The sequence below is a fragment of the Adiantum capillus-veneris genome, chromosome 9 (genome assembly GCF_014529385.1).
Source record: "Adiantum capillus-veneris isolate H3 chromosome 9, ASM1452938v2, whole genome shotgun sequence".
In the NCBI taxonomy this organism is placed as follows: domain Eukaryota; kingdom Viridiplantae; phylum Streptophyta; class Polypodiopsida; order Polypodiales; family Pteridaceae; genus Adiantum; species Adiantum capillus-veneris.
In genome coordinates, this window is record NC_140939.1 from 43,641,906 (window position 1) to 43,713,994 (window position 72,089).

Sequence of the window (72,089 nt, forward strand, 5' to 3'; positions counted from 1 at the left end):
CTGCAATATACATGCTCTAAATTTTGTCCTCTTTGAGTTTCAGTAATGATTCCTTTTGGCAGTTGACTGACTCTTCAGGAGAGTTTCTATTGAACTGCAACTCTGAGGCTTGGTACTAAAAACTCCATAGGAACTACTACTTCCAATCCATACACCAACTTGAATGGTGTCATGCATGTTGTCACTTTAAATGTTTTCCTAAAAGCCCAAAGTGTTGAATCCAACTTCTCATCCCAGTCTGTCCTGTTCTGATTCACCAACTTCCTGATTGTCATGATCAAAATCTTATTTCTACTTTCTACTTTTCCATTTGCCTGAGGATAATACACAATTGATTTCTTGTGCAAGATCATATGCAATTCAGTCAGTTTACTAATCCCTTTATTAATAAAATGTCCTCTTTGATAAAAAACCAACTCAATAGGGAATCCAAATCTAGTCATAATATTTTTATACAAAAAAATTTCCACACTCCTTGTTGTTTTATCTCTCAAAGCCATAGCTTCTACCCATTTTGTGCAATAATCAGTTGCAACCAAGATGTACTTGTTCTGTGTAAACCTTGCCGGTGGCTTGATGGGACCAACAAAATCTAATTCCCACTTTTGAAATGGTTCCATAGGTAATATAGGTTGCAAGGGCATCCTGTCTACATTCAACGACATGCCCTCCCTTCGACACAACAAACACTTCTTACTGAGTTCCTGAGCATCCTTTCTAAAAGTTGACCACCAAAGTCCAGGTTGAAATATTTTTCTAGCAGTAACATCTCCTGGGCAAAATGTCCTCTTAAATTACCTACATGAGCTTATGCCAGTACTGCTCTTTGTTCAAACTCAGGAACACATCTGATGATCACCTGATCAATTCCTCTTTTATACAAAACTCCTGTAATAACTGTAAAAGGTTTTCTTCTTGATGCTAATCTCTTCCTTTGATCCTTAGACATTGCTTTAGGTAACACCCCTTCAGTCAAAAACTAAAGCATATCATCATACCAGTCCCCTAACTGGTTAGGCACCTGAACTAGAAACAACTTTGCATCAGGCAATTGATCAGGTACTCCTCCAATATCTTCCTCTCCTATTTTCAATGTACTCAAATAATTGGCTAATACATGAAGTCTGTCCAGAGTATGTATCACCACATAATCAAATTCCTGCAAAAGTAGTATCCATCTTGCCAACCTCCTTGAAAGGTGGGGTTTATTCACCAATTAGATCAATGCTTGGTGATCCACATGAAAAATTACCCTATTTGCCAATAGGTAATGTCTAGACTTTTGCAATGCATAGACCATTCCCAAGAACTCCCTCTCAGTAACTGTGTAGTTCTTCTATGCATGTGTCAGTACCCTGCTTGCATAGTAAATACGTATGAACCAACCTCTACTAGTTTCTTGCATTAATATTGCACCCACTACTACATGAGATGCATCCACAAAGATGTAAAATGGTAACTTCCAATCAAGAACAATCAAAACTGGTGCTACTGTCAACGTATTCTTCAAAATCTTGAATGCCTTAATCTGCTCTTCTCCCCATTCAAATACAACATCCTTCTTTGTAAGCTTTGTTAATGGTGTGCACACATGAGCCAAATATCTCAAGAATCTGTTATTCCACTTGACTTGGCCCAAAAAATCTGCTCAATTGTTTAATTGTTATTGGTTCTGGTGTCTTACTAATAGCTTCCACCTTTCTAGGATCAATAGAAACCCCTTCTTCAAAAATCACATGCCCTAAAAGGACTCCTCTTTTCACTAGTAATGCACATTTGGCTGGGTTTAATGACAGTTTGAATTCCCTGCATTTCTAAAAACACAACCTCAACTGTTCAAGGCGCTCCTATTTCTTTCCAAAAAGACTAAAATCATCCAAGAAAACCCTTATAAATGTTGTAAGGAATTCGGAAAACACATGTTGTATCGCTTTCTAAAATGTGAGTGGAGCATTTTTCAAGCCAAATGTCATCACATTGCTAGCATAAACTCCCTATTCACTCAAAAAATCTATTTTTTCCATGTCTTCAGATGCCATTTAAATTTGGTTGTAACCATCAAAACCATCCAAAACACTATAAATCTCATGTCCAGCTACTGCATCCAGTAGTGTATCACAAAAAGGTAAGGGAAATGGATCAGTTATTGTAGCAGCATTTAATTTTCTGTAATCCACACACACTCTGATCTTCCCATTCTTCTTTGGAACTACAACAATTGGTGACAACCAAGTAACTTCCTCCAAAGGATAAATGAAACCCACAGCCAACAACTTGTCAATCTCTTCTTTAACCTGTTTGGAATAATTAGGATTCATCCTGTACCTTTTGTGTACAACTAGAACTGCTTCTGCTTTCAAATTAATTTTGTGTTGACAAAAGCTAGCATCTACTCCTTCCATATCTGTGTTTCCATGCAAAAACATCTTTGAATTCTTACAACAATTCCTTCACTTTCATTTTAAATTCCTCATTTATATCTGCTGATACCTTCACAGTCTGTGGTTCCTCCTAAGTGTTCAGATGCAGTTCTTACAGTTCATCCTAAGTCACTCTAGCAATTATTTCCATTTGATGTTCAAAGGCTCTCTCTGCTTGCTTCACCGCTTCAATGGCTTCCTCCTCTTCTCTATTTTCAATCTTTAGATTCTTCAACATCTCATTATCCATCTTGTTAGTTGATTGTTTACTTCTTTGAGTAATCACTGGTTTCTAAGTTATTGATTGTATTCCATCATCTTCTGGATGTAGCACATATTTGGTTGCTATCCTTTGCACATCCACTTCAAAAATAGGTACAATTGATGAATTAGTTCTAAGAAATTCTTTCGTTGCATCCTCTCCAATTTCTTCTACCATATTCAATTCTTCTGCATACAGTGCCCTGAAACCAGGTGGTATCACTTTTTTTGCATGCATTTGCATTCTCACTTTCTTCTTTTCTCTTTTGATCACTATAGAGTCCGCTCCCCATTGCTGCTTTACTCTTGCTGCTCTTAACCAGGGTCTCCCCAACATCATTAGATAAGAGCAAGTAGATTCTTCCAACCTAAGAACCACATAGTTGCCTACAAACAGTAGTTCCCCAACTAAGATTTGCAAATTCCTCTGAATACCCAAAGGCTAAACCCGTTGTTGGTCTGCCATCTTCACGTGAAAAGGTGTTGGATCCCATTTCAAGAGATTCAGACGTTTTTGCAAGTTGACTCTGGAAGAATATTAACTCATGACCCGCCATCCAAGAATACTCCTGAAACAAACACCTTTCCAATAGATACCCCCACTATTGGTACCTTGTAATCAACATCCTTTGGTAGGACTTCACATGCTTCTCCATAAAAATTTTCTTCAATTTTCCTGCCTATTGCCGGATTTGTACCTTCCACTTCATTAGTCAATCTTCAACAACTGTTGGGAAAATGTAGGTACCAACCTCAACATTTGCTTTACAGTAAATGCTATTGGAGCTGACAACAAAGCTTCAAAAAATTCATCACCACTGCCCTTCTCTTTTAGTACAGTCATACTTTTGTCTAATGTACTTTTCCCTTGGTCAGCCAAGGATCTTGAAGCAAACTCCCATTCTTCAAGTGGCATATTCCCTCTTTGGGACTCTTGTACTTCCGTGAGTGCTTTTGTTGTCATTGATTTATGCTCCTTCCAATTCACAATGCCCTGATCTTCTTTTTCCTGCACAATTTCCTTTCCTGGCTTTGATTTTGTTTTTGTTATAATCGTGATTTCAGTGCATCCATTGCTTTCAAAAATATCCTCGATTTGGATACATGTTGCACAGTCACAATTGTAGAACTCCTTTTTAAGTCCCTTACAAAAGTAGTCTCCCAATTGCTCCATAGAAGGATGTTGTGCTACCTTCAATCTATTGTTCAAATTTTTGGATTTCTATGCATAATCTTCAACCAACAAATCTTTCTACTTCAATTTCCTCAACTTCTTCAAAATGTCTTCAGGTGCCTTATCCTCCCTGAACCTTAATAAGAATGTCTACTTCAAATCATTATAATCAGCAAAAGCTGCCATGCCATACTGCAAGAACCAATCCATGGCCTTACCCTGTAGAAAATGCTCTTTCTTCATTTCATCCGGATGTAATGTCTCATATCCACTTGCAGACCACCTTGTTTGAAACTGCTGACCAACGTGGCTGTCAGCATCTTGGGACGTTTTCCCGATGAACTTTGCCGCGCCCACTTTGGGATTTGGTACAACCATTGGAGGTATTAGAAGTGTTCTGAGTACTCTTATTGGGAGTGGATTGAAAGGTAAAGTACATGTCCCTGATGATACAAATGGAAATTGTCTTCTTGTCCTTAAGATTGTTTGAGTTAGCAATAAACTAACTAATTGTCCCAAAAGTGGGTCTGCTATGGGAGGAGTTGTTTGTTGGCCTCCTTGGTTTGTAGGTGGGGTCTTCTGCAGCCTGTGTTTAGGTTCTTGCAGTTCAGTCCCTGCCCCAAAAGTTTCTACTCCTGCAGCAATCCCCCTTACATGTTCTTCATGGTCATCACTACTAGACTCTTCTTCCGGTCTTCCCCTTGCAAAGAACTCTTTGCTCAATCTAAAACCTTGTGCCATATGAGTGTTGTGGTAAATTGGACCCTTGCCCTGACCCACTCATGCATTGCTTCTTCTCTTCTATCTTAAGTATTACACCAACACTTTCCTTTCATACATACTATAATATGAAGGCAAATTGTAGGCACCAAAAGGTACAAATGATGTAACTACCTTGTTAGAAATTGCAATTTTGATTTCCCCTGGTAGATTCAACAAAAACTCCTCCAAGAACTTTGTTGCATATTCCTCAGACTCTTCCTGTGGGGTTACCCAATTTGAGAATTCCTGTAGGTGGTCTACGTCAACCAACATGTCAGCACCTTGTTGCATTCTTGAGTGCCATATGGTTCAGGTTGAATTTGAAAAAATTGCGGGATTGCCAAAGTGTCAGGGTCTCACAGCCCTAACATGTATTAAGTACGAGAAACACGCAATATAAAGAAAAACGACTAGAGGAGACTGCATATTAATTCATTGAACTACAAAGCATATGGATAAGAAACACCATGATTGAGAAAAAGAAGGTATTGTTTCATTGTGTATTCATCATCATCATCAAACTACATACCCAAAATAGCATTACGACTACAGGAAGACTACAAACTGCATGTTGGTTACATCCAAACATTGCCACACTCCATAGGACAATTTGGGTAATTTAAACTACCTAAGCATTAGGCACTTGTGTAAACATGCCTCTAAGGTTAAAAACTAAGACCTTAGTTACACTCCAAAAAAGATAAGTACCCTGACAAATCAGGCACTAACACAGGTATGCCAAGAGGAGATGGTTGTGGGAATGGCCGCTTGCACACAAGGAGGTTGTGAGGGAGACCTACATAGAATGGCCTGCATATGGGCTTGTTAGCATCTTGAGGCCGAGCGGCAACATTTTTGTTTTCCCAGCGTTGCAAGGGGACGCCCATGGCTCTTGCCCTACCTTCTTTGGGGTTCCTCTGCACTGCCAATGCCATTTGCCATGGCTTCTTGCTTTTGTTTCACACCTAAAGGCCAATAACTTGTCCAAGATTGGGGTTCCACGGTGGGGTACCCACACCTAGGGAATTTGGTGGTTAACAAGAGATTGTAATGTGGTCACATGGGATTGGGGGTTTTGACAAGGTTGTAGAAGCTCTTGAGCAGATCTTAGCAAGATATGCAAGGCATGTAGCAATCAAAAAATTTATATGCAAGGCATGCGAGCAACAAGGTACAAAAAATCATCGATGCGAATAGCTTCGGTAACTCAAGGCTTGAAAAACTCCAACAATCTGAGGTTCATGATTGGAGGGGCACGACAACGAGTACACCATAGTCAATCTAGGCTTGAAGTTGACAAGAAGTACATTTATGTTGGACTTTTACAGACAAATAGAAAATTACTGAGCTGCTCCATGGGAGCCTTGATCCAAGGATCATCAAAGTTTGCCCCTCATCCATGGAATATGCCTGTGGTTTGCATTGAGCAAGGATTTGGGAAAAAGACTCAAATCTTTTTCATGAATTGTGTATGACACAATCAAGTCGGATTCTTTTTGCCTACATATAAGGTATTTGTTGGGTATTTTTTTGCGTAGTGGGAGGCATATTGGTGCATCCAATGAGACTACATGTATACATCTTCTAGTTTCACTTTCAATTTTGAATTGGTTCTGCAATGATTACTGCCCAAAGGGGTATACATAAGCTTCTAAAGCCTATTTTGCTTATTGTTAGAACAAGGTTGTGACTAGATTTAGCAATTTCCATTCATCTACATGGATTTGCAAATAGGAATGATCATTACTTTTACAACTTCACATACATATGAATTATGTATCTGCACTATGCTTGAAGTTTGCAAAATTGGGTTTCTACATACCATGATGCATTGTTATTTTCCAGTTTGCAAAACTTTCAAGGCGAGCATGGCTTGCATTGAGTTACAACAAGGTTGTAAGTCAATTGGGCCATATATGTTTTTGGTCAATATCTCTTTTGATATGTCCTCTTTGTGCTATCAAGCGGAGAGGACAAGCGAGGGAAAAGCAAGGCTTCCAAGAGCATGGTTCCATATCTGTATATGCATTGGGTGCATGGTCACTCCAAAGAATTTACAGCTTGCCAAAGTGCATACAAAATAAGTACACATAGTACATTGAAAAAACATTGACATCCACAATGATGAGCCAATTTCAATGTCGACAATCATGCCATAGGATGTTGCGACTTTCGATGTCAAGGGCGATGGTTACAGAAAATTGGTAAGTACCTTAAATTCAAGTTTCAATTTTGAACTAATTCCATCTTGCAAGATTTTCTACAATGCCAACTTAACAGAAAATGTTGCTTTGGTCAAGCAGAGTTTTGTAGTTAGATGACATTTGATAGCTAAGATTTAGGAACTATATCTTTTAATATTGGGCAATCTAATGATTCTCAATAAGCTGTATGATTCGGCAAGGCTAATTCTCTACAAGATCAGCAGCTTTGATTTTCTTTTACCTTGATATCTGTGTGTCAATAGGAGCCCATGTTAACTAAAAGTCCTCAGGATCCGTTCTCTCTCATCTTTCCAATGAACTTATGTGAAGCAAAGCTTCACTTTCGGGCATATTGTATAGAAGTTTCCAAAGTTTGGAATATGCAATTAGCATACAAACTTGGGAAAACTTGGCAACATGTCTACGTGATTTTTTATTGGAGGTCAGTATGAACCAAGACATGAGAGCATGTAGGGTATATCTGCCGACAACTCTAAATTTATCAACATACATGGCTACAAGCCAGATTCAAGCGAAAGCAACTGCTCTCAGAGGGGTGACAAGGTTAGACAATTTTAAGTTCTTCTTGTTTTTTGTCTTTAACTTGTCATTTGGAAAATATTTCTTTGTTGTGCAAAAAAAAGTGTTTTGACATACTTAAAACAAAGCAAGGCTTCTACTCCATGCCAAAATACTATCCATTGACTTGCGATCAATTTCTACTTGTTTTTCTATCTTTAACTTTTCATTTGAAAAAGATTTCTCTAATGTGCAAAGCAATGTGTTTTGACAGACTTAACACGAAGCAAGGCTTCTATTCCATGCCTAAGTACTATCCATTAACTTGAGATCAAGGATAATGGCACACATGTTTGGCAATAGGAGAATATAAGCTCACAGTTTACATTTGACAATGACAAACTATGATGTATCTATGAAAGTGAAATCGTAACGTGTGGCATCATCTCAAATTGCTGAGACCGTCGTTGAATCCAAGGGCTTATCACACTATTTCTCTGATATGCATGCATAGCATGCTAGTATAGTGGGATTCATTCCAGTAAATGCTTGTTTATGCTTTCGTTATAACATCATCTACTCTGCTAAAAAAGAATTAAGGATGGTAGATTGTCTTGGTCATTGTATACGTCCACAATGGCAAGCAATTTACATGATTGACTCTATGCACAAGGTGCAACCAATATAGATTATGCTTTCTGTGGTAGCAAGTAGGCATGGCCTAGCTATCAACAAGCAACTAACTCATGAGGCAACATGAATAACCTAAGAGCACCTCAAAGTAGGGAATCTCTTGTTTGAACACCCAAGAAAATATAGTATGACTACCTTTTTTGGGGTCTTAGACAACTTTCTCTTTTGTTCATGGAGAGATAAGATTCTTGAGAACATATGCTGCTTAGTTGTAGTAGTGATTGTGTCTCTAGGAGTGGTATTTCTAGGAGTATGACCCGTCTAATACACAATCACTTCATAGGTGTTGAGGGTCACAAGTTGATCTCATCATACTTGTACCTTCAAGGAAATAAGTCTATAATCTGCCAAAGGGTAGTGGATAGGTTCAACTTTTCAAGTTGATTCCAATCACTATTAGACATGGTAGACTGTATTGGTCATCATTGGCTGCTAATTTCAATAGTTTCCAATGTAGAGTCTCACCAAAGGTTTGACATTGCAAATTCTAACCAAGGGGTTTGGATTATAAAGACAATACTCAGGGTTACTAGGTTAATACTACTTGATTTTTGCTAATCTTTCATTTAGTGTTCAACAAGTCAATGACATACTAGCTCTTTAAGGCTAGTTTTTTGGTAATGCACCTTTTAAGTTGTATCTTTCAAATTTGCAAAGTGCACTTGATTACGGGTAAGTGAACGCTTAGTTTAACCTTCAAGTACGTATATGATTTGGTTTTATTCCATTTTTGAATATGCTTTGCTAGACTTTTCTAAGTAGGATGTATAAACATGAATGCTTTCATCCATTTTGCATTTTAAAGACATGATAAGGTCATGGAGGAGCAAAGAATTTTGGGTTTTGAGTCGTAGTATCCTAGATACATTTTTGCATTATGCAGTTATGTACCTATATGGTAGGGTTTTGTTTGGCACATGTTGTCACAAGGGATACAACATGGTTTAGGAACTCATGGAGTTCAGTTTAGCTAGTGTGGAGCAAGAGTTACGAGGCTCCCTCTCACTCATGTCATTGAATGCTTACATTTAACTCCATACATAACTACATCTCGTACTTGAAGGATGTTGTTTTTGGACATTCTCTTATGAGACATATTCCATATGTGGAGAATACGAGTCTCTGTGACACTGGCACCCGTTACTTTAGTTATGTGTCATGATAGAGTCCCTAAGTGCTGGTTGAATCCGTTTTTTTTAACTTTTTTGAGACATTGTACTTGAAACAATTTCAGTGGCCAGAAATTGTCGGATACCTAGTCAGACTTGTTAAGGTTACAAGTATTGTTAAGAAACTTTAACGAATGGTTGTTTACACATGTAACAAAGCTATGTTTTGTTATGAACATGTTCCATTTGGTGTCTAGGTATGATCGATTTTCACATTCTATTATGGTCCAAATACGTTAACACAACTTTCACATGGAAAATATTTAGTTCTTTCCCAGTAAGTTGTGAGCATAGCGTTAGCCAAAGCATCCGCAAGTATGGTCATGGATATGCAAGTTCGGATTTGTTTTTGCTAAATGCATGCATACTAGGTGTTATGGGCCCTAGTGTTCTTCAAAGGCTGATTTGGAGTGGCATGCACATTCATGATATTAGTAGCTTCTAAAGCATTTCACACTATATGTGTAATATCTCTATGAGATTAATTGTGGATCTACCAATCACCAATAGAGGTCATGGCTCGGTTTGGGTGCTTGTAGATCAATTGAGTAAACTTTTTACAGTTTATTCAATCCCACTTTTCCAATTTCTAAAGTTAACCAAGTTGGTTGTTCATAGCATTGTGGATTACTCAACAATGTTGCAAGGAATTGTGATCCATGTTTACCTGTCATTTTGAAGGACTGTTTGTAAACGGTGGGGAAACACACCTCAGTACTGCCAGTCATCCTGAGAGGATAGACATATTAAGAGTGTAGATCTTGTGCTAAAGGATATGCTAAGCGTGCACGTTAGCACTAAACAATCCAATTGGAAAGGTTATCTCTCTAGTTGGACTTTGCTTGCCATAAGTCAAAGCATGTTGCGATTAAATTTAGTCTCTTCATGTTTAGGTCAGGTTCTCAATTTTGATCACGAGTTATGGTGGGGTTTTTATTGATGTAGAATGATAACAAGTCAAGGATTTCATCTTTGCTGATGAGTTATGTCAACATGTTAAAAAGCATGGAAAGTAAGAAGAGGTATTCTTTTAGACACCTCTTAGTTGTCATAACTTGTTTAGCATACTCCAGTGAGTTATAAATGGACTCTACACATTATGTTAGATATAGGCCGGTTACACAAAATTGTTGCAAAGGGACAACCATGTAAAAAAATCAAGATGTAGTTACTCTTGATTCCATTGAACCTCCTACTAGATAGTGTTTTAATCAAATGGATAGCTGGATCCATGAAGGATGGCACTGTGGAAAACATTAGTGTTTTTATGAAGATATCACCACTTTTGTTATCGTGGATGAAAACGCTTCTCCAAGGGGGGAGTAATTTCATACTTAGGGTAAGATCAGGCAGGGTCAAGGACTAGGACAAACATGCACTAAAGGGGGTCTTATAAATAGTATGACCAAGAGCCTATATAGGGGATCTTTGGGTGGTTATTTGCATGTGCTAGTCCCCCGAGTTTTAGACTTTCCCCATGGCTTTCTTAGGTCGCTCGTGCCACAAAGTAGCCTGCACTGCCATAGACGGCCATGAACAATGAGCTCTCGCATGCGGTAGGTGCTTTAAAGAGCTCCCCCCCCCCCCCATGCCACATGTCTCTTTCTAAAGGATTTGGCCACTTCAACCAATGTGCACTTGTGGCCCAGACACACACACACACACACACACACACACACACACACACACACACAGATAGATAGATAGATGACCTATGTGACCAAGAAAACATACATGACTAGACCTCTTACTAGAGGAGTACATGGAGAATCGTGACTACTGTGGATACAACAAAAACTTTGACATATGTCACTTAGGGGGGGGAAGAGGGAGAAAGTAGCTTGGGAGTTTTTGGAGCCCGAAAGTCCTCGATGATGGCCTTGCCGTCTTGGTAGACAGCCCATTTTCCAACTGCTCATGCTTCTTGAACCTTTTGGAGTTCTTCTTTCTTAACTTTCAGTTGGGCAGGGGTCAAAGCCTCATTGATCCATACTTTGTTGCCCTTGAGAAGTCATCCTTGGTGTAGAAGTGTTATGCAAGCCTCTTTGGTTTTGAAGACAAGGATGCCTTGGTTGGTGCGATTGTTGTGGTGAACCTTTTCAATTGTGTTGGGGTCAAACTTGGTTGGGTGAATGGCTTGGTTGAGCTTGTCTAGTGTCGAGGTGTAGTCGTTGCTCTCTCTCCACCAAGTGGAGGGTAAGCCAACAATTCGAACAGAGAGTGCTGGTCCTTCCCGTTAGTTCTTGCATACATTCTTCTACTTTGGAGGAGACAGTGATGGTTGCTTGCTAAACTTGGGTGGCAAGGTTGACCACGCTTGTGGTGAGGGTGTGCTCGACGTCGTTTGCTTTGGCGAGAAGTTGCTCGTTGTCGACTTGCTTTTGGGACTCCAAGGAGGAGAGACGAATCTCCAGGGTTGCTATGCGTGCCTTGAGTTCGGAATTCTTGTCTTTGAGTTCTCAAATCTGGATGTGAAGGCGGTCCATCGGGTCCACCCGCGGGGTGGACACAAAAAGACGAGTGCGCTTGATGGGGGGAGAGAGAGCCCCCGCGTTGCATTGCAGCTTGGAAAAGCACTCTTCGTGGGGAAAAGCCTTGAGCGTCAAAACGAGTTCGAACCTCTACCTATTCCTGTGAGAAGAAGCTTCTGTATTGAGGGTTGAAGAGGTGAGAGAAAGAGAGAGAGAGGGTGTTGCAAGACTGTGAGGGCCATGCCGGGGACCACCGACTGTACCATCTCCACATGGATACACCGTGATCTCCGACATCCCTCCCGCTTGAGACCGACACCAAGACATGACTCCTCCTGCTCTTCGATGCCAACTCAAGAGGGTGATAACATTCACTTTCTCTCATATGGATCCCTTAGCCCCAAAGAACCTTTGTTTACCGATCAAACTTACCAATCGAAGTCATCAGACTACCTTGGAACTCAACCCTCCTGGGTCAATTGGTGGGAGTTCTCTAATTCACCCTTGGTTCAAGGTCATTGACGCTTTTTTCCCGGTTAAGACCGAGCACACCGTCAATGCCTTCCTCTATGGTGAGTGTATTATAATCTACACGAATCCCTCGATCCCAAGTTGTTCCCTAATCCGTAGATCGGAATCCCTTTTCCCCGCTCTGAACTTAATTGCTAAGACAACATAAAATTGGGTTCAACTTTCCGACCAACAATTAACCCTCCAAAATCCGCCCACCCACCGAAACCGTTTGATAAATGCACCTTCACAAGGTAGTACTATGATATTAGAAAACAGTATTCCAATCATGGCGAACCAGGAATACATTTCAAGCATTTGAAAGCAGCATGCAAACTGTTGCATACCCTTTCGATTGTGCATTTATCAAGTAGTTCCCACCTGTTTCTTTATAGAATTTTACTTCCTTTTTCCTTTAATATTAGTAAGATTATCTAGTTATCTTTCAAGCAGTCACATATACTTCTCCAGGCATACCTTGATTCTCGTCCCACGACTCGGGTATCCTGTCTCCTCCGCCACGTGAGAAGGCGGCACCTTTACACAAATTCCAATTCTTATTTTTCTTTATATTGTGTGGGAAAGGCTTCAAAAATAATCTACTTTAGATTCCTTTTAAATCAATAATCCCGAGAAGAAGAGCAAAGGTCCGGCTGATGAGGACAATTGCGGAATAGCCCATTTAGGTTCCTAGCCTTTCCAAGGTTCCTTTTTTCCAAACAATTTGAAGAGCTCCTTACTTAAATCACATCCTTCTCCCTTATCATGATCCCTCCATGGATCTCTTTTCCTTCCTCCTTCTCCCATTGGCATCAGGCCTACCCGGACTAGGACGATTTCCAGACGCATCCGCGGGTCACATCCACCCGGTCGGGACACACTCCCATTCAATCCCATTTCTAGGGCAATGAATGAACCCGGAGCTCAAACATAGACCAACGGTTATCAGCCCTAGCCGAAAAGGACCATCCCCCGTTGTATCCCACAGGTAAACACCTGCGCCAGCCTTTTTCCAAACAATGAAGACAAGTTCACACTTAAATCGCTATGTTATGATAGGGCTACCCACGTCATTCTTCTCGGTAAAGTTTTTGATCCTAGTTTAAATTTTTAGATTAAGCTCCTTGAGTTATAAACCCTTAATTCCTAATTACTTTTAATTTTCTATTCAAACAAAACCTTAAGAAAACAACGAATCTCATGGAAGTTTAAGGTTTTGTCTCTACGTAAGTTTCAAGTTATCCCCGACTTTGATGAATCTCATTTTGGTCCCTTTTCATCATTTGCAATCCATGGGGCATCTCCATGGAAGCGATGGGAGTTTTATGTTCAAGCAACACATTCATGACATCCGTGAAGCTATCCCCTTACTCCCCCCTTCGAATTTGCAAAACAAACTTGAAATGAATAATGCATATGCTTTCTATAATGAGTTTTTGCTTTGGTGTGATCTATGCGTGATACACACAAAACATTCGAGATGCACCAACTTACAACCTTGGGCATCTAATCAAAACTTCCTTTGAGTGCTTATGTAAGAGTAAAACCCTTCTATGCATGGTAGTGTAAAATGGAAAAGTTCCTAAGAGTGGATTTGCTAGTGTATCGTAAAGTATGCATGTACTAGTGTATGAATGATTAACAAATTCTTCTTAAGAAAGGGATTTAGGCGTGCCTTTAATATCGTGGAGAGGATTAATTAAGTGGCTTAAAGAGGCTCAAGGTTTCAGAACCTTAATGTGTAGATAGTAGGGTCTTCTCCTTGCTTTGGAAGAGTAACGGGAAGTGTATTGATGTGGCCGGATCTTTTCCGCTTCCCTTTGCTTGAAAACCACCAATTTGGCTATGGGAATAGAAAGAGATTAAGAAAATTCAATCTATGGAAAGCTTGTAGGTTAAGGGAGAGAAGGTGAAGAGAGTAATGGTAATTTGGATTATGGTTATGACTTCTCTTGGAGAGGGATGTGTAGGTGTGTGTGTGAAGGAGGATTAGCATTGGCTTTTCATGGCTCACTATCAAGCTTGCACTATCAAAATGTGAAGAGAAGTGACACAAAGCGAAGCGTTTAATGAGTAGGGAAGGCCTCCTTTTAAACTTATTTTGATAAGGCTCTTAACTTATCGTGATAATTTACTTTTCATATCTTGATATGCTTCCTTCCTTTTCAAAGCTTCTCCAACAAGCTACTTATGCAAGAAGCTTCTCTTCTTACAAGTGGCTTATGCATGAAGCTACTTTCCAGCAAGTGGCTACTTTTCAATTCAACAAGTGGCTACCTTTTCAATTCAACAAGCTGTTTTCAACAAGTGGCTTCTTCAACAAGCTACTTTCAACAAGTGGATTTTTTTCAACAAGTTACTTTTTCACATTACCCTATTCTTTCTTTGTTTTCTTATGCAAAATTTGTTTTCTTTTCTTTTTTTGAGATAAAACTAATATCCCATGCATTGGTTATATCCACGTTCCCATGGTGAAAACCGAAAGTGTCTCATGGATAGCTTTGCATTGATTATATCCATGTTCCCATGGTTAAAACCAAAAGCGTCTCATGGGTAGCTAGGGTGCTTTACTTGATCGTATTCGGAAAGTCGATGGCTTAGATATTTCAGCAAAAAGAAAGAGCTATCCTCAACTCGAAATAAATAAGGAAGCCGAGAAATCTTCATTCGCACGTTACACTTTCAACTTCTGGGTAACGCTAATTTACCCTTCCTTGGCTGGCTAGCCTATATAAGGTGCACTATATTTTCATTTCTTCCAGTATTATTCCCTTTGTCTTTCACTTTTCTTTCCATCTCTTGTCAAAATTCCTTAGGTTTGTCTCTTTACTCATTATCTTACGTTATGGATCGGTGGCAAGAGCTAGTTTTATATGTAGCCATTCCTCATCTACAACAAACAAGTGAATCCGTGAGGAGAGATTTTGTGGAGCGATATGGGCGCCTGCTATTTCCTCACTTGGGAACTTCAGTAGCTCAAACCAAATGGCAGACATTTCAAAGTAGAACAATGGTGACCCTTTGGGGTTGGGATCACTTTCATAATAATGTCCGTTTGGCTATGGTTACTAAAGCTATGGGTTTGGGTCCTCGGTATTACTGCGTGATGAGGTCAATGCATCGAGGTTTTTCAGAACGTGTCTTTTTGCTTTCTCAATTCCTTCCTCATCAAAAGATATATCTTTACCCTCACTTTGGTTTACCACTTAGAGGGCCCTTTAACTTCACACCTCATACTAGAGAGATTAGTGCAATAATTTCATAGTGAATCTTTCCTATTGATGAGATGCCTAATATATGCCATGCTTGTGATAGTTTCTTTTGTGATCATGTAATGGATGGGCTTATTGACCTCTAGAAAATGTATCTTTGTTATATCCCTTAACAAGTTCATCCTGTTCTAAGATCTTGGTGCCTGTCTTAAGTCCTTCTTTCTCTCATTTTTCTTGATGGATATAATGAAATTGGTTCTGAGTTCTTATATCTTGTATTTGATAGAAGTCATTGAAAGAATTTCAAACTTAGCTAAATCTATTTATTGATTTTGTAATTCCATACACAGATCCAAGTCACAAGATGTAAAGGAAAACGCTAATCTCGTTACTATTTTGCAAAAGGTTAGGTTACAAAAGTTCAGTAAGATAGAACTTGGATTTTGTAGTTACATGGGCTAACATGGTTTAGTTTGAGTACAAAAAAGAGGAGAATCCTGATCAAAAAGATGAGGAAACTGAGAAGTAAGGCGTTCCCAATCTTCCCAAGAGGCATCTTCAATGGGGTAGCCCTTCCACTAAAGCCTCTCGAATTGTTTGATGTCGTAGCTTCTGCTCCCTTCATGCCTAAAATTTATTCTGGCTCCATCTGGAATTCTTCCTGTGTGATAAGAATAGTATCTTCGTCATTTAGGATGTGAAGGGGATCTGCAACATATCTTTTTAGCAAGCTAACATGAAAAACATTGTGCACATACAAGTGAGGGGGTAAAGCGAGTTCGTAAGATTGGTCCCCTATCCTTCTCAAAATCTCAAAGGGTCCACAATATCTATATGCTAACTTCTTGTATTTTCCCAATTTAAGTGAACTTCTCTTTGGCTTTGACCCTAAGGAAAACTCTATCTCTTGCCTTAAAATCCGGGGGGATCTATGTAAATCAGCATAACTCTTTTGCCTGTCACTTGCTCTCTTAAGGTTCTCCCTTATTATTTTGATTTGACGATCCATTTCTTCAAGTGTATTCTTTGATGTGCAGGTACTCGGAGACTTGGGTCGGCCATTCTGAGAGAAATGTTACAGTCTTGTCCATAAAGATCTTTGAATGGTGACATTCCTAGGCTTCTATGGTAGGAAGAATTATAAGCAAATTCCACTAAGGGTAAAAACAAAGATGAGGTTGCTGACTGCAGTATGATCTTAACATATCTTCTATGACTTGATTAAATCTTTTAGTTTGCCCATCTGTCTCTGGATGATAGGCTGAACTTAGGTTTAATTGAGTACCTAAGGATTGGAACATGGCCTTCCAAAACTTAGAGGTAACCTTGGCATCACGATCACTGATTATCCTAGCACGTATTCCATGTAATCTGATAATTTATTTTACAAACATTTGAGCAATATCTATTGCAGAGGCAGTGGTTTTGACTGGGACAAGGTGAGCTACTTTGGTGAGTTTATCCACCACCACAAAAATTGAATCAAAATTTCTAGCAGTCTTGGGTAACCCTGTTACAAAATCCATACTAATGCACTCCCACTTCATTGTAGGTATATCCAATGGTTGTAGCTTCCTAGGAATCTTAACTCTTTCAGCCTTCACCTTTTGGCATACCAAACACTTCTTAACATACTCTAAGGTATCCTTTTTCATCTTAGGCCAATAGAAATTCTATTTAAGAGAAGCAAACATTTTGTGATAACCTGGGTGAGCTGCAAGGGGAGTTTCATGAGCTTCCTTTAGAATTTGCATCCTTAAGCATGTAGGTATGCACAATCGATTCCTGAATAATAAGAGTCTATCTTGAATAGAGTAGCCTTCCAGATATCTTTTCTAAACTTGAGCTTGGATTTCTTGGATCAACGGACCAAATTGCTCATCAGTTGGGAGGGCATTTTGAACTTCTTCGGGTAGAGTTGAATGGACTAGTGTAATGGCAAGGGCCACTACTCATCGGCTTAGAGCATTGGCAGCTTGATTTTCCTTGCTTGGTCTAAATTTGATCTCAAAAGTGAACTCTTATAGGAACTCAACCCATCGCCTTTGTCGCATATTGAGATCTGGCTAGGTGAAAATCCACTTGAGACTTTTGTGGTCAGTAACAAGCTCAAACATCTGCCTAGAAGATAGTGTCTCCACTTTTTGAGGGCATGAACCATAGCTAGTAGTTCGAGGTCATGGGTGGGATAATTCTTCTCATGAACCCTGAGCTGTCGTGATTCATAAGCTATGGGATGGCCTTCTTGCTGTAGGATTCCACCTATACCTTGTATGCAAGCATCCACTATCACCTCAAAGGTTTTTTGAAAATCTGGAAGTTTGAGAATAGGTTCACTGGCCAAAATCTCCTTTAATTTGTTGAAGGCTTTATCCCTCTTGTCTGACCAGATAAAGGGTTCCTCCTTCTTAGTGATTTCAGTGAGAGGGCCTGCGGATGAGTGCATAGTTTTTTATAAATACTCTACACCATCCTGTGAGGCCAAGAAATCCCCGTACTTCTGAAATAGTCTTGGGAATGGGCCACTGAACTACAGCTTCCACCTTAGCTGGGCCGGGAGAAAGACCATCCTTTGAAACTATGTATCCCAAAGAGGCAACCTACTCTACAAAGAAAGAGCATTTGCTACGCTTGGCATAGAGTTGGGCTTTTCTGAGAATCTCCAAGACATGGCGTACATGCCGTTCATGATCTTCTCTAGTCTTTGAATATATAAGGATAACATCAAAGAAGACTAGAACAAAATCATCTAACTCTGTCCTGAAGAGGTCGGTCATGAGACGATTAAATGTGGCAGGGGCATTAGTTAGGCCAAAAGGCATGACAGTGAACTCATAATGCCCAAACCTTGTGTTAAAAGCTGTTTTCGGACTATCCTCCCTTTTTATCCCAACTTGGTAATAGCCTGACTTGAGATCAATCTTGGTGAAAAATTTGGAACCACCGAGTCGATTAAGCAGCTCATCTATGCGAGGCAAGGGATATTTGTTCTTGACAGTGCACTGATTTAGACCTCGAAAATCTATGCAAAGTCTGAACGTTCCATCTTTCTTCTTTTGGAAGAGTACAGGAGCACCCCAGGGAGAGACACTTGGTTTGATGAAACTTTGTTCCAAAAGCCGAGTCAACTTATTCTTCAGCTCTATGGATTCGGAAGGTGACATCTTGTAGGGAGTCCTTGCTATTGGTTGGGCACCAGGAATGAGCTCGATCTCATGTACTAATTCCCTAGGTTGGTGGAAGAGTTGTCAATTCCTCTGGAAAAATATCTTGATATTCATTTATCCATTCAGGCTCTGATTCTTCTGATTTGGTCTCTTGTTTATTGAGCCTTATAACAAAAATTGACAGTCCTTTCTTTAACCCCTTAACCAAACGACTGGCTTTGACCACCTTCAGGGGAGCTTTCCTTGTTCTGCCTTGCACTAAGACTTGTTCGCCCTTTGAGTTTGAAAAAGAGATGCTTCCTTCACTGCAATGGATGTTGGCTTTATTTCTGCTCATCCAATCCATCCCTAAGATTCCTTCAAATCGGCCCATCTTTAGGATTCTAAATCTTTGTTGGGTTAAGTGACCTTCTAGTTGAAAGGATAGGTCTACCATCTGTTCATCTGTCAGAATGGTGGATCCCGTTGCTAGAGAAACCCGTAACTTACGGCCTGTGGGTTGGGAGGTGACTTGCAATCTTTTTACAGTGTTAGGTGAAAAAAATGAATGTGAGCCACCAGAATCAATAAGAAAGGAAAGAGGTTTACCCTCATACTCTCCCTTAGTCTCAAGAATGGAGAATTGTCGATTTCGGCCATTGGGGTCCAAGGCAGCATAGATGTGGGCTTGCTCCTCCATCTCATCCTCTATTGAAATAAAGTTCACAGTTGATGATCTAGGTGGGTTGTTGGTTGGATTTTTTCCCTGAAGATGAGGCATAGGATTAGGTCTTGCCTGTGCTCGATTTCTCCCTCTGGTTTGAAGGTTTCTGAATTGTCCCCCTTGATTGGGTGGATTCAGACGGTTAGCAGGAGGCACCAAATAATTGGAGTCATTTCCTTTAGGGCATTCGTCCTTCTTATGACCAAACTCTAGGCACTTGTAGCATTGAATTTGTTTTCCACTTTGAGTGACAGGAAGGGCATTCACACGAACAAGGTGGGTGGCAGTTGGGGTTGGGTAGTTGTCTTTGGGATAAATGGTACTTTATTTGCTTGATAGGGCTGACCGTGGTAAGAAGGAAATTCTCGCTTCTTATTAGTTGTGGTGCTTCCCTTAAAAAGGCTCTTATGTTTTGACTTGGCCCGAATTAAAGCATCTGCGAGTGAAACAGGTCGGAGGGACTCTACTTCGGAAGCCAAATCTCCTCCAAGTCCAAGGATGAAGCGACTTAGATTCTGTTCCCCTGTCATGAGAGGAGCATATCGCGAAAGCCGGACAAATTCCTCATAGTAAACTTCGACAGACCTATATCCCCAGCTTGCATGAAAGAAACTCATTCATCTTAGTGGTGGAGTAGTCTAGAGGAAGATACTGTTCCTTGAGATGATGCTTTAACTCATTCCAACTTTGAGTCACTTCTGCTACTTGGCGAGTTTGACAGCTGAGCTTCCACCATGTTTTTGCATGTCCTTCTAGCTTGGCTCTTCCCATTATTCCTTGAGCTACTGAATTGTAACCAGCAAGAGCAAAGTAGTCATCCATCTGAATTATCCACTCTTCTAGTTGGGTAGGCACATCATCACTCGTTCCTAAAAATGGTTGCGGTTGCACAGATTTGAGAAGGGCCTTGAGATCTTTGTCACACCCAAAATCCTCTACAAGGGCTGCAGCAAGCGACATTTGGTTGGAACGTGGCACAAGTGTAGCTTGGGGTGTTGGTGGCACTTGTGAATCAAAGGTTGCATGATCTGAAGCATTAATTGATGGTAAATCCAAGTAGCCTGACTCCTTGTGAGTCTACGTGGCATTTTGCTGTGAAAAAAAAAAATCCTCTCTCTTAGCAATCAAGCTGAAAAACCTTTCAGGTATATAAGACTGGTTAAATTCTTTTTTTATATAGAAATAGACCTTTCAAAAAGGTAAACTCTTTGTTATTTTCTCTCGTTCAAAGCTTTTATTTTTTCTCTTTCTATTATGCCAAAAACTTTATACATCTCGGGGAAATAATTACTGATATAGGCTAGCACTCCTTTAGTACTTTCTAGACATCAAGTTCTTCCATTTTCTTTTGGACAATTATGAGTACTTCCTCTTCTTGAGAGTTCCACGTCATCTGAAAATTTTCATGCAATTTGAGAAGTTATTTTTCATTATCTCACTCTTTTCTACAAGATTCAATTAAGACCTTTATCTATCCAAGGACAGAAACCGTGCTCTGATACCACTTGTGAGGGCCATGCCCGGGGACCACCAGCTGTACCATCTCCACATGGATACACCGTGATCTCCGACATCCCTCCCGCTTGAAACCGACACCTAGACAGGACTCCTCCAGCTCTTTGATGCCAACTCCAGGGGGTGATAACATTCACTTTCTCTCATATGAATCCCTTAGCCCCAAAGAACCTTTGCTTACCGATCAAACTTACCAATCAAAGTCATCAGACTAACTTGGAACTCAATCGTCCAGGGTCAACTGGTGGGAGTTCTCTAATTCACCCTTGGTTCAAGGTCATTGACGTTTTTTCCCCTGTTAAGACCGAGCACAGCCGTCAATGCATTCCCCTAAGGTGAGTGTATTATAATCTACACGAATCCCTCGATCCCAAGTTGTTCCCTAATCCGTAGATCGGAATCCCTTTTCCCCACTCTGAACTTAATTGCTAAGACAACATAAAATTGGGTTCAACTTTCCGACCAACAATTAACCCTCCAGAATCCGCCCACCGACCGAACCGTTTGATAAATGCACCTTCACAAGATAGTACTATGATACTAGAAAACAATATTCCAATCATGGAGAACCACGAATACATTTCAAGCATTTGAAAGCAGCATGCAAACTGTTGCATACCCTTGAAAATGTGCATTTATAAGGTCGTTCCCACCTGTTCCTTTATAGAATATTTTTACTTCCTTTTTCCTTTAATATTAGTAAGATTATCTAGTTATCTTTCAAGCAGTCACATATACTTCTCCAGGCACACCCCAATCCTTGTCCCAGGACTCGGGTATCCTGTCTCCTCCGCCACAAAAGAAGGCGGCACCTTTACACAAATTCCAATTCTTATTTTTCTTTATCTTGTGTGGGAAAGGCTTCAAAAATAATCTACTTTAGATTCCTTTTAAATCAAGAATCCCGAGAAGAAGAGCAAAGGTCCGGCTGATGAGGACCATTGCGGAATAGCCCATTTAGGTTCCTAGCCTTTCCAAGGTTCCTTTTTCCCAAATGATTAGAAGAGTTCCTTAATTAAATCACATCCTCCTCCCTTATCATGATCTCTCCATGGATCCTTTTTCCTTCCTCCTTCTCCCGTCGGCATTAGGACTACCCGGACTAGGCCGATTTTCATACGCATCCGCGGGTCACATCCACCCGCTTTCGGGACACACTCCCATTAAATCCCATTTCTAGGGCAATGAATGAACCCGGAGCTCAAACATGGACCAACGGTTATCAGCCCTAGACGAAAAGGACCATCCCCCATTGTATCCCACAGGTAAACACGTGTGCCGGCCTTTTTCCAAACAATGAAGACAAGTTCACACTTAAATCGCTATGTTATGCTAGGGCTACCCACGTCATTCTTCTCGGTAAAGTTTTTAATCGTAGTTTAAATTTTTAAATTAAGCTCCTTGAGTCCCCCCTTAAACTCCCCTTACTCCCCCCTTCGAATTTGCAAAACAAACTTGAAAGCAAACAAACTTGAAATGAACAATGCATATGCTTTCTATAATGAGGTTTTTCTTTGGTGTGATCTATGCGTGATACACACAAAACATTCAAGATGCACCAACTTACAACCTTGGGCAACTAATCAAAACTTTCTTTAAGTGCTTATGCAGGAGTAAACTTGAAATGAACAATGCATATGCTTTCTATAATGAGTTTTTGCTTTGGTGTGATATATGCGTGATACACACAAAACATTCGAGATGCACCAACTTACAACCTTGGGCAACTAATCAAAACTTCCTTTGAGTGCTTATGTAAGAGTAAAACCCTTCTATGCATGGTAGTGTAAAATGAAAAAGTTCCTAAGAGTGGATTTGCTAGTGTATCGTAAAATATGCATGTAATAGTGTATGAATGATTAACAAATTCTTTTTAGAAAGGGATTTAGGCGTACCTTTAATACCGTGGAGAGGATTAATCAAGTGGCTTAAAGAGGCTTAAGGTTTCGGAACCTTAATGTGTAGATAGTAGGGTCTTCTCCTTGCTTTGGAAGAGTAATGGGAAGTGTATTGACGTGGACAGATCTTTTCCGCTTCCCTTTGCTTGAAAACCACCAATTTGGCTATGGGAATAGAAAGAGATTAAGAAAATTCAAGCTATGGAAAGCTTGTAGGTTAAGGGAGAGAAGGTGAAGAGAGTAATGGTAATTTGGATTATGGTTATGGCTTCTCTTGAGGAGAGAGGGATGTGTAGGTGTGCGTGTGAAGGAGGATTAGCATTGGCTTTTCATGGCTCACTATCAAGCTTGCACTATCAAAATGTGAAGAGAAGTGAAGGGAAGTGAAGTGACACGAAGCGAAGCGTTTAATGAGTAGGGAAGGCCTCCTTTTAAACTGATTTTGATAAGGCTCTTAACTTATCATGATAATTTATTTTTCATATCTTGATATGCTTCCTTCCTTTTCAAAGCTTCTCCAACAAGCTACTTATGCAAGAAGCTTCTATTCCTACAAGTGGCTTATGCATGAAGCTACTTTTCTACAAGTGGCTTATGCATGAAGCTACTTTCCAACAAGTGGCTACTTTTCAATTCAAGAAGTGGCTACTTTTTCAATTCAACAAGTTGTTTTCAACAAGTGGCTTCTTCAACAAGCTACTTTCAACAAGTGGATTTTTATCAACAACTTACTTTTTCACTTTACTCTATTCTTTCTTTGTTTTCTTATGCAATTTTTTTTTTCTTTTTTTGAGATAAAACTAATATCCCATGCATTGGTTATATCCACGTTCCCATGATGAAAACCAAAAGTGTCTCATGGATAGCTTTGCATTGATTATATCCATGTTCTCATGGTTAAAACCAAAAGCGTCTCGTGGGTAGCTAGGGTGCTTTACTTGATCGTATTCGGAAAGTCGACGGCTTAGATATTTCAGCAAGAGTAAGGGCTAAGAGGAGGACCTTACAAAGACTAGTACATTGTAGGCTAAGTTCAGACACTGCGATGGAAACCTTGCACACAAGGACGTCGATGAGACGGCGTGGCTCTTGAAGGATGGTATAGTGTAGGCTAGGTTCAAACGCTGCAGTCGAAACCTTGCGCACAAGCACGTCGACGAAATGCATGGCGCGAGGAGCTGGTTCGCTACAAGTGAGCTTCTCTTCGTTCGGGTCTGCATGTTCTCCCCTCCCTCGACGTCTATATTTGACACCCTCATTTTTAGAGGGGATCTACGGTCCCATATTATTGTTGATCGTGGGCCATTTGATTCATTTTGAGGAAAAATAAGTGTTGGGTGGTGTTGGAATTAGGGTTGCAGAGAAACGCACACAGCTTGGAGAAGACAAAGGAAGCTCAAGGCACACAATAGAGAGTGTGTTTCTTAAGTGTGTAATGGAAATATAGATAGCCCTAGAGTGATGGACATATATACAATGCTCGAGGGAAAAAACCTCCGAGAGAGGGAAAAAATGCCCCGGCGGTCCAAGTGTGTTCACACACATCACTACCACATGTATATGGTAACAAATCCCCCCTGGAGTGATGCGGTGAACGAGATCTCGCACATGAGTAAAGGGAAGTGCCATGCCCTGAGGACATGATCAGTCCACAAAGGGGAGTAAGCCCAAAGCTTTGCAGAAAGCTTCAAGATTCTCACGAGACAATGCCTTTGTGAAAAGATCTGCAAGGTTGTCCTGTGTTGGCACATAAGCCAAGCTGATCTCTCCTGCTGAGAGCCTCTCCCTGACATAGTGGTAATGCACCTCAATGTGCTTTGTGCGAGCATGAAAAACTGGGTTCCTCGCAACTGCCAATGCGCTTTGACTGTCAGTGTAGATAGTGTTGGCAATGTCCTGTCCAACACCCAAATCAACCATAAGGCGTCTGAGCCATACACACTCAACTGTAGCTGTGAAGATTGCCCTGTACTCAGCCTCACAACTCGAAGTGGCCACAGTAGGTTGCTTCTTGTTCAACCATGATATACATGAATTGCCAAGCATGAAACAGAAACCACTTGTGGACACTCGCGTGTCAAAACAACCAGCCCAATCTGAGTCCGAAAAAGCATGTAAGTCTGGCGGCAATGATCCCCCCTTGGGATAAAACAAGCCAAGGTGTAAAGTGCCACTAAGGTAGCGGAAAATCCTCTTGACAGCCTACCAATGCTTAGACCCTGGGCTATGCATGAATCTGCTGACCTGTGAGACTGCAAATTGAATATCTGGCCTCGTGTTGCATACATAAATGAGGCAACCAACATCAGTTTGATAAAGAGTGGCATCAGCAGGATCGCCAACATCATGTAGACTCAACTTCAAACCTGTTTCCATGGGAGTGGCAATAGGTTTGCAATCCTCAAGTCCAAGCTTACATAGCAATGTCTCTATGTAACTTTTCTGACACAAGGCAATACCAGCATCACACTGCTTAAACTGTATACCCAAGTAACGATGCAACAACCCCAAATCTTTCATCTTGAAAGTAGCATTCAAATCAGCCTTAAATTCAACAATATGTCTCTCATTTGGTCCAGTGATCAGCAAATCATCAACATAAAGAACCACAATGAGAAGTACATCATCCTCACGCTTTACATACAATGTGCTTTCTGTTGGATTGTTACGAAAGCCTCGTTTAACCAAATGAGTGTCAGCTTTCTCATACCAAACACAAGGAGATTGCTTCAACCCATACAAAGCCTTCTTACATCTGCACACTTTATCCTCTTGTCCTTTTATGACAAAACCGCGAGGCTGCGTTACATAAACTTCCTCAAATATGTCACCATTCAAGAAAGCAGTAACAATGTCTGATTGATGTACATCCCAACCAAAATGAGCTGCCAATGCACATAGAAAACGCACAATAGTCATACGACAAGTGGGAGCAAAAGTCTCTTCATAATCTATGCCTTTTTGTTGTGCATAACCCTTTGCAACAAGTCGAGCCTTATGGCGATCAATCTCACCATCCGGCTTGCGTTTCAACTTGTAAACCCACTTCGTGCCAATGACCTTTTTGCCAAGAGGCAAATCACATAAAGTCCATGTGTCATTTTTTATAAGTGCATCATATTCTGATTGCATGGCAGCCATTCAATTTTCTGAATTTTGTGCTTCATCAAAAGACAGAGGCTCCTCAACATCATGTAAGCTAGACACAGCCAAAGCATAACAATCTGATGCATAAGATGCATGGCGAGATCTTGAATGAGTACGACTAGACAAAGATGCATCCAATTTACTGTCACGCAAAGTGTGCACCAACCATTTTGGCATACCTCTAGCCTGCTCATTTTCAGCCCTTTCCTCATCGAGTACATCATGTACATCTGCATCACTAATAGGCTGATCTAAAACATTTTTAGAAACCCCCATAGGCTGTACATTTGCCTCATTGGAAATTACATTCGTATTTCCACCATTGAAAAGAGGCAACAAAGTGTCATAAATGTCCTATGAGCTTACATTACTGTCTCTAGTACATGACAGCAAAGGCTAAACAGAATCTTCCACAAACACTACATCCTGTGAAACTAGAATACGTTTTGTTTGCGGATGATACAACCTGTAACTTTTGCTTTCAGCACTATAACCAACAAAAATACATTTGACAGCCTTATCATCCAATTTTTTGCGCTGCACTTGTGGCACCAAAGCATATGCCAAACAGCCAAAAACACGCATGTGCTCAATAGAAGGCTTTCTATCATGCCATGCTTCATATGGAGTAATAGACTACAAAGCTTTCGTAGGACACCTGTTAAGTACATAAGTGGCACACATGATGGCCTCAAGCCAAAAACAATGTGGCAAAGCTTGACTTTTGACCATACATCCTGCCATTTCCGTCAGGGACCTGTTTTTCCTCTCAGCAACACCATTTTGCTGAGATGTATAAGGCACTGTACATTGGTGTTTTATCCCACGACTAGCCAGAAATGCATTAAATTCATGAGACATATACTCCCCCCCTTGATCGGAACGGAGGGTGCCCATAGTACATTTCGAGTCATTTTCAGCCATAGCCAGAAATTGTTTGAAGCACATAAAAACTTCGGACTTCGCTTTAAGCGGAAATATCCATGCATGCCTGGAGTAATCATCAATGAAAGTCATGAAGTACAGGTAATTGCCCAAGGATGGAGTTTGCATGGGCCCACAAACATCACTATGTACAAGCTGCAACCTGCATGTGGCCCGAACTGAACCATCCTTTGGAAACTTAGAACGCTGCATCTTACCCAAAATACAGCCTTCAAAAACATGTTTGACAGGTGCTTCAAGAGGCGGCAAAGAAACAACCATGTCAGATTTCTACAAACGCAACAAACTGGCAAAATTCAGATGACCAAAACGTGCATGCCAAAGTTTTGCATCTGAAATAGCCCTTGAATCTGCAGCAGCATTTGCAAAATTTTGTCCACACTTGTCATACAAAGTGAGCTTATACAGCCCATGGCACAAAAGGCCAGATGCAACAATTTCATCACCAAAACTGAGATCATGAACTGTACATCTGTCATCCACAAATTTGACTACAAGTCCAAGTCTAGCAAGTGCGGATACAGACAAGAGATTCTTCTTGATCCCAGGTACATAAAGTGCATCAACAAATGTGAAAGAACTGCCATTAGCAGCAGTAGCACAATCTTTCCAACTCCCTGAACTGGATAAGAGGCATTGTTGGCACAAGTGACTGAATTCCCATGAGGGACAGACTTGAGAGAGGTAAATAATTCACGATGTGAGGTAATGTGCTTTGTAGCACCACTGTCGAAATACCACACATGTGAATCTGCAGCAACCAACTGACAAGCATGCATCATGGACAGCAGGATTGTAAGTGCACTCTGCTCTAAAAGCCCATTCTGCATCAACATCAGCATTACAGTCTCCTATCACAGAAGACTCAACAATGGCTGCATTTGTAATGGAACGAGCATTTGCAGTGTAACCACCCTCTTTCTTCTTAGCCTCTTTGGCCTTCAACTTATGACACGACTTGATCAAGTGATCATTAGTTTTACAATAATGGCAACGCATCTTCTTTTTGCCCTTGTCACCAGAATTGCCTGACGAATTGCTACCAATAGAAGCATTAGGAACAGAAGTTTTGCCACTCGCAATAGAACCATAAGAAGTGGCTGCATTGCTGTTACCACCCTTTCTTTGAGAAGCAACAAAAGCCTGTTCAATTGCACGCTGTCTAGTCCTGTTTTTTCTGGAAAGTGACTCTTGCAACAGCAATGTGCATAATGCATCAAACTTGGCAACTTCTGGATTTCCTTGGGTCATAAATCTCAAGTACTAGCAAAAGTCTGGTAGGAATCTGGTAAGGCATCAAGAACAGTCTGCACAAGTGAACTGTCTGAAATGACTTCACCTGCAGAAATAAGATGCTCATTGATATCCTTGACACTAGCAAGGAAAGTGTCCATATCATCTTCCTCATGCATAATCTTTGACTCCAGCTCTTTACGCAGCAAAGCAATTTTAGCCTCATTGCGACTTGTATAAAGACCAGCCAAGATATCCCAAGCCTGTTTTGAAGATTTCGCTGAACGGATGTGAGGAACAATGGTGCACTTCATAGACAACGCAATCAATGCATGAGCCTGCGTATCCTTAACATCCCAACGAGCTTGTTCTGCCGTAGGCAAAACAACTCTAACAACAGCGATCCTTGCAGCAAGGCTTGCAACATCCTCAACATCGCCTACATCTTCAGAACCAGGACGTACATCAATGCCCTGCACAATGTTCCAGACGCCCTACGACACAAGTACATGTTGCATCATATAAGCCCACATAGGGTAGTTGTCCCCATCCAAACTGTCCTCAGCAGCAAACATCTTGAACACATCTGTGTTGTTGTTGTCAACCATGGTAAATGCTGCACCTGATGTGAAAACTGCTCGAAAATAGAAGAAATGGAGCGAGAACAACACGTGCTATATAGCACAAACCGTAGAAGGCTATAAGGCACTTGTTATCCAGAAAACGGCACTGACAGAAATTCTGTACAAAATGACGAAATAGCCTGTGCAGTACTGCCTGTAGTGGAAACGTCGACCTGTGAACGCTCGTCAAAGCTCACTGAAATCGGAGAAAGTGAGTAGGCGTGTACTGGAGTAGCTGGCGACTAAGCCCAGGAGGATGCAACATGCTCTGATACCAATTGTTGGAATTAGGGTTGCCGAGAAACGCACACAGCTTGGAGAAGACAAAGGAAGCTCAAGGCACACAATAGAGAGTGTTTTTCTTAGTGTGTAATGGAAAGATAGATAGCCCTAGAGTGATGGGCATATATACAATGCTCGGGGGAAAAAATCTCCTAAAGAGGGAAAAAATGCTCCGGCGGTCCTAGTGTATTCACACACATCACTACCACATGTATATGGTAACAGGTGGGAACATGGTTCTAGCCCGTCGCGATCTTAGTTCACACTGAGTTTACAACGAGTTCACATCGAGTTGACACCACAATAACATACTACACATAGTTTACATAATTTACATCTAGTTTACATGCACGTTCACAACGAGTTCACATTTGTCCAAGTTTACATCAATCGGGATCAACAGTGGTGATCTTCGTTGAAAAACGATGCCGATCTTCAAATGTAGATCCCTTTTGAAAAATGAGGGTGTCAATTAGATCCTACGGCCTTGTCTGAACCCAGCCATAGATAGTATAGATATTGGCTGGGTTTAGACGGGCGGAGGCAAGCAAATCCAAAGGGGCGTGAAGAGTAGACAGCTCTCAATCATTGGATCTACTTGAAGTCTGCATTTTCGGACCCACCTTCAGAACAGGCGACCCCCGCCGCCCCCCCCCCCCCCCCCCCCCCCCAAAGAAGTAGACTTCCGCCTGTAGTCAGCAACGCGAAGGCCGTGTATTCGTCAATAGCCTGGTGGGTGCAGGTGCGAGCCAATTAGGTGCTGCTTTGCTCGCTGCTATTGACCCTTGCTGCCGGCCTCTGTGAACAAGCAATGCGCAAGTACTATGGTGACGTGAGTGCTGCCGCCGCCCTCGTCTGAACCCACCCAGAGATAGGCGAATCCAGGGGTGCACGCAGGTGCGGCCGGCTGACAAATGCCGTACTGCTAGCCTCCATGTCCGCATGCTAGCGTGCAGCACATGGACGCTCTGCCGTGGGTGGCCTAACCCAAAAGCGCAGGCGTTGTGGGCGACTAATGTAAGGCCATTGAGCTGGGCCGCAGATAACCAGGGTTTACAGCGCATAGGCACAAGAATCAAGCGAACATCGATCAGGGCCTTGAAAGAGGACTCTGTGGGTGGCCAGCGCAGACGGCTTGTGGATGTGGTCCGCCTCATTCCCGCTGCTGTAGACAGATACTTCAACAAAAACCCCTTCAGGCGTGCCCTCTGGGGGGGCATCTCTCTCCTAGGCGGCTTTTATGTGGCCCAAACTATCTCCCTCTCCTTTGGCGTTCTTGGTGTCAACGATGTCATTGCCGCGGTTCTCTGTGTCCTCTTCACTGAGTATGTCACCCGCTACTACTACACTCGGCCCAGCCCTCCCTCCTTCTATGTTGCTCTCCTCAACAATTTCAAGATGGGCTTCTCATACGGTCTCTTCATAGATGCATTCAAGCTTGCCAGTTAGGGAGCTGGTTCTCAGGTGTTTTTCTTTCCCATCTCTCTCTTTTTGCACATATACATGCATAGTGCTCATGGCTTCATTTGTGAGTGCTCATCTTTGTAACAAGTGCATACATTTTGTTATATATATGTAAAACAACTCAAGTTAGCTAAAAAATTTTCGAGGGTCATTTTGAGAGACAATCAGTCTTCTCATTCCAAATAAGAGCTCTTGATATCTTAAGTCGTTGACTTTCCAGAAAATCTCTTCCAATATGGAGTATATTCTCATTCCAGATCGGAGCTCTTGATATTCCAGTGTAGCAAAAGTAGCCATCACATCCACACCGCGCTGATCTGTAACGGGTGTCTTGATGCACTTAAATTACATACCCAAGCAATCTCATCCAATTAGGAATATTTAGTGGTTGGCACATCACAATGCAACAAAAATGCTCACATATGTATGTTACAAGACACAACAAACAACGGCGCTAAGCACTCGTCTGAGACAAACGGTTTGTGGTATGAAGCTCCTCAACGACTACCTCGTCACTCCCCTGCAAATAACCTAAAAAGGTCCGGGCCATGAGTTCAGAGGACTGATACAATGAAACGCTCCCCAGACCGCAGCTTGCGTCGCTTGGAGGTTTCAAGTATACAACCAAACGTTCCATAGACATCTCGTTTAGGTCGTTCGTAGGTTTTTCAATGTACAACGAGACGCTCCCTAGACATCCCGTCTACGCTATTTTGAGGTTTTCAAGCATACAACGAAATACTCCCTAGACATCCCATTTGCGTCGTTACGAGGTTCATACAATACCAAAACAACATTTTTCACCACTCCACCCGGGAGGGAATCACCAAGCATTGAAACTAGTATTGAAACAAGAGTCAAACAATTCAAATCGGCACCAAGATAGGTTTAAAACAAATACTATCGATTTCAAATAAATTTTAAACAGTACTTTCTTGTCCTTTTGCATTAGTGTGATGGTACGGTTCTGGATTCAGAGGGTTGTATCATTCTTGTCATGCCAAAGCATGCCCAAGGGAGCATCGCAATTGCCCAAACTTCATAATGTGGAAATCAGCTTTTCCATGATAGCCTTGGATAGTCATTGGAAGAGCACCAATGAGTGGTACCACTTTCTGAGTCTGCCCCGTGGCTAGCTTGACTTCAAGTTTGACTTCAAGTTCTCCACCCTCTACATCATAATCAAAAGTGCATTTGCTTAAGGAATTCTGGATGGACGAAGTTCCCTGAAACTGACGCGTAGACTCGCTAGAGGGCGCTAGACTTTATCTTTTACTCCATCTGTACGCTATTAAACTTTACGATACAGAGGAACTTCACGAATAAACCTGTGACTGAAAATTACACTTCTAACAAAACAACGGCTTGGCAGCTAGAGTGCTTCGAAGCAGACAATGACACCGCATTGGCCCCAAAGGTTAGGGCCTCTTTCGGTATTCCTTTATTCTTATTGTACTTGAGAAATACCCGTAGACTTCTACAAGCTGTTCCACTTCGGGCTGAAATTCCTCTACTCTAACCCAATTTCGACAGCATAACCACATTAGAAATCTCCACAGACAAAATCCCTAGTTAATAGTGTGACATTCCACGCACTTTAGAGCACTTTACTAAACCTGGCGAGAAATTACAGGACACTGAAATCTCTGTTTTTGGCCTCCAATTTGGAGCAAATCACCTGTTCGGTGACTCCCTAGCTTCCTCGAAGCTCCTCGGACCTGTAGGCATCAAAATTTGCCAAAATCCTAAACTTGCAAAAAACCATAGCAAGCTGTAATTTTCTGTTTCGGATTATTTTGAGCGGAGCAAACATGTCTATGCGTGTCTCTAAAGCTCCTGCACACAATGGGACAATTCTTTTGCAAATTGGACGAGTTTTCACGCGAGAAAACTCTCCGTTCTCGCAATTCTTCGCGATGGAACTGTGCGTACCTGTGGGGGATTAGTAATTAGCTAATCCGGTTCATGTTTAGAAGGCTCTTGCCTTGGCAAACACGGATAAAATCCCCAGAACTGTACATGGTCATCTGAGTAGCCCAACTAATGGGGCATTACCATATGTGCAAAACCTGATCCACTACTCTCTCTCTCTCTCTCTCTCACACACACACACACACAAACACACACAGACACACACACACAAACACAGTAGTGTGTATGGAGTTCTCACATCGTTGTCCATAATCTGCTTCATCATTAGCTGCATACACAAACACACACACACAGTAGTGTGTATGGAGTTCTCACATCGCTGTCCATAATCTGCTTCATCATCAACTGCGTTTTTGGCCGTGTTTATCGCGACGGATTGGCTGCATTTTGCGTGCAAGATCTGCGTTTTTGCAGCCAGCTTTTAGCCCTTCATTCCTCTTACATCGAGAGCGCAATTCAGCCCGAGATCTATCCCTTGGTGGCTAGACGACATCCAAAGGTGTATCAAATCAGCCGGAGGTGCTTCATCTTGAAGAGTTATCGAGGGGTCACATACCCCATTTGAGTCAGTAGAGTCTACACTTGATGTGTGTACTGGAATGAGCTGAACGTTTCAAGACAGCTATTCCAAGTTGTTAGTTAGGATTAGCTCAAATCAGTCAGCACTTCAAATCAGACAATATTGAAACTGAGATATCCGACTCGAACTTGAAAAGATATCGAACACTGAAATTGGAAATGAGAATAGACTTTGGAACTAAATATCGAAACTGGAATGTATATATAGATTAGCGAATACAAGTATAACTATGAGTCAGGTATGCATTGAGGTTAGTTAGGATTACAAGAACGTAAAGAGCTCCAAGATAGAAGATATAGAGCTCTAGTCAAAGAGTTACACGCAAGATCAATCACATAAGGGATCCCAAAAATAAAGTAATGAGCCCTATGTACAACCTTCCTATTGGACTTTTGATAGACTGTGCACTGTATTTTTACCGCAGTAAGTGGCGATAGTAACTGTTTGTCACAAGGCGGGCACCACGTGCCAATAGAAAAGAACAAACTGAACAGACTTTTAGCACTTCAATAACAACTGAATTGAAAGAGAGACGACATGCGACACAGTGGTGGAATTCCACCCCAGAGAGTATTGGCCCCAAACCTTGGCGCCCCTTTCGGTATTTCTTTATATTGCATCGACACAGTACAAGCCGGTACTCCAGACTCTGTACCTTCGTCAGGAAGCATGCCAGAGAATGAGCCCTAACCTCATATTTAAAGGCCCTAGGCCCCAAAGCAGTTTACAGTAAAAAGCCTTCAAACTCAAAAGCATTTGGTCCAAAAGCAAAGCCAAAAAGCTGCCAGCTTAATTTACGGAAATCCGTACAGCTTGCCACGTCATCAGCTAGCGCAAACGCGGAATTCCATACAGCCTGCCACATCATCATGCCAACACAATTTTTGAAAATCTGCCACGTGATCAGTTTGTGTGTGTGTGCGGGTCCTGCTTTATTTTAATCCTTTATGTCACTGGGCCCCCATCGGACGGGGTCCCCATAAGTTGGTAGGACTTCTTCTTTTGCTACTTGTTCTTCTTAGGGTTTAGGCTCCTCGGTCGACATCTCCAAGTTGGCTCCATTCTTCAGGGCTTTGATACGTCAGTAGTTTGTTACACTGTTCCTGGGGTTACGAGTCCAGACACATGCTAAGCAGTTGTTCCCGCCTTCTACACTCCTTCCCCCTTTTCTTGAATTTTGGTGTATACCAAAATTTCCCAAAAGGTGGTGATCATTTAAACATTGTCAGTCCAGCTGACCCGTTGACCCGCTTCCTTTTATCTGGAGCTTTCTTCATGTGTGATCTGTAGAGGACTTTAGGTGGTGTAATGGCTGGAGCACGGGAATCAACCCTTTCTTTCTGGATCAATCTATAGATGGCTTCCTGCTCTAGTTGCTCTCTGCGTTCAATCTTTATCTTGACTTCATAAGGGGCCAAGGGATCCCATGCCTTTGTCTCATCATCATACAAAGTGTTCTTGCCTTTGGTGAGCCGAGCCCTCGCAAGCTTATGACAAAAGGAGGTTGTGCATAACCATCCTGTTGGTAGTGGCTGGTTAGCTCTCAGTCTTGCCTCAAAGAGGACCTCAGCCATCTTGCGAAACGCGAGGTTTGCTCCCGTAGATGTGAAGTCGCAGAAGGCGAAGATGGAAGCTTTGAGGGCACGACGCAAGTCGCACAAGTTTCTGTGGATAAAGTGAAGGATTGTGCACTTGTCTCATTGTTATATGGACATGCGCCATGAATGCTCCATTCCTTTCCTCTCTTTGTTTTGTGTGCACCGTTTGTGACGCGGTGTTCATGGATTGGCCGGTTTTTATCGTTATTACTGACATGATTTGCTTAGTGATGAGTACATTTATATCCAATTGGTGACCGTTATATTGTACTGGTCTTATTGGCTTTTTTCTTCTTTGAATTTGAAGTGGCTTGACTGGTTCGTTGCTCGTTTGATCCTGGACCGAGTCTTGCCTGTGACTGTTGATAGGGCTAGACTGCATTGGCTTTGCCTGTTTAGAGATCCCTTATTTAGCTTAGAGATCCCTTGATTGAGCCACTCTTATCGAAGCTGCTGCTTCAGCCTGCTAAGTAGAGGGTGAAAGGATCACTTTCACTAAGTGAATCTTCTTACCATACTTGACATAGTGGCCAATATAGCCTAAGTCAAGAGGTTCATCTTCTGATTCCACATGTGTCTGGTACTGGTGCTAATAGAATCTCATTTGACCTGGCATAGTATAATTTGATCTTGGCCCCATTGTACACCCCAGGCAACAATAATCCTGATAAGTCTTATCACTGTGCCACTGGAGAATACCCAATCAACCTCATAGGGTCCAGACCATGCTATCTTCAAGTTCGGTTTCATTGGTCTCAACTTTGACTGATAGAGTAGTACCGGATCATCTTTCTTGAACTCTCTCACCTTGATTTTGCTATCATGCTAATGTTTTCTTCTTTGTTGAACCTCCTCTTGTTCCAGCATGGCTCGTTGTCCGAGTTCATCCAACTGTAACAACTCGTCTAACCTCTGTTTCAGATTCTGATTGAAATCCATGTTGTGTTCTATTGCCAGTCTGAGGCTTGGAATTGCAAACTCAATTGGAACGACTGCCTCTATTCCATAAACCATACTGAAGGGTGTCATATCGATAGTAACCTTATAGGCAGTCTGATAGGCCCATAATGCCATCTGAAGTTTGGTGGCCCACTGATGTGGCTCTTTTTGAACGGTCTTCGTGAGAATGGTCTTAATGAGCTTGTTGCTACTTTGTGCCTCACCATTGCACCTTGGATAATATGGCGTTGATTTCCTCTGCTTAACTGAAAAGATCTCAGTTAGTATTTGAATTGTTTCGTTTATGAAGTGTGTTCCTTGATCTAAGACAATCTCAATGAGACAGCCATATCTGCAAATGATATTCTGGCAGTGTTATCTGGTAAGGCTTTAGCTTCCACCCAGTTGCTCACATAACAAAACAATGAGAATCCATAGCCACAACGAACAAATTTGTTAGGTGCAGGGAAATGATTGTTTGCGCTTTGCTCAAGATGAGTGCTCCGAACTGTGCTCAAGGTTCCTTTTTGTTCTTTGGAAGGGAGAGCCTTCCGTTCTTAATGAGAGAGTGCTATGATCACAAACAAAGTGAATGGACACTGTGCGTGCAAGTGTATGAGACTGAGAGATAGAGAGAGAAGAGAGATATGACACCAGAGACGTTGTAAAACCCTCCTTCGAAGGCCCCACTCTCTTCGGCGAGAGTGGTCTACTATTGATTGCACAATCTGGTACAAATGGTATGCATGAGACTGATGCAAGTCTAGGCTATGTCGACGATAACGACGGTGATGATGAAGTCGACCTAAGGGCTGAAATCTGCAATCTTTCTACTGCTGTCCAAAAATGCTATGGGCTGATATCTGCAAATCTTGTATCTACTGAATTCTGACTCTATGTCGATGACGACATCGATGACGACGATGTGACGACGACGCACTGAAAACGCAGATGCTGAAATCTGCGTTTTCCAGGCTGAAACTGTAAACCTTGTGGAAACTAAGGAACTGATGCGGGAAGGTGAGATTTGCGAGGTTCGGGACTTGATCTGTGATGTCTAACTGCTGAAAACTGAAAACGCTGATGTTCCTTGACCTTCCGTCGCAGTAAAGGTGCAAAACGCCGGGGTTGATCTGCAACCAAAAACGCTAGGGCTGAATTTTGGTCTTTCTGTCGCCGTGGTTCTGCAAATGCAAAAACGCTAGGCTGATCTGCTGTGGTCTTGTCGCCAGGGATCTGCAAGAGCAAAACGTTGGCTGATCTGCGGTGGTCTTGTCCAAAAACGCTAGCCAAGCTGTTGTGAAGCAAAAACGCTAGAAGTCCTTGGGTTCTGTTGAGAAGTTGCCTGTTGAGCAAAGTGCTCCTGCTGCCTCTTCTGCCATTTAGTGCTAACTTGGGTTTGCTTATATACAAACTTAGCAAAATTGCCCTGCCTACTTTTGTTGTTGGGAAGTCACTTAAAAATAATAAGTGAAAAATGTCAAAAATAGGGAAAATAGGCTAAATGCACTGGAAAATTCCCCTAATTGATTTTGATGGAATCTGATGGGAATGCTTATGATCATGCTGTGTGCAACCAGAGGATATGCATCTACACTTAGTGACTGGGTATGCACGGTCTACGAATACTCACAAAAGTGCCAGATCACTTCTAATCTACACTGACTGGACTGACTGAAACCCTGTTATGGTGTAGCTTGTCGACGGACACATAGAGTTGGATGTGTCACGTGACAAAATTTCCAAGATTCTCGTGAAAGTCAACCACAAAGGCCTTGTTCGATGCTACAACAACGAGAAACTCTATTACAAGAAGGCCGATGCTTTGGATGTTTTCAATCAGGGCATAATTTTTATAATTGTCCCGAACGAACAGATAGACCCGCAGAGCCTATCCCTGTTCAAACAATCAACAAATCCTCAAGACCACCTACGGCTAAGCGAGCTAGAATTGCAATTGGACTTGTTTTTGACATTTATGGAATAAATCTTGAAATTTTAAATGAATTATGTTGAGTCTATGGAAAAAACAACGCTTCAAAGCACTTATCTTCTTTGATCCAGGAGCCATCAAGAATTTTATCCATCCAGACTTCTTGAAGCAGATGGACTTTAAGTACGATTTACAAGCTGAAGAACTTGAAGCGAGCTAGCCACTGGGTAAACTTAAAAAGTTGTACCCCTCATTGGTGCTCTTCTAGTCCCTATCCAAGGGTGTTATGGAAAGACGGACTTTCACATTATGAAGTTAGGCAATTGCGACACTCTATTGGGCATGCCTTGGCACGGCAAGAATGATGCAACTATCCAGATCCGAAATCATATTATCACTCTCATCCAGAAAGACAAGCCAGTTGTTCTTAAAGTTCAATTGATAGAAGAAAATCTTGAATGACTTTTACAATTGCTTTGTATTTAGAGAAGTTTTGAACTTTGTTTGCAAATATTGTTTGGAATTTGTTTGAAAAGGATTTCATGTGTTTTTAGCTTGTATTGATGCATATTTGAGATTGCTTGTTTCTCGTTTTGATTTGAGTTTGATGTTTTTGGGAACATTTTTGAATAATCATGGCTCATGCTTTCCTTGGAGGAGTATTCAAGAGGAAATTGTGATTGCAAAGTTGTGTTTTACTCATGGCTTGGGCTTTCCCAAGAGGAGTACCAAAGAGAAGAATTGATGCTCAATATACTCATGGCCATGACCTTGTTGGTTATTTGCCGGAGGAGTATTGAAAAGGAAATTGGAAACTGTCGGAGAAGTATTTACTCTTGGAAATTTCGAGCAATGCAAGCTGCGGTCTGGGGAGCGTTTGGTTGTAAAAGGCCTCTATATCTCATGGCCCGGACCTTCTTAGGTTATTTGCGGGAGGAGTGATGAGCGAGTCGTTGAATAGCTCATGGCTTGGACTTGGATGGTTAGCTGCAGGGGGGGTGTTCATCGGGGACTGTATACGTCACGTGACACATCCAACCCTATGTGTCTGTGGACAAGCTACATCATGACCAGGGTTCGGTTTAGTTCAGTCCGTTTAGAATAGGAAGTGATCTGGCACTTTTGTGAGTCTGTTTGCAGACCGTGCATGTCCAGACACTTAGATTAGATGCATATCCTCTGGTTGCACACAACATGATCATCAGCATTACCATCAAAATCCATCAGAATCCATTAGGAGCATTTTCCAATGCACAGAACCTATTTTCCCTATTTGTGACATTTTTCACTTATTATTTTTGAGTGACTTTTGTTGGGAACTAGGTAGGGCAAATTGGCAAGTGTAGTATATAAGAAAACCTAGCGCTAGCACTTTCTGTCAGAAGAGGCAGCAGGAACTTCGCGTTCAACAAGCACCTTCTCAACAAGAACCCCCGCCAACAGTTTACCTAGCGTTTCTGCATCAAGACCCCAGATCCAGCCTAGCGTTTTGCAATACAATTCAGCCCCTGGCGTTTTGGCATTCAAGATCAGTAGATCCACAGCAAGGCACAACAGTTCCACAGCAAGACACAACAGACTCCCTAGCGTTAGTAGATTTCCACAGTAGAGTCCAGTTCAGCCCCAGCGTTTTTGCATCAGCCTGAGACCTCAGCGTTTTTGCAGATCTTCGCGAGGAATCGGCCCATAGACCAGCGTTTTCAGTTTTCAATAGTTAGAACCCGCAGAAGAAGTCTTAAACCTCACATATCTCACCTTCCCGTAGCAGATCCTCGCCGCACGGTCAGATCCAGTGTCACGATTGTGACTATGTTAACAGCAATACATCTACTCCTAGTTGCAGATACGCGAAGTGCCATGCCAAGGAAGACCCCTGCGCTTGGATGGTCACACTCCTTCGCCCAAAGGACGTGTCTCTTCGCCAAAAGCCACACTTCTTCGACCGACTAGTCACACCCCTTCGCTCTACGGGTGCGACTCTTCGCCCAATGGTTGCAGCTCTTCGTCGAAAGGATGTGTCTTTACATCTAAAGTTGCGTCTCTTCACCGTGAGACGTGTCTTTTCATTTATGTCTCTTCGTCTCCTATATAAGGAGCCCTTGTATCACACATTCAATCAATCAAACACAGAGTGTTCTAAGTCTTTCTTTTAGTTGAGTTTAGTTTCTTAAGTCTTAATCATGAGTTTAAGTACTTAATAAAGGATTAGTACCTAGAATCCTCACAGTGGTATCAGAGCAGAATTTTTTCCCGGACCCTACGATTGTGAGCCTCTCACCCTTGACGCTACACTCTACCCCCCCCCCCCCCCCCCCCCCCCCCTTCCTGGCGTTGTATGGAATCGGAAGAACGGTGGCCTACACACACATCTCGACATGAGGTAACATAAATTACTTATGTTCTCGTATATAAAAAATATAATACAGTCAACTAGAAACAGCAGCATGGCTGTGTGCATATGTGTGTCGCGTGTTGCTGCATGGACAAGAGCGGAAGTGTGTGCCTTTTCAAGTGATAAGGTGTACCTGTGAGTACCCCTTCGTGTGAGCACCCCTTGGCGGACTTCCATCTCCGACGGGCTGAATTTTATGCAGGCTGCTTTGCACCCCTTCGTCGGTGTCTCTTCGTTGGTGACCCTCCGCATGGTACTAACTCACCCAAAGGGCACCCTTCTCAAGGGGCATAATCAGCACAGCAAGCCAGATAACAACCTTTCGTCAACAAATATGCTACGCAAGGCTAACAAGCAGCGCTGCGTTAATAATACTGCCCAGCCAACGTTTTTTTTTAAAAAGCCCAGCGCTGAGTGAATTACACATTTGCCACCCCTTAAAATTTTTAAGGGAATTGGCCGGCCGCCCAAATAATTTAAGTGGGCACCCATTGGGTACCAAATATTAAAAAAAAAATAAAGACTACAACCAGCAAAACCAGCCAGTGCAATGACATTTCAGAACCAGAGTGAGCAATTTCTGCCACCCTCTCTTTTGCCAATTCTCCGCGCTACACAGTCTGGCCTTCGCCTGGTGCGCGCGCGGGATTCTTTGTCATCATGGCCGACGATGCTTTCGACGTTCCAGTCCCCTATCTCTCGTACATAGACGAGATTCCCGACGCAATTTTGCCGACACACCCGCTCTCGGCACCAGAGGTAATTCTTATTTCAGATACTCCAGAGTCCGAACTATTGGCCGTATCCGCACCGGAGGTTATTATTATTCCGGATTCTCCAAAACCCGTTCCAGAAACCGTCCCAGAACCTGTTCACATAACTTGCACGTGTTTGAGTTCCTTTTGAGGCGTAACCATGCCAAATTCTCAGGATGGAGATGGTCAATCTGACGATGCCCTTACTCTTATCAAGGAGCAGATGGCCACACTTTCCATAAGCCTCGCATCACTTTCACACTCTCTTGGATGAGATGCACACGGAAAACAATTCTCCAAGTCGACCTGTTGCTTCTCGGACTATACATGCTGATTCGACACCTTCTTCCGAAGCTTCAGTGGATGAACCAAACGAACCAGATCCAGCTGAAGAGGTAGACAATTGCGAACTTCAATTACTTTATAAAATTTTTAATGCTGCACAGAAGAAGAAGCTTGATGTTAAATTGCCGGAACCGTATAATGGTCGCGCGACAAGCGTGTGTTGGACCAATGGCTATTCAAAATGGAGGTTTACTTATCAAACACAGATTTGATCGAGAGTAAAAAAATTGCACTTGCTAGTTCTCTGCTCAAGGACACAGCATTTCTTTGGTGGCACGACGGGTTTCTGATGGTAAACACACACCTTCTTGGGATAAATTCCGGCGTGCTATTCGCAAGGCATTCGAATCTACCAATGCGGATTTTCATGCCTGATCCTCTCTTCGTCGCCTGAGCCAGACAGGTTCCTTGGCCGCGTTTATCACAGAGTTCCAAAGGTTAACTCTGGAGATAGAGACTCTTAGTCCCTCTGATAAACTTCACAGTTTTATCGACGGACTCGTACCCAACCTGAAGGATGATGTGCACAAATACAACCCTACCGCCTTGGATGCTGCAATTGCCTATGTGGAGCATCTTGGCAATAATCGACGCCCTACACGGAATTTTCTCCATGGTAACAGATCTTCAAATAGCGCTCGCTTTTTACAGCGCGATCGTAGAGACAACTACAGACAAAGTCAGCAACATCAGTCTCAGTTCAGACAGCAAGCAACGCAACCTTATTCAACTTCAAGGTTCTATTCTCAAGATCGACAATCTGAAGGCAGATCTTCTTCACATGTTCCTCCACTTGATCGTGGTAAAGAACGTGATTTTTCTCAAGATCGGCATTCCAATCCTTAGCAAGGCTCTTCGTCAAATGGATCTTCGACTTCAAAGAAGGAAGGATTATGTACAATTTGCAGTGGTGACCATAGATGGTATCAATGTCCAAAGAGACCAAATCCGTCTAATTCGAAAAGAAATTCAAGCGCGGAAACATCATTGAATTTTCAACAACCAGATTCTGCTAAGGATAAAGGAAAATTTGTGGTCAATACGATTCGTGTCTCAGAGGATACAACTATTCTTATGAAGCATGCTCAGTGTAATTCTTCAGTTTTGGAGCCTCTCTCTCAAAGCAAGTCTTGAGCCTTTTTGGAACACTCAATGGTCGCTCCATCAATATTTTGGTGGACAGCGGATGCTCAAATAATTTCGTCAGCACTCAGATAGTTCTACAGCTTGGCTTACCAACTCAGAAGACATCTCACTTATATGATGTGGAATTGGCAGATGGATCAATTTTGACTTGTGATCAGATAGTTCGACAGTTGCAGTTCGAGATTCAAACTTATGCAGATCAACTAGATTTTGAAGTCATGCCTTTATCTTATTACGACATGATTCTTGGTCAGCATTGGTTATTCCAACAATTAGCTTTCGAGGACATACTGTCAATTTGTTCAAAGATGGACGTGAATTGACTTTACAGGGGCTTTCTCATGCGGAAAGAGTGATTCAAGCCTCACGTATACTAGTCAAGCGACATGATACAGTGAATTATGAAGAGAATATGATTTCCGATACAGATGCAGATACTATTATTGATGAATTTTGGAATTCATTAACTTCTCCTGAATCAATTGATGAAGACAAAGATAAAGATATAGTTGTAGATTCCGAGTCTGAAGACGACTATGCTTTCTTTGATTCTTTATTGGATGATGATATGCCAATTACAAGCCATGAAGTTACAGTTCCAGAAGACGATTCTGAAGAATTTGGGATTCATTATTGGAAGATGATTACAGTCTCAAAGCCAAAATCCTCTCCAGAGATTACTAAAGTTGAAGTTATCCCATCTGAAGAATGTCTTGAGAAGATTTCCTCTTCGCCAAATATTTCACAGTTATTGGAAGATTTTGAACCAGAAGGCTTACATCACACGAAGGATTTTGAAGATCAACCTCTTGTTGCAATCAACTTGATTAAGCCTGATTCCTCTAAAAAGTCTTTGAACAATGCAATGATATGGGACTTAGCAGTCAAAGCAAAAAGGTTTTGTAAGAAGCAAAGGTTCAAGACAAATGTTTCCGATAACTCAAAGATTAAAGATTTTCGAAGATTCAATGCTTTTCCAGAGTTCTATCAACATCAGAAGTCGTTTCTTTGACACAGGCTCTCATTTTAAATGGGAGGGAATGTCACGATTGTGACTATGTTAACAGCAATACATCTACTCCTAGTTGCAGATACGCGAAGTGTCATGCCAAGGAGGACCCCTGCGCTTGGATGGTCACACCCCTTCGCCCAAAGGACGTGTCTCTTCGCCAAAAGCCACACTCCTTCGATCGACTAGTGTTGCTAATTGGACTATTTCTTATTTTTCATGATTAATTTCTTTTTATGAAATTAGGATATTTTAATGTGTACACTAAGCATGTTAAAAGATTGTAGCTACAGGAAATGCCATCAAGAACGGACAACTCTGATGTGTCATTTGATGGGTGACGGTAAACATCGCGAAAGAGTTTCCGTAAGTTCGGTGGAAAGGGCCGGGTTACGAGTGCCCCTGATGCGTCACATGATGGGTGACGGGTGCATCAGTAAGGGGGCATCCCGTAGGCTAAGGAGGAAATCCGAACTAAGTAAGAAAATACGCGTAAGAACGCAAGCACAAGAATAAAGATGGCTTCAATGAAGCTTTTTACGAAAAGCAGGAACAATCGCGGGAAGGCAGACGCTTTCCCGCGAGGAATCTATGTTTGCATTGCATTCGTGCATGTGGTTGCATCCAGGGACGCCTGGGAAGTGTTGTGAAATGCATTGGTTTTAACTTATAAGGTTTTATTGAGTTTTTGGGCAGGTTCAGACCACTTTTAAAATATGCCGGCCGCCCACTTAATAAGTGGGCAGCCACTTAGAAGATAAAGCAACAAAACCAGCCAACGAATTCTCTCTCTCTATTTCGGGTAGAACAACGCAAAAAAAAAAAAAAAAAAAAAAAAAAACGGCCGCGATCTCTACGCGAGCAGCTATTCGTGCCGTGGCCAGGGAGCTATAAAAGCACCACATGTCCTCACTCAAAGGAGGTACCAACGTCAGCAAGAGAAGACTCTGCCGCAAGAGATCGCGAGACTACGAAGCACGGAAGTCGCTTTCTCCCGCGCAAGAGCGACAGGTATCTATTGTGGATTCGCCAAACGAATTGTTGTCGCGTGTTTGTGTGGTTTGTTTTGCAGGAATCTCCCGTCTTACGGGAAGGCCCTTTACGGGAAGTACGTCTTCACGCCTAAGTCCCTTATGGGAAAGCATGGCTTTGCGCCTAAGTCCCTTACGGGAAGGAACGGCCTTGTGCCCAAGCCCTTTACGGGAAAGCACGACCTTCGGGTCTAAGATTACAGAACGAAGGGGTTTCCTCGGGTTCTCTTGCTTGTATAAGAATTCTCCCCGAATAAAAGAATACTCTTTACGAGGGGGGACCATCCCATCTTTTGGTCCCCAGTACTGTGTCGATCTTCTCCCTTCTCTCATGTTTGCAAAGAATTATAATTTTCAGATTTTCTAAGTGCTCGTGCATGCTCCCGTTTTGTGACAACTAGTCACACCCCTTCGCTCTATGGGTGCGACTCTTCGTCGAAAGGATGTGTCTTTGTCTAAAGTCGCGTCTCTTCACCATGAGACGTATCTTTTCATTTCTGTCTCTTCGTCTCCTATATAAGGAGCCCTTGTATCACACATTCAATCAATCAAACACAGAGTCTTCTAAGTCTTTCTTTGAGTTGAGTTCAGTTTCTTAAGTCTTAATCATGAGTTTAAGTACTTAATAAAGGATTAGTACCTAGAATCATCACATCCAACGTAGTTTGCATATTCAGCCCGGAAGACGCGGATGTCAGCATCTGTATTTTCAGTGCGTCGTCGTCGCATAGTTGTCATCGACATCGTCACCGACATAGAGTCAGAATTCAGTAGATAAAGATTTTCAGATTTCAGCCCTTAGCATTTTCAAATTTCAGCCCGTCTCGTCGTCGTCCTCATCGTCGTCGACATCGTCGGCAAGTCCAAAGCATTGTAGAGATTTGTGCAATCAATAGTAGACCGCTCTCGCCATAGAGAGTGGGGCCTTCGGAGGAGGGTTTGACAACATTTCTGGTGTCGTACTCTTCTCTCTCTATCTTTCAGTCTTAACACCTTCATTCACAGTGTTCATCCACTTTGTTTGTGTCCATTGCACTCTCTCACTATAGGAACGGAAGGCTCTTCCTTCCGCAAGTAAAAGGAACCCTTGAGCACAATTCGGAGCACTCATCTTGAGCAAAGTTCAAAATTCACTTCCGCTGCACCTTACATTGGTATCAGAGCTGTGACAGTGTTCTGTGTCACTCAAGGAAAGAACCACAAGAACCACATAATTTTTTGTTTTGGCTTGTTGCGGTCGCACATAACCCAAGTCCTCTTGGGCGTGTCGATTCCTAATCGTGTTTTGTGCCAGCTGTTTGAGTATTGGACAACTTAGAAATAGCTGAAAGAAAAATAGGTCTCTAGAGTATTGTTACATAAGTAAGACTTGAGTATTGAATAACTAAGAAATAGGTGAAAGAAAAAAAGGTTTCTGGAGTCTCGAGTAGTGGATAACAAAGAACCAGGACCCCGTTACCTTTTTCTAGAATAACAAAAAACTGTTCAGCAAAGTGAGACTTGAATTACTTTTTGTTTAAAATTTTGAAATCGTCAGCGTTTCCTATTAATGCTTAGCTGTTAACTTCAAACTTTTCTAGGGACTAAGACACGCTATCTTAGTCCATTAGCTTTTCTAGGTAGCAAAGGAAGTGTCTGCCACTGTGCTATTGACGCCTTGCAAGTGATGGTCGGATGACTTTCCTTAGAAGGTGGGAATATGCCAGCAGCAGTTTGCTTAGCATTGGTCTTAACTATTGATTTTTCTTTTTGCATTATACAACATTATGTCTGTGCGGGATTTTTGGCCTTCATTCTCAAGTAGGCAAATTCTAATGTTCGGGAGTGGTCAATAATGGGGATAGCTTTGAAAAAATCTTTGAAAGGTAGCAGATTGAAACCTCCACCTCAATCCCTATGGCACCTAAAATGTGTTGCAAAGAAAATGTTTTGAAAATTGCTTCTTTTGCTTCTGTTCATAGGAAAAGTTATGTTTTTTATTTCATGCTTGATTTCATTATCGGTTTCTTTGCATCATTATATCAGATAGAAATTGCACAAGAGCTTGGCAAGCTATCGGCAAAGCTCGACTCCGTATAAGAACAAATTTCTCCAGCTGTAGTCAACCCAGAAGTCTAAAATCTTTTGAGTGCAACGGCAAAGCCAAGTGATAGGAGCAGCTAGGAACTTGGACGGAGTCATACCTTTTTATGTGTCTATCAATGAAAAGTTCTGGTTATGTAAACAGAGCTTCACAATTTGAGGTTGTTGCTGTCAAATGGAGCTGATGGTTATATTATCTTGTGGGTGACTACCATGGGTCTATACCTTGCACTTTCTTTCAAGGGTGAATCTGGGCTTATCCTGGATTCATCTAGGTATATGTTGCTGTCAAATATCAAGTTGTAGCTACTTGGAATATCACAAGAATTCATCATCTTGTTGTATGAGTTCGCTGTTTTTTAGTGCTAGGCGTCATCAATTCATACTTTTTTACGTTTCCATTTGTTGAGAACATTCAGAGAGTGTCACAGTTTTAGCTTATTGTTGTCAAACTATCAATGTGTTGCTATTAAAAGATATTATCTTATAATTGTTTTAGTTCTTTCCATTTAATGCTGCTCTTTAGTACTAAGTGTCGTTGTGGCGGAGTCTGCTCCACATCTCTGGAGTATTGACTGAAAGTCAGTACGCAGATTGTTGTATTAATGTCTGCTCATGCGTGTTTGTGAGGGGAAAGGGGGGGGGGGGGGGGGTATGTATGAGGGCAGGCCTTTGTTGGTAGCTAGTTCTACTTCCCCGTTAAAAGATATTATTTTATAACTGCATTCCATCTAATGCTTCTATTTAGTACTAGGTGTTGTTGTGGCGGAGTCTGCTCCACATCTCTGGAGTGTTGACAGAAAGTCGGTACGCAGATCGTTGTATTCATGTCTGCTCATATGTGTATGTGAGTTGGGGGGGGGGGGGGGGGGGGGGGGGGTATGTATGAGGGCAGGCATTTGTTGGTAGCTAGTTCTATATCCTAATTGAGCAATGCTGACCCATCCTCACAAGCCTCAATAGGTGAAGTTGCAATATACTAAATGAATATGATATTTTATAAGTCTGTTGTCTTGTGAGTGTGATTAAGAATGTCAGCTTCTAGTTTGTAATGAGAAAACAATCTGAACAACAATTCAACCCACGAGTAAGCACAATTCTTGCAGGATGTGTACGGTATGATTAAACATACTTACCACGAATATTGCCTAGTTTTAGCCAAAAAGCTTTTAAAGCTATGTCTATCATTACTTTTGCATTACATATCATATGAGTGTCAATAAGTAGCATGTGGTTTCAACCCTTGTGTGATATTTAACATACATAATTTGTTTGCAATATCAATCTTACCTTTTTCGTATGTTGACAACCATATGTCTTTTTTTGTAAATGACGAAGGAACCGTGCTTTCAACTTGTAAAGGTGCACATAGAGTGAAGAGGGCCAAATGAAATGAATTAAAAAACCATTGGAAAGGTCGTATCTTTGCATTTAAAGTGATAAATGTTGATTGGTTATGTAGAGTGCAATGTGTACTTAACCAAAGATAGCCTTGGAACTGAAATCAGCATTCATGTCTACATTCATCGGTAAATTGTATCCAATGAACAAAATTGGTTTTTCAATTATCTTTTTGTTAAAATTTGTAGATGTCTTCTCAATTGTGAAGTGGTAACCTATAGAAAGCTTGAGTGGCAGATTCAAAGAAATCTATAACGGAATTGTAGATGCTAACAAAACAATTGGATAGTTTGTGTATTTTTTGTATGATATAAATTTCAAATGGAGAATGTGCACATGAAAATGCAGGATTTACTAGCTCCAATTTCAAGATCACTAGATTGAGAAGCTCCTAACACATGTACCATAGCTAGCTTCAAAGCTAAAATCAAAGATGATATATAGACAACAATGACATCATAAAGAATTTCAAGGAGGATCAAAATTCAATTATTTATATCAGTCCATGTCTTTGTGGCATGATTCAAACCTATGGCTTTGCAAAGTTTAAAAACCATGTGGTTGAATAGAAGCCTATCAGCAATCAAAGTAGACAATGTACTAAAAAAGGATTGGAGTTCTAAAGAGGCTTTTCATATTGGTGAAACTATTAAGTGTAGGATAAACCTAAATTATGCTCGTGTCATACCAATTTTCTTGTCAATCTTGAGTTTAATTATAGAAGATGGAGAGAAAAGTTAAACAATTGGTTTCCTCTTGATTCTGAGAAAAAATGTTTCATGGTCAAGCCATTCAATGAGCTTAAAAAGCTGATTGTTAATACAAATTGAAAATTACAAGATCTAAAAGACTCACTTGAATTTCTTCATAAAAGTACTATCAACTATACATTTAAAGTTGATGATAGTGTTGTGAGTAATGGAGTGGAGAATATAGTTTCATGTATTACGCGTCTGTCTTCTAAGGGTGTTTCTTTTGAGCCAATGGCCTGAAGTAGCTAGTCACAATTGATAGTGTTGATATAATCTCTATCTATCCATTAAGGCAAACACTTTTCTTTTCCAATTTTCACGTATTTATAATTTCATGGCATGCATGTCGATAGAGCCATCAAACACATTCAGTAGATCATGTGCTCAATCTGCAAGACAAATCTCTCTGAGTTGTGCGAGGAGTGCATCTTACGATGGTGCCATGGAAGATACCAAGAGAGCTTAGAGCTAAAGGTTTGCGAAAGTGAGAAAGAAACTTTGAAAGCTTATGAAGTGTCTTATGTACCCAAAGTATCTTGAAAAACTAAAAAACCAACCCCCAAAAAAAAACTAAAAAGTATAAAATAAAGAAGATCATCGTGACAAAACAACAAAAGGCACCATTTGAAATGGTTGACAACTTTAATAAATCAATCAAGTTTAGCATTTTTGCTTGGAAACTTGTTAGAAAATGAAATACTCCACAAAAACTTGAAAATGAACAAATATGCAAAGAGGTGAGATATAGAACATTGTATTTATTAAAGAAGTGAAATTCGCGTCAGTTATAAGGTTTTACAATAATACATCATGGGAACACAACGTCCTCACAAAAAAATATTTTTCTTTTCTAAATTGAGCAACATTTCCATTGACAATAAAGAGGTACAATTTGAGCAATATATATCTCAGATTGAGATACTCGCAGATGCCCGAGGTGCCAGTTGTTATTTACACAGATGTTGTGCAACGCATCATCGTGGTGACATATTTAAAGGTCTACGATTTCTCGACCAGTAACATTACAGTCGAGTGACTCCCATACTCCCATCGTTTGCTTCCGGTTCTTGCAGGAAAAGACCATTGACAGGCTTTGGTTTGCAATATAGCATCTAAACACCAATTTATTTTCAATTACAAACACTTAATGTTAACTCCCTGGTGATGGATCACCTTGGTTTCCCATCCAACTGCAAGGAAGGCGTTCATTGCCTTGCACCCATTGCAAATCCACATTGTTGGTGTCCTATGGACACCGTGCAATTGGAATATTTACACAAACATATGAAGAGGAATAAACCATGTTACCGTTTTTTTGTTTGATCCATCAGTACAATTCATAGCTATATGCACATCCACCCGCGTTCTCTTTTTTAATTGCTGCTATCAATGCGTTGTGTGGCATAGGCCATTCCAAACTTTGCAGGGTTGGTGAGTGAATGGGACATATATTGCCATACGTATTTTATTTAGGGGTGACCTAAGTATAGCTTTAAAAAAGAAAGTCTCGTGAGGCAAGCTTAGAGGATAGACACCCAGTATAAATCAAATTGCCAAATTTCATGTTCATGGATTCAAAAATACCCGTGAAGGGTTCTACCGGCTTCCACTTTATAAAATAAGATAAAAAGATATCCGCAAGAATGAACAAACAACATATATCATGCACACAGTTGAGGAAATCTATGAGGTGAAAGGAGAAAAGAGATAATACTAAGTATTTAAAGAGAAGGAGACATAAAATTTGTAGGAAATCTTTGTTATGTTAATATTGTCCTTATCTTCAATTGAGAATCTATATATAGATGTTGCATCTTTGCTAGCCGCTTACCATCTTGAGTTTGCTTGAACTCCATGATTCTTCTCTTCCAACGATGTGCTCAAGAAGATATGTGTCTTCTTGAAACCTTGTGTACACCTCTTGAACTTAGCTGCATTGTCCCCCATTGTCTTCTCTTCCAATGGTGTGCTCAAGAAGCTATGTGTCTCCTTGAAACCTTGTGTCACCTCTTGAAATTAACTTCGTTGTCCCCCGTATAAATCATTTCTAGTCGATTATAACCCAATGATCATTGTCATTTTGTACATTTTAGGGAAGATGTTAAGAAAAGTAAATCCACTCAATAGAGAATCTCTAAGACTAGGATATGGTTCAGATCTACACCTTTATGGAGAGATGTGAAGTGAGGTTCATACACAACAATGGAGAGTTTCTATAGGTGGTGGCTACCATTGAGGAGAATGCAACAAGCTTGAGGAGGAAAATGAGGGAGGGAAAGCTTGAGGAGGAAAATGAGGGAGGGACCTACTTTTGAGAGAGAGAGAGAGAGAGAGAGAGAGAGAGAGAGGAGGGAGAAACTGACAACCACTAAAGAAAGAAAAGATCGGTTTTTATCCCATTTTTTAAGAAAAAGATTCAATTTTTTTATTTTATAAGATAATTTTAATTATACTACTAAAGATTTATTTCCCACCACGTCTAAGCCTATAAGTTTGACTAGGCTCACTTTTAGTCTCTGCCATGCCTACCATTTTAGTCCACATGGCATCTACCTATTCGCCCAATCCATAATCTCATTTTCGATCCCATGGAAAATTTTATAGTATAATTTTCATTATACTACTAAAGATTTATTTCCCACCACCTCTAAGCCTGTAAGTTTGACCAGGCTCACTTTTAGTCTCTGCCATGCCTACCATTTTAGTCCACATGGCATCTACCCATTCTCCCAATCCATAATCTCATTTTTGATCCCATGGAAAATAAAGAGGCCCTACTAAACCCCATTCACTTCCTAATGACATGGTATTGCCCAAGATGCTGATAATATTTTGCTACCGCTATCCAAGGATGAGATCGAGGTTTCTCAATTCATGCCATCACCAGATCTGCAAACTACAAATGCTTTTACCCTATTTTCTTTGAGGACCCTAAACATCAATATACAATAGCATGATAAGGTAATATTTTCCTTGTTCACCCTTCTTGTTTGATGGTAATTTCATATTTTCAAGTTTTGGCTTGCTAATTTTATTTTTGGGGTGTTTTTTGGCTGCGGTGAAGTTGCCAGCATGGGCTCCATGATTGATTCTAAGCTTGGTGCGTTTGTTCATTTTCTTGATGGGGCATATTGGAACAGGTGCTTTCACCACGAAGTAGGAAAAATTTGGCAGTTGGATCCACCACAAAGACCCACGTTGTCATAGATGTGTCAGGGTCCCATGTGTACCTCAAGTTCACCATTCAAAACAAAAAGGTGAACATTGCAGAGAGCAGGGATGCGAGGTTACTACCATGCAGACACACATTACCATGCGGGCACACATTACTATTGCCAAATGTGTACCTCAAGTAAACATTGCAACTCTTTGAAAAAAGGCACTCTCTTGGGATTTTCTTGTGCTTTGAGGATCACTTCGTCCATAGCCAATCTAGCTATATGTTGTGCACTTGAGCCAAACCGATTGAAATGGCAAGAATCCACTAAAATAAGCGCCAAAAGGTATAAAAAAATTAAAGCATTAGATCCATCTTGGGTGCAAAAGCAATAATACTCAATGCTGTGTGCTATCTGAGAAAAACACCAGGTGGCTCTTACTAATTTTTTGCTTTTGTTGAGTCTCCGACAAGTACATGTAGCAAATGTCTGACAAGTACATGTAGCAAATCTCTGACAAGTACATGTAGGAGAACCAAAATTGACCAATTTATCTTTGCATTGAGTAAATTATACTTGATATACTACCAAAATCTCTCAACTAGGTTTATAGAATCAACATTCACATATTGAAATAGATGATCAAACCTTGGCCACTTTCTCTACCACATACATGTCAAAAAACACCACCTGTGTGAGACATATCGTTGTATGTCTTGCGTGTTCAGTACAAACATAGCAACTCCACGTATCCCATATCAAATATCTCTGTAAGTGATGCATGCACTAAGCTTGACAAGTGATTACACATGTCATCCCGCTTGTATTTAGGAACTTGCACAATCAAGTTGACACTAATGTAAATGATAGCTTCTATTTGCATGACACACCACAAACAAGAAAACATTGACAAAGCGATGGATCACAAACTTGTGGGAAGAGGTTTTCCACCCATGCCTTCTTCACATGGAACCAAAAACGCAACACATAGCATAATACATTTTGCTACCCCCTTCTCGATCTTGATTCCAAGAATGGGAATCTTCATGGACCATCTTGAGGATTGCTTCTAGCCCCTATTGATTCTTGATCAATGAATATTAGCACACATACTGCACCTAGCCTTGCAAACACCATCTTGAAGGTCAACTCCAAGGCTCATTTTTTCTAGCTAGTGTCCACATAACTTGTGCACAACGTCACCCATATTGGAATCCCCACACTATTTTGGTTGGGCAACATTGTGGCACAAAGAGGCAAACCAAATATGTTTGTCTTGATTGTGCTATCTATAGCCCAATCATTATGTTATTAGAAGCAAAGATCCATTTTCAACATCCACTCATCTTGAATAATGAGGATGATTGGGTCCTCTACTTTCATTGAAAAATGCTTGCAGGTTGTATGGTTGAGCTAGAGCTCACCCCTAACCAAAGGTCAACCAAATTGAATATGTAGTATCCATGCAAAATTTTGATGCACAAGTCCATGGCCATTGATGTACCTTGTACATACAGATGATATAGCAACATCTGCACCTCTTTTGCAATCATAAAAAAGTGTTAGTTTTTGCACGATCTAGCTAAGATGCCTTCTCTATGTGAAAAGTCTCCTTTGACATCAAGAGTTTTGCAACATTTGAGCATGTCTCAATTTCAAATAATTCATCCATGGAACATGCAAAAATAATTGATTGCACTGGCAAGTGGTAGAGGTCAGCGGGTGACCCAACATGGTTCCCGTTAGGCATGTTGTGGAGTATGATAATCACCTTGTTTCCATCATGAAATTGTTGCACAACCACCTTGAATGGACATCCACATCTCTTGGACTTTTTTTGTTGCCTTTTTTTGCACTGCTATTCCTTCTACTTGCATTTCCCCCATGTATTCCTATAGCGACCTAGCTGCTATGTGCATCTTTGTTGTCTAGATGAACACCAACCTTGTTTGATACATGATCATGATGGTAGTAAGCTCTTGCTCTACTCGAGACAAGTATGTCTCCATGAAAATGCTTGAAGAGGATTTGGACTTTTTTTTCTTGAGCCAAGAAGGCACATTTTGGTGAATAGGCTTCCCTTTGAGCATGCAACCACAAGCAACAATTCACAAAAATAGAGTCATATCCCAGAAATGTAGGAAGTCCATTAATGAAACCCATGGATATGAATTTTCATTTCATCTGTGGTGCATTAATATGTTGAAGCTTACCAAGGTATCAAACTCATTCAACTTTAATATGTTGACATGTCAAACATACTGTAACATAGTTCAATACATCACACTTTAATCTTGGCCAAAAGAAACTCTTCCTTACATTAGTGTAGGTTTTTATGTAACGTGGATGTCTTGCAATCGGTATATTGTGAGCTTCTTGTAGTACATGAAGTTGGATCCCATCATGATTTGGGATACAAAGATGGTTGTTGAAATAAAGATAATTGTCTTCAACATGGAAGCCTTTTGACTTATGTTTCTTGCTTCTCTGTGCGATTATGCAAGTTCATTAAATACAAAATCTTTGTGTAATATGGATCCTGTGTCATAGCTTCAAGAAAACTGCCAATTAAAGAGGTAATAGAGATTGTGATAGTTGCTACAATACTCTTTTTTCTTAAAGCGTTAGCCACAAGGTTTTTCTTTCCAAGTTTATATTCAATCCCAAAATCATATCTGCATTATAACTCCATCCATCTTCATTGTTGCATATTAAGATCAGGTTGCGTGTATATTCACTTGAGGCTCTTATGATCTGTATGTAATTCAAATCTCCTTCCAAGAAGATAATGTTGCCATACTTTAAGAGCATGAACAACGGCCAATAACTCCAAACCATGCACTGGGTAATTCAACTCATCAGTACATAACTTATGAGATTCATAAGCTACTGACCTTCCTTCTTGAGATAGAACTCCACCAATTGCTTGTCCACTTGCATCAGTGATCACAATGAATGTCTTTGAGAAGATTGGAAGCTGTAATATTGGAGCTTTCACCAAAGATTTTTTGAGTTTTTCAAAGCTAGCTTGAGCACATTCATTCCAAGTAAACACTTTAGTCTTCTTAAGGGTATAAGTAAATGGAGATGCAATCTTAGCATAGCCTTCAATAAAAGTATGATACCATCCTGTTAAGCCAAGAAATCCGCATACTTCTTTGACAGATTTAGGCATAGGTCAAGCTACGATAACCTCCATCTTACTTGGATCAGTTGTTTGAAACACCATCCTTGGATACAATAAATCCCAAGTAGTCCACTTTGTCAGTGAAGAAGGTGCATTTGTTACACTTAGCATAAAGTTGATTTTGACGTAGAAGTTCAAGTACTCGTCATACATGTTGTTCATGTTCTTCTCTGTTCTTTGAATAAACCAGAATATCATCAAACAAGACAATAACAAAATCATCAAGATATTCTCTAAATACATCGGTCATAAGACGATTAAAAGTTGCATGCGCATTTGTAAGTTCAAATGACATGACTGTAAACTAATAATGTCTAAATCAAGTGTTGAATCCTATCTTTGGTATATTCTCCTCCTTGATTCGGATTTGATAATACCTTGACTTAAGATCAATTTTTGTGAAGATAGAAGCTCCATGTAATGGATCAAGTAACTCATCAATTTGTTGGAATTAGGGTTGCAAAAAAACCCACACAGATTGGAGAAGATGAAGGAAGCTCAAGGCACACAATAGAGAGTGTATTACTTAGTGTACAATGGAAAGATAGATCGCCCTAGAGTGATGGGCGTATGTACAATGCATGGGGAAAAAAACCTCCAAGTGAGAAAAAAATTGCCCTGACGGTCCTAAGTGTGTTCACACACATCACTACCACATGTATATGGTAACAAATCCCCCCTGGAGTGATGCGATGAATGAGAGCTGGCACATAGAGTAAAGGGAAGTGCCATGCCTTAGGACATGATCAGTCCACAAAAGGGGGTAAGCCCAAAGCTTTGCAGAAAGCTTTGAACTTCTCACAAGACAATGTCTTTGTGAAAATATCTGCAAGGTTGTTCTGTGTTGGCGCATAAGCCAAGCTAATCTCTCCTATTGAGAGCCACTCCTCGACATAGTTGACCGTGGTAATTCACCTCAATGTGCTTTGTGCGAGCAAAAAAATCTGGGTTCCTTGCAACTGCCAATGCACTCTGACTGTCAGTGTAGATAGTGTTGGTAGTGTCCTGTCCAACACCCAAATCAACAATAAGGTGTTTGATCCATACACACTCAACCGTAGCAGTGAAGACTTCCCTATACTCAACCTCTCAACTAGAAGTGGCCACAACAGGTTTCTTCTTGCTCAACCATGATATGCATGAGATACCAAGCATGAAACAAAAACCTCGTGTCTCAAAACAACCAGCCCAACCTGAGTCCAAAAAAGCATGTAAGTCTGGCGGAAATCTACCCCTTGGGATAAAACAAGCCAAGCTGTAAAGTTCCACTCAAGTAGCAAAAAATCCTCTTGACAACATACCAATGCTTAGACCCTGGGCTATGCATAAATCTGCTAACCTGTGAGACTGCAAACTAAATATCAGGCCTCATGTTGCATACATAAATGAGGCATCCAAAAGCAGTTTGGTAAAGAGTGACATCTGCAAGATCATCGGCATCATGAAGAATCAATTTCAAACCTGTTTCCATGGGAGTGGAAATAGGTTTGAAATCCTCAAGTCCAAACTTACATAGCAATGTCTCTATGTAATTTTTTTGACACAAGGCAATACCACCATATCACTGCTTAAATTGTATACCCAAGTAATGATGCAACAACCCCAAAGTTTTCATCTTGAAAGTAGCATTCAAATTAGTCTTAAATTCAGTAATATGTCTCTCATTTGGTCTAGTGATCATCAAATCGTCCACGTAGAGACCCGCAATGAGAAGTACATCACCCTCACGCTTTATATACAATGCGATTTTGTTGGACTGCTACAAAAGCCTCGTTTGACCAAATGAGTGTCAGCCTTCTCATGCCAAGCACGAGAAGATTGCTTCAACCCATACAAAGCTTTCTTTAATTTCCACACTTTATCCTCTTATACTTTCTTGATAAAACCACGAGGCTACCTTAGATAAACTTCCTCAAATATGCAACCATTCAAGAAAGCAATAACAATGTCTAATTGATCTACATCCCAACCAAAATGAGCTGCCAATGCGCATAGAAAATGCACAGTAGTCATACAACAAGTGGGAGCAAAAGTCTCTTCATGATCTATGGATTTTTGCTGTGCATAACCCTTTGAACCAAGTCGAGCCTTATAGGGATCAATCTCACCATTCGGCTTGCGTTTCAACTTGTAAACCCACTTTGTACAAATGGCCTTTTTGCCAGGAGGCAAATCACATAAAGTCCATGTGTCATTTTCTATAAGTGCATCATATTTTGATTGCATGGCAGCCATGCAATTTTTTGAATTCTGTACTTCATCAAAAGATAGAGGTTCCTCAACATCATGTAAGCTGGATACAATCAAAGCATAAGAATCTGATGCATAAGATGCATGGCGAGAGCTTGAACGAGTATGACTAGACAAAGGTGCATACAATTTACTATCATGCAATGTATGCACCAACCATTTTGGAATACCTCTAGCCTGCTCATTTTTAGCCCTTTTCTCATCAAGTACATCATGTACATCTACATCAGTAATAGGCTGATCTATAACATTTTCGGAAACCCCCATATGTCCAGACAAGGGCAAGGCCAGGGAGTCATGGACTGGTGGGCCAGGGGCCGGACTAGGCAGTGTGGACAAGGGATTCGAGCTAGGGCAAAGGGCTATGAGCATTGCCTATATAGTGGGAGGTTGGGAGGTGGATTTTAGGCTCTAGTCATCTCATGCATTACACTAGTATCAAGAGCAAGGTTTATTCTAGGCAAGAGGGGTGGGTCATGGAACACTGCTAATTTTAGCATGCACATGCAAGCTTTGAGGAGAAATGAGTTGGAGGCGGGCATGGCCGCCTGCTAAGCAAGAGAAAAATCGCACCTAAGGAGCGTGTGCAACCGGGCTTGGCCAAGGGAGGGAGCAAGCTCGACCTCCGCCCTCGCGGGCGCTCTTGATCTCAACCGCATCGCGCTGCCCCTGCGATCATTTCGCGCTTCAACGACCCCGGTGGAGCACCACACGAGGTGCTACAATCTCCTTTGACAAGCCAAGGCGGTCTGCAGCGCCATCGCCATACACAGGCGATTCATTTTCACATAGGGCTTGCCCTAAGGTCCAAAATTGGACAATTTTTTTGGACTAAGGGGGCATGCCGACCCGACATGCAAGGGATACCCACCGAACATGCCGTCGACCTCACTTGAGGGTGCAAGAAAATTGACAAATGCACTCTAGAAGGAAACCCTTGATTGCCCCCTTGGTGTCCAGAATCAATAGATACCTTGAAACTTTCCACCGACTGCGACAGATCTACTCGGTACCCTTGAACGGGTGAATTTACGGTTCACTAAAGCTTGGACTACCAACAAAATTATCGGTCACTTCAAGCTTGGAGCACAAACATAATTAGCACAACTAATTACCTGTTGCGATGCATTATACGGTGACGGGATTATTTTTTGACTCAAGGTATTTTTCCTTCTATTCCTTCCACTGCACGATGTTGCCATGGATTTATATATCAATATGAATTTTGATTTCGAGCATCATACGCCTGATCTTGCCCGTGATGGCTCGCAACCGGATGCTCTCATGGAGAGTGCCCGCGACGCTACGATGGGTGACGACGCTTATGAATTGCTTGATATTCAAGAATTTTGTGCACTTCAGACACGCATATTAGTCATGGAAGAGAATTTTACATCTTTAAATGAAAACGTCACTAAATTATCTACATTAGGGATACAACTTACGCAGTAGCAGGCCAAGGGTCCTATTGACACACATATGCATGAGGAAACTGCTACTCAAGGGCAAGGCCCTTCTGATCATGGACAAGGTCCATCTCCGGATTCTTTGCACACTCTCACTGCAAAGGAGGTGGATGAGTTGTTGAAAAACACCAAACTAATGACTTTTAAGGGAGAAGACCGAGATCGCAATAAGGATGCAGTGAATATCTTTCTTAGCAAGTGGGATGGAATTCACGCCTTATGGCGTACTCCGAACGTAGTCAGAGCACTACAAACAAGCTTAACTCTGGAAGGAAAGGCCTACAAGTGGTGGATGTCTCTCAAGGAGAAGAATATCATACCGTAGAGTTGGGCAGCCTTTGAGGCTACGTTTCACAAAGAATTCTTGCCTACAAATGAGGCAGATTGGAATTGGACGGCTTGGGACACATGTTCCATGCGCCAACACCCATCATTACTTGAATATATCTCTCAGTATCAGGATGTTATCCTCAAGTTGGAAGGACTAGACACCTTTCAGCAACTACATGGGTTTATCCGCGGTCTGATGCCAGAGCTTAAAGAAGCACGTCAAGACTCAAGACCCTAAAACACTTGAGGAAGCCATAGTGAAAGCACACGTTCATGATGATCCATATGAAAAGAAATCACATAATACTCACGTGCATGCTAATACACATGGTAATACATGCACACAGTATGGGCACAGTAAAAGGAAATTTATAGTAGCCAATTCTAAAGCAGCTAAAAAACCCAAGGGGTCCAAAGGTCCTCTCTCTCCTGAGGACTTTGATAAGGCTAAAAAAGAGAAATTATGTTTTCAATGCTTGGGAAGTGGTCATGGCAAAAAGGATTGTCCCAAGGGGGAATCTGCTGCTCATGGCACGGAGAAAGCAGTGCACACAGTGCAACTACTACCTCTTGAGTCTTCCTCGCGATTCTCTACAGTGGAAATAACACACACCAAGGTGGTGCATGAATGCTGTCTCACAGCTTCCATGTGGCAACAGACCTTCGGACCACATGAGTTAGTACGTATGCACGGATCTCTGTAAGGGCACAAGGTACGCATCTTGGTAGATGACGATGCTACTCACAATTTCATTAATTATGGATTGGTAAAAAAACTCAAATTGCCTCAAACTCCAAGTCCCCACTGCTACAAGGTAGCAATGATGAATGATCTGGGATACTCAAGTCCGAGCTATACCATTGGAAGTACAAGGCTACTCCACATCCTTGGATTTTCAAGTTATGAACATGGAGAGGGTAGACGTGGTCCTTGGTAGGGAATGGTTGCATAGTCTAGGACCATCACTGAAGCGTAGCTATGAGCACAATAGCTTGATGTTTGAATCTCATGGCACACATGTGTTGTTGTTAGGAGAGAAGAATGTACCTTGTTCACCACTGATATGTACAACTGAGCTTATGCAGCTTGTTTCTGATAATGAAATAGATCAAGTTTTATTGTGTTACTCATTGTCTCATTTTCTCTCTAACATTGAATCTGTTGAACATTTCTCAACGCCGTATGCTTCTCTCTCATCTCTTCCACCAAGGGCTACTTTCCAACAAGCAAAGGTTGCTAGTGATTTAGAAAATTTATTAAAGGAATTTCACGATGTTTTTCATAATGATTTGCCATCAGGATTACCGCCGACATGATCGGTGCAACATAGCATCGATGTGGTTTTGCAGGTAGTAAACCTATCAGTAAACCACCCTATCGCATGAGCTACTCTGAAGCTGCTGAGGTGGAACGTCAGCTTGCTGAATATCTTAGCAGAGGGTTTATCCAACCCAGTTCTTCACCATCGGCTTCTCCTATCCTATTAGTGAAGAAAAAAGACAGTAGTATGCGCATGTGCATAGACTACTGTGGCTTAAATGCGGTTATTGTTAAGAACAAGTACCCATTGCCACGCGTGGATGAGTTGTTCGACAAACTCACTCATGATCGTCTTTTTACGAAAATAGACTTGCGGTCAGGTTATCACCAAGTACATATTTGACTTGCTGATATACCCAAAACTGCATTTTAAACAAGGTTTGGACACTACGCGTTTTTGGTTATGCCTTTTGATTTAACCAATGCGCCCGCAACATTCATGACACTTATGGATAGTGACTTGAAGCCGTACTTGGGCAAATTTGTCATCATTTTTCTCGATGACATTCTAGTATACAGTGCTTTTGAAGAAGAACACTTACAACATCTGAGGTAGGTGTTCGAATTGTTACGAACAAATCAATTATATGCCAAGGAATCTAAGTGTGATTGTTTGAAGGAATAAATTCATTATCTTGGGCATGTTATTTCAGCTACTGGGCTACATATGGATCAATCCAAAGTGGATACCATTCGGTAGTGGCCTTCTCCTAAAAATCTAGAAGAGTTATATATTTTTAAAGGATTTGTAGGTTTTTATCGAAGGTTTGTTAAAAACTGTGCTAATATTGCTGTTCCCATGACGGACCAACTGAAAGGCAAAGGCAAAGCTTTTCAGTGGGGACCCACTCAACAACATAGTTTTGATACGCTCAAGGATGCATTAGCTACAACTCTAATACTAGCTATTGTAGATCTTTTAAAACCATTCGTTTTGGAAACGGATGCCAGTGACTGTGCTATTGGAGCAGTCGTGCTACAAGACGAGCGACCAATTGCATTTGAAAGCAAGAAGCTTGATGCAACACAACATAACTACTCTGCTTATGAACGCAAACTCTATGCAATAGTGTCTGCCTTGAAAACATGGAGACATTATTTGTATGGTGCTCAGTTTGAGATTGTGTTTGACCATGAAAGCATTAAATGGACAACAAACCGATTTGAAGGGTCAGAAAGCCAGGTGGGCTGAGATTCTTCAGAAATATGATGCCAAGCTTCGGTATCGTAAAGGACGATACAATGTGGTGGCTGACGCTCTTAGTTGTATGCCAGAGATCAATTCTCTCTTGCTCACGAAACTTCATAGTGAATTTTTGGATTCTCTAAAGGGCAAATATGAGCAGGATGATGCATATTCCAAAGTGTGGAGCCATGTACAAATGAGGGATCCTTCTCACTCCAATGATGGCAGTGTAGCGTTAACCTCCACACAAAGTTCTCCTTTGTCGAGTGACGAACTACAACGATGGAATAATTTTACCATCGACAATGGGTACCTACTCCATAGGGGAGAGTTTGTGTACCGACGGACACAGACATTCGACACCAATTTTTTTTTGAATGTCATGGCAGTCCAAGTGTAGGGCACTCGGGTATTAGAAAGACTTATGCTCTCGTACGATGACACTTTTAATGGCCAAGTTTACATGTCTTTGTTCAAGATTATGTCTTGCATTGCCAAAAATGTCAAGTTAACAAAGCAGAGCGCCTGAAAGTAGGAGGAATCTTACATCCTTTGGAGATTCCCAATGGTAAATGGGAAAGTATCTCTATGGATTCTATTGTGGGTTTACCAACCACTGTACGAGGTCATGACTCAGTATGGGTGGTCGTAGACCGGTTGACTAAACTATGTAAGTTTATTCCAACCAAATCAACAATTAAGACTCCAAAATTAGCCAAGTTATTTGTGGACAACCTATACAAGTTGTACGGCTTGCCAAGTAACATCGTCAGTGATCTTGATCCCAAGTTTAACAGACATTTTTGGAGGGTTGTGTTTAAACGATTGGGTACAAAACTAAACCTTAGTACAACCGATCATCCAAAAACGGATGGTCAAACTGAACGAGTTAACCAAGTGCTAGAGGATATGCTACCCGCATATGTTAGCAAGAAACAAACAGACTGGGAAATATCTACCTCTTCTTGAGTTTGCTTACAACAGTGCTAAGCATGTCACGACTGGATTTAGTCCTTTCATGCTCATGTATGGTTTTCAACCTAGTTCACCGATTACGGTGGGGTTGGAAACTGAAAAACTCCAACAGGTTAAGGGCTTTCTCCAAGACCACATGGATATGTTAAAACTCACTCGTCAGAACATCTGACAAGCGCAGGATTGGTATAAGAAGTACGCTGATGAGAAACGTCAGAGCATTGGAAAAGTCTAAAAATTGGTCCAACACCTAAATTATCTCCACGATATTGTGAGCCTTTCAACATACTCAAGCAAGTGGGTGATCATGCCTACAAACTATAGCTACCTACACATTCTCGTATTCATCCGGTGTTTCATGTAAGCCGTTTACGTAAGCGGTTACATGGCACGACAATGTCATTGGCCAACAGATACTGGTCAATTTTGTTGAACCTCCTACCTTACCACATGAACCTGAACAAATTCTCGACTATCATGATTTACGTATGCGTCATCATGTACGTTGACAAGATTTAATCAAGTGGAAAGATCGACCTGAGGAAGGTGCCACTTGGGAAAACATTAGTGTTCTTAAGAAGAAGTTTCCCACTTTTATTTTTGAGGACGAATACTCTTCCTTAAGGGGGGAGTAATGTCAGGACAAGGGCAAGGCCAGGGAGTCATGGACTGGGCCAGGGGACGGACTAGGCAGTGTGGACAAGGGAATCCGGCTAGGGCAAAGGGTTAGGAGAATTGCCTATATAGTGGGAGGTTGGGAGGTGGATTCCTGGCTCTAGTCACCCCATGCATTACACCATAGGCTGTACATTTTACTTATTGAAGTTTACATTCAAACTTCCACCACTACAAAGAGGCAACAAAGTGTCATAAATGTCCGGTGAGCTTACACTACTGTCTCTAGTACATGACAACAAGGGCTGAACGAAATCTTCCACAAACACAATATTTTGTGAAATCAAAATACGTTTTTTTTGTGGATGATACAAACCTGTAACATTTGTTAAGCACTATAATGAACAAAAATACATTTGACAGCCTTATCATCCAATTTTATGCGTTATGATTGTGGCACCAAAGCATATGCCAAACAACCAAAAACACACATGTGCTCAATAGAAGGATTTCTATCATGCCATGCTTCATATGCAGTAAAATTATATATACTACAAAGCTTTCATAGGACACCTGTTAAGTACATAAGTGGCACACATTATGGCCTCAAGCCAAAATGAATGTGGCAAAGCTTGACTTTTGACCATAAACCGTGCCGTTTTTGTAAGTGACCTATTTTTTCTCTCAGCAACACCATTTTGTTGAGGTGTATAAGGCACTATACATTGGGAAATGCATTAAATTCATGATACATATACTCCCCCCTCGATCAGAATGGAGGGTGCCCATAGTACATTTCGAGACATTTTTAGCCATAGGTAGAAATTGTTTGAAGCACATAAGTACTTTGTACTTTGCTTTAAGCGGATATACCCATGCATGCCTGGAGTAATCATCATCAATAAAAGTCACAAAGTAAAGGTAATTCCCCAAGGAAGGAGTTTGCATGGGCCCACAAATATCACTATACACAAGTTGCAACCTGCATGTGGCCCTAACTGAACCATCCTTTGGAAACTTAGAACGTTGTATCTTAATCAAAATACAACCTTCACAAACGTGTTTGATAGGTGCTTCAAGAGGCGGCAAAGAAGCAACCATGTCAGATTTTGGCAAACGCAGCAAACTAGCAAACTTCAGATGTCCAAAACGTGCATGCCAAAGTTTTGCATCTGAAATAGCCTTTGAATCCACAACTACATTTGCAATTTTTTTCCCACACTTGTCATACAAAGTGAGCTTATACAACCCACATCATAAAATCCCAAATGCAACAATTTTATCACCAAAACTGAGATCATGTACTGTATATCTGTCATCCACAAACTTGACTACAAGTCTAAGTCTAGCAAGTGCAGATACAGACAAAAGATTGTTCTTGATCCATGTAAATAAAGTACATCAAGAAGTGTGAAAGAACTGCCATTTGCAATAGTAAGCACAATCTTTCCAACTCCCTGAATTGGATAAGAGGCATTGATGGCACAAGTAACTGAATTCCATGAGTGATAGACTCAAGAGAGGTGAATAAATCACGATGTGAGGTATTGTGCTTTGTAGCACCACTATCAAAATACCACACATGTGAATTTGCAGCAAAACTGACATGCATGCATAATGGACAGTAGGATTATAGGTACGCTCTACACTAAAATCCCATTCTGCATCAACATCAGCATCATTGTCTCCTTTCATAGAAGAATCAACAATAGCTGCATTTGTAGTGGAACCAGCATTTGCAGTGGAACTAGAAGTGCACACAAAATTTCCAATCTCTCCCTCTCATTAAACCCTCTATCTCACACCCATCACCACTAACACCCAATCTCTCCTCTCATTAACCCTCTATCTCCACACCCATCTCACTAACGCACATCTCACTAACGCCCATCTCACAAATCATTAAAAAACCATGCCCCGGCCAAAGCTCCCTTACCCCCCTAGAACCTCTCTCTCTCATCCTCCCACCTTACACACCCTCCATCATCCCACATCAAAACCTCCAAAGGACCCCCAAAGCCTCCACAATCCCAACCCTCCTCAAAAAACAAGAACCACCCACGCCCCTCCCCGCCCTCCAAAAACACCTTTTTCACCTCCTAATAAACCCTCATAAATTTCCTTGACAAACCCAATAATAATGGTTCCAAGCATTCACAACCTCTTCACACCAATTATCCCTTCCTCCATTCAGTTCCTAAACAAAACCTAAGCCTTTCCCCTATAACAAACTAACCAAACCTCCCAATCATTCTCATGATGGCGACGACAACGACAACAACGACAACACCAACCGCCACCGCAACAACACCAACCACAACGACAACAACTACAACAACAACCACAAGCGTACCTACAAAGATTTGGGAAAAGGAAAGGGGAGGAGGGATTAGGGCATTCTTGTCCAACTTCTTGGTTACACTTGCTTTTCAGAAAGCCCCGCCTCCTCCCTTATCTTTGGAAAACACTCAACGCTCTCTCTTCCATCTCTACCTCACCACCATCTATCCTATCTTTTTCAACAAAAGCTCCCAACATCCTTTTAGGAAAGATTCCACAATAGAGGAAGGAAGAGGCATAAATTTTGGCTTCCACTCATAAATCCACACGCCTACAAACTTATAGTTTTTGGTATGCTCTCTTCATGCACCTTGGTCAATAACCCTTGTATAACTTTGTTCCTAATCTACCTCACGTCCCCTCTCTATCGACGAAAAGATCTAGTAACCCCCTGTCATTATAGACTCCTTAGGACTTAAATACATCCAACCCCCTAAACCCCCCCTTTTGGAAACTCTTTATCAAATAGATCCACGAATCCTTGGAAGAACACTTACAAACTCAAAGTAATTTGTTTCTCGACTATCATGATTTACGTATGCGTCATCATGTACGTTGACAAGATTTAATCAAGTGGAAAGATCGACCTGAGGAAGGTGCCACTTGGGAAAACATTAGTGTTCTTAAGAAGAAGTTTCCCACTTTTATTTTTGAGGACGAATACTCTTCCTTAAGGGGGGAGTAATGTCAGGACAAGGGCAAGGCCAGGGGAGTCATGGACTGGCCAGGGGACGGACTAGGCAGTGTGGACAAGGGAATCCGGCTAGGGCAAAGGTTAGGAGAATTGCCTATATAGTGGGAGGTTGGGAGGTGGATTCCTGGCTCTAGTCACCCCATGCATTACACCATAGGCTGTACATTTTACTTATTGAAGTTTACATTCAAACTTCACCACTACAAAGAGGCAACAAAGTGTCATAAATGTCCGGTGAGCTTACACTACTGTCTCTAGTACATGACAACAAGGGCTGAACGAAATCTTCCACAAACACAATATTTTGTGAAATCAAAATACGTTTTTTTTTGTGGATGATACAAACCTGTAACATTTGTTAAGCACTATAATGAAACAAAATACATTTGACAGCCTTATCATCCAATTTTATGCGTTATGATTGTGGCACCAAAGCATATGCCAAACAACCAAAAACACACATGTGCTCAATAGAAGGATTTCTATCAAGCCATGCTTCATATGCAGAGTAAAAATTATATATACTACAAAGCTTTCATAGGACACCTGTTAAGTACATAAGTGGCACACATTATGGCCTCAAGCCAAAATGAATGTGGCAAAGCTTGACTTTTGACCATAAACCGTGCCGTTTTTGTAAGTGACCTATTTTTTCTCTCAGCAACACCATTTTGTTGAGGTGTATAAGGCACTATACATTGGAAATGCATTAAATTCATGATACATATACTCCCCCCTCGATCAGAATGGAGGGTGCCCATAGTACATTTCGAGACATTTTTAGCATAGGTAGAAATTGTTTGAAGCACATAAGTACTTTGTACTTTGCTTTAAGCGGATATACCCATGCATGCCTGGAGTAATCATCATCAATAAAAGTCACAAAGTAAAGGTAATTCCCCAAGGAAGGAGTTTGCATGGGCCCACAAATATCACTATACACAAGTTGCAACCTGCATGTGGCCCTAACTGAACCATCCTTTGGAAACTTAGAACGTTGTATCTTAATCAAAATACAACCTTCACAAACGTGTTTGATAGGTGCTTCAAGAGGCGGCAAGAAGCAACCATGTCAGATTTTGGCAAACGCAGCAAACTAGCAAACTTCAGATGTCCAAAACGTGCATGCCAAAGTTTTGCATCTGAAATAGCCTTTGAATCCACAACTACATTTGCAATTTTTTTCCCACACTTGTCATACAAAGTGAGCTTATACAACCCACATCATAAAATCCAAATGCAACAATTTTATCACCAAAACTGAGATCATGTACTGTATCTGTCATCCACAAACTTGACTACAAGTCTAAGTCTAGCATGTGCAGATACAGACAAAAGTTTGTTCTTGATCCATGTAAATAAAGTACATTCAAGAAGTGTGAAAGAACTGCCATTTGCAATAGTAAGCACAATCTTTCCCAACTCCCATGAATGGATAAGAGGCATTGATGGCACAAGTAACTGAATTCATGGTGATAAGACTCAAGAGAGGTGAATAAATCACGATGTGAGTATTGTGCTTGTAGCCACCACTATCAAATACCACACATGTGAATTTGCCAGAAAAACTGAAATGCATGCATAATGGACAGTAGGGATACATTTGACAGCCTTATCATCCAATTTTATGCGTTATGATTGTGGCACCAAAGCATATGCCAAACAACCAAAAACACACATGTGCTCAATAGAAGGATTTCTATCATGCCATGCTTCATATGCAGTAAAATTATATATACTACAAAGCTTTCATAGGACACCTGTTAAGTACATAAGTGGCACACATTATGGCCTCAAGCCAAAATGCCGTTTTGTAAGTGACCTATTTTTTTCTCTCTCAGCAACACCATTTTGTTGAGGTGTATAAGGCACTATACATTGGGAAATGCATTAAATTCATGATACATATACTCCCCCCTCGATCAGAATGGAGGGTGCCCATAGTACATTTCGAGACATTTTTAGCCATAGGTAGAAATTGTTTGAAGCACATAAGTACTTTGTACTTTGCTTTAAGCGGATATACCCATGCATGCCTGGAGTAATCATCATCAATAAAAGTCACAAAGTAAAGGTAATTCCCCAAGGAAGGAGTTTGCATGGGCCCACAAATATCACTATACACAAGTTGCAACCTGCATGTGGCCCTAACTGAACCATCCTTTGGAAACTTAGAACGTTGTATCTTAATCAAAATACAACCTTCACAAACGTGTTTGATAGGTGCTTCAAGAGGCGGCAAAGAAGCAACCATGTCAGATTTTGGCAAACGCAGCAAACTAGCAAACTTCAGATGTCCAAAACGTGCATGCCAAAGTTTTGCATCTGAAATAGCCTTTGAATCCACAACTACATTTGCAATTTTTTTCCCACACTTGTCATACAAAGTGAGCTTATACAACCCACATCATAAAATCCCAAATGCAACAATTTTATCACCAAAACTGAGATCATGTACTGTATATCTGTCATCCACAAACTTGACTACAAGTCTAAGTCTAGCAAGTGCAGATACAGACAAAAGATTGTTCTTGATCCATGTAAATAAAGTACATCAAGAAGTGTGAAAGAACTGCCATTTGCAATAGTAAGCACAATCTTTCCAACTCCCTGAATTGGATAAGAGGCATTGATGGCACAAGTAACTGAATTCCATGAGTGATAGACTCAAGAGAGGTGAATAAATCACGATGTGAGGTATTGTGCTTTGTAGCACCACTATCAAAATACCACACATGTGAATTTGCAGCAAAACTGACATGCATGCATAATGGACAGTAGGATTATAGGTACGCTCTACACTAAAATCCCATTCTGCATCAACATCAGCATCATTGTCTCCTTTCATAGAAGAATCAACAATAGCTGCATTTGTAGTGGAACCAGCATTTGCAGTGGAACTAGAAGTGCACAAAAATTTCCAATCTCTCCCTCTCATTAAACCCTCTATCTCCACACCCATCACCACTAACACCCAATCTCTCCCTCTCATTAAACCCTCTATCTCCACACCCATCTCACTAACGCACATCTCACTAACGCCCATCTCACAAAATCATTAAAAAACCATGCCCCGGCCAAAGCTCCCTTTTACCCCCCTAGAACCTCTCTCTCCTCATCCTCCCACCTTACACACCCTCCATCATCCCACATCAAAACCTCCAAAAGGACCCCCAAAGCCTCCACAATCCCAACCCTCCTCAAAAAACAAGAACCACCCCACTCGCCTCCCCATTCCCCGCCCTCCAAAAACCTTTCTTTTACTCCCCTCCTAATAAACCTAATAAACCTACGACAAACCCAAAATACCCCCTCAATCGCATTCACAACCTCTTCACACCAATTATCCCTTCTTCCTCCAATCCTAAACATAAACCTAAGCCTTTCCCCTATAACAAACTAACCAAACCTCCCAATCATTCTCATGATGGCGACGACAACGACAACAACGACAACACCAACCGCCACCGCAACAACACCAACCACAACGACAACAACTACAACAACAACCACAAGCGTACCTACAAAGATTTGGGAAAAGGAAAGGGGAGGAGGGATTAGGGCATTCTTGTCCAACTTCTTGGTTACACTTGCTTTTCAGAAAGCCCCGCCTCCTCCCTTATCTTTGGAAAAACACTCAACGCTCTCTCCCTTCCATCTCTACCTCACCACCATCTATCCTATCCTTTTTCAACAAAGCTCCCAACATCCCTCTTAGGAAAGATTCCACAAATAGAGGAAGGAAGAGGCATAAATTTTGGCTTCCACTCATAAATCCACACGCCTACAAACTTATAGTTTTTGGTATGCTCTCTTCATGCACCTTGGTCAATAACCCTTGTACTAACTTTGTTCATAATCTCACCTCACGTCCCCTCTCTATCGACGAAAAGAAATGCTTAGATCTAGGACTTAAATACATCCCCCCTCCCCCTAACCCCCCTGCGAAACTCATTATCAAAGCCCATAACTCCTTGGAAAGAAGATTACAACTCAAAATGTTTTTTCAATCTTCTATGTTCGACAAACGCCCCCTTTTCAAAACCCCTAACCCTTTTGGATACCCCCCTCTTTAGATCCTACACTAGAGGGGATCACATCCCTTAACCTCATAAATATGAAAGATACACTTACACACTACAAAAATTCTCACTCAAAATTTCCCAAATTTGTCAAGCGTGCCCTTAAAAACCCTTTCAATGGACAACACAATAGTCATTAAACTGGCGGATAAAAATCTAGGTCTTACCATCCTATCACGGGAATGGTATGAACAAGAAGCCCTTAGAAAACTCAATGATCCCTCGACATACCAACCCCTAACCCCACCACCACATAATTACCTCGCCGCTTTACTCCACTCCATCACCCTCAAATACACTCTCCTCACCCTAGATGAAGCCACCTTTATCCTCACACCACTCCATAAACCCTTCAAACCCTGTCCTATCCAATTTCTCCCTGAGTTACACAAACCTATACTTGTAGCCCGTCCTATTTGCTCTTACCGTGGGTACTTGTTTGAAAATGCTTCCAAATGGCTACACTTTCAATTTTATCCTGTCCTCCTTTCACAAAAACAACACCTCAAAGACTCGCTATCCCTCATCATCGATCTCCACTCCAAGACCTTCCCCCCCCATTGTCTCCTTTTTACCTTCGATGTGACCTCCCTCTACTCCAGAATCCCTATGACTGAGGGACTCATAGCCCTCAGAAGCACCATTACTAATTTCTTCGACACCCCAAAATTAGAGTTCATCATCTCACTTGCCACCCTTATTCTATCACACCATTATCTTTGTTTCAAAGACAAAGTATGGAAGCAAATTAAGGACACCGCAATGGGATCCAATTTCGCAGTGTTTTATGCTTGTCTTTTCCTCTGCCACCTAGAAAACCACTCTCTACTTATCTCTAGCCCGAACCTAGCTTACTACAAGAGATACATAGATTATGCCTTCGGGGTCTGGACAAGCACTCGTAAATCACTTACCAAAGCTCTCGCTTCTTACGCCTTCCCTTTATAAGAACATATAGTGATCTCACCCATCATATCCACTTTTGAAGCAACCATCCTAGATGTCCACTTCCATAAGGGACATATTTTCAACTTGTATGGTATCTTGGACTCCAATTGTTACCAAAAGCCTCTAAACTCTTACTAATATATACTTTGATTCTCTTGGCACCCTCTCCACCAAAAATTAGCCTTTATCAAGACAGAACTTAGACGCTATCTTATGAGGGAAAGCAATCCTGATGGATTCTATCGTTTGAGAAACCTCTTCTTCCTAAGGCTCCTTCATAGAGGCTACCCAAGAAACTTCCTCCTTAAGGTCTTTGGATTGATCTCTTACAAGGAACGAACCACTCTCCTAACCAAAACCCCATCTTTAAAAAATCCTCCCCCTATCATCCTCAAACTACCTTTTTCTCCAGAAACTTGTAGACTAAACCCTACCCTAATAATTGGTAAGCCTATCCATACGGCTTGCAGCCTCTCCCCCACCCTTGCGCATCTTGACCAACCCATCGTATGTTGGACCAATGGCCAAAACTTAGGCACTCTTCTAACTAAATCCAAAAACAAGATTTGAACCTAATTTTTACAAATGAATACTCTTTATACCCTACCCTAACTCTTACCGCTCGTTTTGCACGTTGATTCTCAAAGCCCATAGTTCTTCAGCAACATAGACACCCCTTTCCCATTTTTTGATCTTACATTCCAAATTTTGTCCCTTTGAATTGTACTCCTGGAACACCTTTTTTTGGGAATCAAACTACTCCCCCTTGCTCCTTTTAAACTCTTATATCACCCCCCCCCCCCTTGACAAGCACCTTACACCCAGTCTTGTACACTATACACAAGATCTTTGGAATTCCAATTCATCACTTTTCTTCATGTTATTTTTAAACCCCTCCCTACCCTCTATCCCCTCCTTTGCCACTATTTAGTCCCCCCTTTTCTCTTGAGAAATATAACCCCCATACTTTGGACTCGACACCCCCCCCCCCATTTTTCTTTTTTGACCCTCTTTCACTTATACCACCCCTTGGTAAACAATCTATAAAAATCCCCCCGGTAAAATTCAATGTCTTACTTCTTAACTTTGGGAAACTCTACACCACTCTCTACCTCTAATCAATAGGCAAACTCATAGCCTCTGCAAAGTACACCTCTTCCCCCCCACCCTCTTATATAAAGAGCATCCTCTTCCCCTCTATTCATAATTCTCCCTACTACTACCACTGATGAGCTCCTCAAAGGAGCGAAACGCGTTTGGTACCCCATAG

General features: G+C 41.3%; 1 protein-coding gene across 1 annotated transcript; it reads left to right on the forward strand.

The window, feature by feature from the left end:
- The first annotated feature begins 29,618 nt into the window (after nucleotides 1-29,618).
- On the forward strand, nucleotides 29,619-46,513 carry LOC147450421 (uncharacterized). Its single transcript, XM_086519668.1, has 2 exons — nucleotides 29,619-30,372; nucleotides 46,058-46,513. Exon 1 carries the CDS (start codon nucleotides 29,851-29,853, stop codon nucleotides 30,355-30,357), a length of 507 nt encoding a protein of 168 aa, XP_086375794.1. The 5' UTR covers nucleotides 29,619-29,850; the 3' UTR covers nucleotides 30,358-30,372; nucleotides 46,058-46,513.
- The last annotated feature ends 25,576 nt before the right edge of the window (nucleotides 46,514-72,089 follow it).

Excerpts from the sequence above, each read along its gene's own strand:
- LOC147450421 (XM_086519668.1), top strand. The coding sequence starts at position 29,851 with ATGCTAGCGTGCAGCACATGGACGCTCTGCCGTGGGTGGCCTAACCCA.